General features: G+C 42.5%; 6 protein-coding genes across 8 annotated transcripts in view; 5 read left to right on the forward strand and 1 right to left on the reverse strand.

Annotated features, from left to right (window-relative positions):
• The first annotated feature begins 4,495 nt into the window (after positions 1 to 4,495).
• taf5l (TAF5-like RNA polymerase II, p300/CBP-associated factor (PCAF)-associated factor) lies at positions 4,496 to 9,792 on the forward strand. Of its 2 annotated transcripts, none has more exons than XM_053616222.1 (8): positions 4,496 to 4,623; positions 5,345 to 5,486; positions 5,846 to 5,950; positions 6,134 to 6,327; positions 6,891 to 7,037; positions 7,178 to 7,606; positions 7,682 to 8,148; positions 8,444 to 9,792. In XM_053616222.1, exons 2-8 carry the CDS (start codon positions 5,348 to 5,350, stop codon positions 8,775 to 8,777), a joined length of 1,815 nt encoding a protein of 604 aa, XP_053472197.1. In that variant the 5' UTR covers positions 4,496 to 4,623; positions 5,345 to 5,347; the 3' UTR covers positions 8,778 to 9,792. The 2 variants fall into 2 exon arrangements, with proteins under 2 accessions (XP_053472197.1, XP_053472198.1); XM_053616223.1 differs by having other exon boundaries at positions 6,140 to 6,327.
• A 1,941-nt stretch (positions 9,793 to 11,733) lies between these two features.
• capn9 (calpain 9) lies at positions 11,734 to 27,848 on the forward strand. The gene is made up of 20 exons (XM_053615687.1): positions 11,734 to 12,026; positions 15,721 to 15,790; positions 17,226 to 17,344; positions 17,443 to 17,576; positions 18,668 to 18,836; positions 19,187 to 19,270; positions 19,440 to 19,525; positions 20,259 to 20,336; positions 20,929 to 21,089; positions 21,800 to 21,954; positions 22,045 to 22,253; positions 22,593 to 22,629; positions 22,919 to 22,999; positions 23,736 to 23,793; positions 23,912 to 23,976; positions 24,218 to 24,286; positions 24,646 to 24,724; positions 25,607 to 25,723; positions 27,331 to 27,389; positions 27,491 to 27,848. The coding sequence occupies exons 1-20, from the start codon at positions 11,820 to 11,822 to the stop codon at positions 27,515 to 27,517; spliced, it is 2,064 nt and encodes a 687-aa protein (XP_053471662.1). The 5' UTR covers positions 11,734 to 11,819; the 3' UTR covers positions 27,518 to 27,848.
• Positions 27,849 to 28,725: 877 nt separating this feature from the next.
• Positions 28,726 to 39,223, forward strand: ltv1 (LTV1 ribosome biogenesis factor). 2 transcript variants are annotated; one of them, XM_053615460.1, is made up of 11 exons: positions 28,726 to 29,093; positions 30,831 to 30,962; positions 31,071 to 31,298; positions 32,576 to 32,663; positions 33,003 to 33,138; positions 33,291 to 33,528; positions 33,658 to 33,785; positions 33,940 to 34,082; positions 35,211 to 35,263; positions 35,427 to 35,627; positions 38,658 to 39,223. In XM_053615460.1, exons 1-11 carry the CDS (start codon positions 29,091 to 29,093, stop codon positions 38,769 to 38,771), a joined length of 1,464 nt encoding a protein of 487 aa, XP_053471435.1. In that variant the 5' UTR covers positions 28,726 to 29,090; the 3' UTR covers positions 38,772 to 39,223. The 2 variants fall into 2 exon arrangements, with proteins under 2 accessions (XP_053471435.1, XP_053471434.1); XM_053615459.1 differs by having other exon boundaries at positions 28,728 to 29,093; positions 35,424 to 35,627.
• Positions 39,224 to 42,542: 3,319 nt separating this feature from the next.
• ifngr1 (interferon gamma receptor 1) lies at positions 42,543 to 54,633 on the reverse strand. Its single transcript, XM_053615462.1, has 7 exons — positions 54,297 to 54,633; positions 48,343 to 48,460; positions 47,202 to 47,377; positions 46,947 to 47,098; positions 44,638 to 44,800; positions 44,391 to 44,533; positions 42,543 to 43,117 (listed from the first exon to the last, which is right to left on the reverse strand). Exons 1-7 carry the CDS (start codon positions 54,367 to 54,369, stop codon positions 42,803 to 42,805), a joined length of 1,140 nt encoding a protein of 379 aa, XP_053471437.1. The 5' UTR covers positions 54,370 to 54,633; the 3' UTR covers positions 42,543 to 42,802.
• Positions 54,634 to 59,931: 5,298 nt separating this feature from the next.
• On the forward strand, positions 59,932 to 63,089 carry LOC128601823 (small integral membrane protein 28-like). Its single transcript, XM_053615220.1, has 2 exons — positions 59,932 to 60,042; positions 62,667 to 63,089. The coding sequence occupies exons 1-2, from the start codon at positions 59,932 to 59,934 to the stop codon at positions 63,087 to 63,089; spliced, it is 534 nt and encodes a 177-aa protein (XP_053471195.1).
• Positions 63,090 to 66,980: 3,891 nt separating this feature from the next.
• The window catches only part of LOC128601825 (circumsporozoite protein-like), a 3,814-nt gene continuing 729 nt past the window's right edge, over positions 66,981 to 70,065 (forward strand). The window contains exons 1-5 of the mRNA XM_053615221.1: positions 66,981 to 67,326; positions 68,420 to 69,184; positions 69,345 to 69,405; positions 69,554 to 69,613; positions 70,016 to 70,065. The exon at positions 70,016 to 70,065 is cut by the window's right edge and continues 729 nt beyond it. Of these exons, the coding sequence (XP_053471196.1) occupies positions 67,170 to 67,326; positions 68,420 to 69,184; positions 69,345 to 69,405; positions 69,554 to 69,613; positions 70,016 to 70,065 (1,093 nt within the window). The 5' untranslated portion in view covers positions 66,981 to 67,169. The remainder of the gene's footprint in view (positions 67,327 to 68,419; positions 69,185 to 69,344; positions 69,406 to 69,553; positions 69,614 to 70,015) is intronic.

Genomic DNA, 70,065 nt, shown 5'->3' on the forward strand with positions numbered 1-70,065 from the left:
TCTCTGATTAACATCAGAGTTTTACGTAAATGCAAAAGCCAGCATGACGTGCTTCAGATCGAGTAAAACGGCTCTTCTTAACCTAAAACAGGAAGTACGTCTAATTTAATCAGCGGGACTAATGAACAGGAGTCTCGATCCAGCGTAGAAACAGACACGGTGGATTAGATTAAAGTATTAGTCTTAACGACCCTGATGTCACCTTGGCGACCCTGTTTCTTGGGTCACTTGGTTATTTACGGCATGATGTCCGAAGCATGATGTCACACCCTAGCGACTAACGGACGTGACCTCAGTTTCCCAAAAGCATCGTAAAGTTAGGATCACGTTAACTGGAAGAGAGAGTGTACAATGTGATGCTCGCTGTTAACCGCGGTCGTATCCACGATTCGTTTGAGACGTGTTTTGCAAATCTTACCGTTTTTAACAAACCCGAACACTGGAATATTAGTTCGTATTAAAACATATACAAATGTATTTAAAAAAAAAAACAAAACACTAGCTCTGGACACTTTTTGGGAAATTGTTGTAGTTGTGTAGTTAGGGCTTGCGATGTTTAATGACAGCTGATACAGAGAAACGTAAATAATAATTAACTTATATTAACTTATAGCGTATAACTAGCCGTTATACGCTCATTCTAACGCGTTATCATTTCGATAGTAATAACTATTACTATCGACCACAGACCATTCGTTTTCGATGAGAGTTGCCGACATGAGCGACGGTGACCGTCGCCGACCGGATGTGGGCGTGTCCAGCGACTTGGAAAGTTGAGAAAAGTTTAACTTTATGCAAATTTGGAACGACTTCGTGCCGTGACGACCAATGGGAGTGAAGACAGTAGATCGCACGTGATCCTCAATGCTGCCTGCGAGTCCGAACGGTTTAGTGGACCGCAAATACAAATAGACGGTCGCGATGACAAACGGCTCACACGGCTTCTCCTTCGTCTCGTAGGATATGATGTATACATAAACTTGTGATTTTTATACAAACCTCCTTCCTCCGGAATGTTTCATTTTAGCGGCAAGAAAACTGGTTTGTTGTCAAAAGTGGAACGCTAGTTGCGCCGCTCACTGATAAATGTTACTATGGCAACCAGTACTAGGAACGCATAGTACAGCGAACGGCGAATTGCATGCTAAACTGTGTGAAGGTGTGAGGCTGGATATCTGAACCCTTGGTGAACTTTTCACAAAGCTAGCTTTAAATATATATATATTTTTTAAAGTATAAGTGATCAGCTAAACTTTTGTATGTGTGATGTTAACGTGTCAGAAATACAGGAAATCGAGATATCAGAATAGAGATTCAGGCATAACATGAGGCTAGCATGCTTCCTGCCATCTGGTTGCTCAGTATGATCCTGTATCGTGATCAGCCCAGTAAAGCTCTGCTAATAGAATTAAACTAAGAAGGTTTAGCTACCCCACCGCCGTGCTAGCTTCCCACTGACGCGAGATAGATACGGGGAATTGAGACCGGATTGGAGCTGGATAAAGTGTCTATAAAGGAAGGAGGAAGAGGTTCCTGTCGTGACAGAGCTGAATGAGTCCAGCTTAATGATGAGGCTTTCGAAACCACACTTGAATGGAAGACGTTCTTCTTCGGCTCATCAATTCAAGGATCCAACTGTCAGAGTCCATCTAGCTGTTTTGTTTCCAACTGGTGATACTCCTGAGGTCCATCCAACCTGAGGAAACAATTACATGACGTCGGATCTACGTCGAAGCTACCATTCATACCGTACCGTTACAGGTATTTCAATCGCAACCTTTTGATTCTCGGACACTCCAGGACGACTCATCTGCAGATCCATGGAGGCAAAGGGGCAGATCATGTCCCGAGCAAAAGACTTTTTACGACGGAAAGTGCTTAAAGTCCCACTGCGAGGAGCGTCCACTCAGTTTGTGGGCAGCACCATCGTCATCCTTTCGTCCTACACAGCGGCTTCGCTAGCAATGAATTGTGGGAAGAAGCTTCAGGTGGAAAGAGTCAAGCTGGGCAGCTGAGTGACTCCGGGACTCTGGGAATACTGTCCATGAACAGTCCCGTCTTGTCCATTTCTGCATTTTCGCTTTAACGTAAACACTTCTAAAGAATATTATTTTATATTTTAAATACGTACACAGTGTCAATGGTTTATCTGGGTGATGATATGTATTTGTCAGTGCCATAGTGATGGTGGTTTTGTGGATATGTGTTTTTTCTGTTTAACTGATCTAAATGGGCATTAAGTTATTCAAAGACTGGAGGATTGTCACACCAGATTGACTCTTTTCTCAGCTGGCTGTGGAAAGCTCCATCACAAACGAATCTGTAAACACGTAGGAGATAGTTTTATTTTTGTAATAAGTCAGAGTCGGGTTTATTTTCTAGTTTATTTTTTTCTGTGAAAATATCTTGCCTTTTGATATGCAGTGAGATCTGTGTATGGACTGAGAGCCTGGAAATGTTTTTCTAAGGCCACAGATTACACCTACCTGCTGAAAAAAAAACCCCAATGGAAACCCTCATCGATTTTGTAACCGTTTCAGTGGTTATAATGGGAATCATATTGATTTTAATGGAAACTGTAATGGTCCCTGTGGGTCTCTACTGGTAATTTGTTGCCTTCTGTTGGTGGCATGTTATGTCTAGTGGATACCATTAGCGACCTACGTCCTTAATATGTCATTTCACATAATGGAAACCATTCGGTAATGGTTTTAATGGTTAACAGCTGATGGTTTGTAATGGTATTTGTAGTGGAAACCATTCGAATTTCTGTGATGGTTTCTGTTGTTGTTGTTGTTGTTTTTTAAGCAGGGCTTCAAGGTCCAAAAAAAACAAGCCCACATGGTTTCTTGTTGAAAGAGAAGGCGTAACAGTTGATGTAGGTATATGCAACGATGGTCTGATGTAATGTGCAATGTAAAAAAAAAAATAGAGCTATAGAGTATTACATTAAAAAACAAACGAACAAAAAAAAACTAAACAAGTAACAGAACTCGGTTATTTTTGGCTTTTTTTTTAGCTTTTTGTTGGGAAAACTGAATTTCAGTACACTGTATGAAAGGCATTTCTAATTACGTTAGCTTAAATTTAATGTGAGATATTTGATAAAAACATTGGAATAATGAATAAAAGATATGGCGTACTGGATTCAGCATTTTCCGGCTATGTACTTGCATACTTTAGCACTAGAGTACTTTCACACTAGCGTACTTTAACACTAGAGTACTTTCACACTAGAGAACTTTCACACTAGAGTACTTTCACACTAGAGTACTTTCACACTAGAGAACTTTCACACTAGAGAACTTTCACACTAGCGTACTTTCACACTAGAGTACTTTCACACTAGGGTACTTTCACACTAGAGTACTTTCACACTAGAGAACTTTCACACTAGCATACTTTCACACTAGAGTACTTTCACACTAGCGTACTTCAACACTAGAGTACTTTCACACTAGAGTACTTTCACACTAGAGTACTTTAAAGTGCACCTATTATGCATTTTCAAATACTACCTTTCATGTAGTGTGTTATATAGCTGTTTATGAATGTAAAAAGTCTGCAAAGTTTCAAAAATCAAAGCGTACGACAAACTGATTCTGAACAGCTGAAATGAGTCGTTAGTGATTCCAGAATTACTTCCTGTACTAACCTTCTTAGGTTTGTAACAAAAAGCCCCGCCTCTGGTCTTGATTGGCTGCCCGCTGACTGCGGTAGACCAATCACCACAGACTGTGACATCTGACCAATCAGAGCACAGTATGCTCTCTGAAAGGAGGAGTTTAGAATGAATCCTTGGATCATTGAACGAGTCGTTTGTGACACTGGGGGGAAAAAAGTAATGCTGCAATTTATATTATGAGCACGTTAAAGTGTTTTGTTTTTTTACCTTGGATGCGTGTAAATCTATTTAATGAGACCTTTAAAAAAAATTAGGCACGTTTCAAAACCATAATAGGTGCGCTTTAACACCATAAACATCGGGTTTTAAAAGACAGCGAGCTAATGAACTTCTCTTAAACCAGACACCACTGCCATGGATCAATAACAGGAACAATATTCCCATTAATTTACTTACTAAAACGTCATGTTTCGCACTTTTGAATTAGCAAAATTACTAAAGAATTTTTTTGAATATTTAAATAAAAATACAATAAATCGTCATATTTATATCTCATTAAATCATACAGTAAATCGCTATATTTAAATCTATATTTCAAATCTCAATCACAATCTGGTTTGTCTGAGTATATTATTAATTAAAAAAAAAAACTATAGTCGCGTTGTTTTATTTATTTATTTATTTACATCGACACCTGTTTTGCCTGGATAAATCTCAATATTTAATAATGTATTTAATAATGCCTCCCCCCCCCCTTCCTTTTTTTAAAGTAATTAATTGGTTTAAAAAAAAATACGTTAATAAAATAACATTTAAAAAAAAAAACACATGAAGACTCTTATTTGTGTTGTCTTTGGCGTCACAGTGTACCGGAAGTGTGAAGCCGGTAGTCATGGCGTCTCCCTTTGGCGCATCGTATTAACTGTGAAAACTTTCAAATTTGTTGAGCTTTCCATCCATTATTTTTCTCTTTTGACTTGAGAGGAGACGGCTATAGAGTGAGTATCCGGCTCGCTAACAAACATCCAACTTAAAATAGTAACTAACGTCAAGAAACGTCTTTATAAAGTGAGCGTCGCGAGCGTCTAGCGGAATGATTAGCTCGCGGGTAACGCGGTTGAATACCAAATCGCTCTGTACTTCCTTTGATCAGCGCACTATTTAGGGGATGACGTAACGGTCTCCTGGACACTACCTAGTGTGGGTTATGTATTATACGAGGCAATTTGAGATACGGCCTACGGAAGTGTACTAGCTACAAATGTTGTGGGTTTTTTTTTTGCATTTGGTATTTGTGTACTGTATCCATTAATTTAATTTGCATTAATTATCTATATTTTGAACACCAAACGCTTTTTATATTCTAGCTGGCGTCCGGTTTGTGCGCTCAGCTGTAGTTTAGCTGAGAACAGCATGGAGAACGTTAGCATTGAGTCATTGATTCATTGAGTCATTGATTCATTGAATCGAACCGCTAAGAAACTGTGACGAATACTATTATGGGGTGAACATAGATATCCTGCTTGATGTGTAGGAGATATTCTGAATAAGGTACTGGGATTTTAAGTCAGTGTAAGAGATTTAAAATGCAAATAACAACGTACAGGAAACATCAGCACTCTTATTAATAAACCTGACATTCACTAGGCAGTTGTGGCTTTCAGCATTTTGCCAGATTAATAAGTGTGTGATTTTATTATTTTTTCTTTCTTTCTCCAGGGGATGAAGCGTGGCCGGACGGAGCAGATCCAGCACGCCGTGGCGCAGTACCTGAAGAGACGGCAGTATGCGGACGTGGACGGGTCGCTGAAAGGGGCCAAGCTGTCTCAATCTGCCGAGGAGATGGCAGCCAACCTCATGGGTACTGTAGTGGTGTAGCTGTGCTGTTGTTGTTATTGTTGTTGTTATAATCAGCAGAGATCATCGAACCAGGTCTAATCCCTCCGAAAATGGGTACTGACTCGAGCAAAGTGGTCCGAAGACACTGCTTCATCTTGATCTCTGTCCGTTTTGCATGCTGTCTGAGATACTGAGATACGGGACACTCGTCAACATCCGATAGTCGTCATATAAAATGTGTGTTCGGTTCTGGTTTAAATCGACCCGCTTCAGATAACGTCTACTGAAATCACAGACTGTACTTCTGAATGGAGCGTGAATGAAATTCTCTACTGTAATAATTTTGTGCATGTTGAATAAATCATTTCTCTCTCTCTCCAGTTCAGACAGAGTCCAGCTGTGGGAACGTGGTTTCCGCAGCTCCGTGCCAGTCGGACCCTCAGCAGTACGAGACTCAGTTCTCCAGGTTATGCAGCTTTCTGCTGGGTGAGTAACACACACACACACACACACACACACACACACACACACACAGGTTTTGCCTGGCTTAAACCACACAAGTGGTGTTTGTCACACAAGTTCGCCAGTTGTTTTAATGGAGATCGTTAAATTGAGCAGTGGATGGGTGAGTTAGTGCTGGAGGTTCACGTGTGTGTGTGTGTGCGTCAGAGGCAGAGGCACCGTTGGGCCGGGACGTGAGTGCCGTGCTCTTTCCTCTCTTCCTCTACCTGCACCTGGACATGGCACGCTGTGGCCTGAGGGGCGCCGTCGACGCCTTCTTCAGCCGCTTCCACTCCTCCTTCCAGCAAGACGCCGAGCAGAGAGCCATCGTGGAGCATCTCCGAGGAGTCGTCACGCCGCAGGTCAGTTACCGTGGCAACAGGCCCACAACCTTCAGCACAGGGTTGCCGCCGCCATGGTCCCTCACACAACAGGTGACTTGGTTGGCGTTGTGATGGTGACTTGAACAAAAAGGAAAAGATGCTTTTACATCAGATACTCACAGCTCTGTGCAGTCGCCATGACGACAGACACGATAAAAGACAGGTCAAATTTCCAAAATAATAAAGACAGCAGCAACTGGTGGCACATTTCAGTGACCGGGATTACAATGACCCGCGACACGGGTCCGTCACCATGACGACAATGATCTGTACCTCAGGTCCGTCACCATGACGACAGTGACTTGTACTACAGTTTAGTCACCACCATGGCAATGAGCACAGTGCAGTTGTCAGAACAGCAATGTCTTACATCACATCTCATGTTGAACATATCACCATGACAACAACAGTTTTAAGTGTTGTAGAGTAAATGTATAAGATCAGAACTTGGTAAATAAAAACATAAAAAATGTTCACAGAGTAAGGTGTTAAAATGATGGTTAATATAAAATTGTGTGTGTGTTTGTGTGTGCGTGCTGTAGGACGTGGCCTCCAACTCCAAACTGTGCTCTCTGTTGGATCACAAGTATGTGGTGCACCTGACAGATGAGGCCTACACTTACCTGCTGCGCTACCTCCAGAGTGATGACAACAGCGCCCTCTGCAGGGTGCTCAGCACACACCTACAGGTCACAGCGCCTCGTCTGGAAATCAGTGTTAATGATTTTGTCTTGGCAACGCAGTATTATTATTATTATTATTATTATTATTATTATTATATTATACAATTCTCAGGTGTAAAAATTACTAAAGAATATCTGCTCCACAGGTGGAGGTTTCTGCTGTGCGGCGCTCTGACTACCAGCTCTACGGGGCGGGGCTCACTACAGGAAACTCCACCTCCATGTCCTGTTCCGGCGGCTGGTCTGGCATGGATGGGACAGAAGGGGCGGAGTCCGTAGATGCCACAGCGGGGTTACCGCCTCAAAACGAGGCCGCCTTGGAGGCGCTTCAGGACTGCGTCCGGCGTGTGCGCGAGGGTCCTCCGTCCCTCACCACGGTCTGCTTCTACGCCTTCGAGAACACGGAGCAGCTGCTAAACGCCGCGGATGTGTCACCCGACAGCCGCCTCCTCGCCGCCGCCTTCGACAACTCCGCCCTCAAGCTGTGGAGCCTCCGAGCCAGGAAGCTGAAGGCGGGGCCTCGTAGGGCCAATGTGTCGAAGATACGCCTCGCCTGTGACCTAGTGGAGGAGGAGGTGAGCGACGGCCGTCCTTTTGGGCTTTTTGTAGCGACTTTACTTTCATAACGCTTGTTATTGTTTCTGACCCAGACAGAGGAGGAGGAGTTGGGCAGCGAGATGAAGACCCTGCGCGGCCACAGCGGCCCGGTGTACGGCGCGGCGTTCCTGCGAGACTCCTCAGGTCTGCTCTCGTGCTCGGAGGACTGCACGGTGCGGTACTGGGAGCTGCGTGGTTTCAGCAACGCTGCCGTGTACCGAGGCCACGCCTACCCCGTATGGGACGTAGCGGTCAGTCCGTGTGGTCTGTACTTCTGCACGGCGTCACGCGACACCACAGCACGGCTCTGGACTCCGGCCCGCGCTCACCCGCTTCGGCTCTACGCCGGACACCTGGCCGACGTCGACTGCGTGCGCTTCCACCCAAACTCCAGCTACGTCGCTACGGGCTCGACCGACAGGACCGTCCGGCTGTGGAGCACGCAGCACGGCGGCTCGGTGCGCCTGCTCACAGGACACCGAGGCCCCGTACTGGCACTCGCCTTCTCGCCCGACGGCAGGTCAGACACCGGATACATCACACCGTTTCCTTTACTCTTCTAAAGTTACTTAACAAACACGGAGTCAGATCATTGGTCAGCCTGCAGTCACCTTCTCGCTCACCTTCGGCAGCCATGTTAGAGGAGGCGAAGGTAGTTCCGCTAGTGTCGCTGCTTGCTAATCGTTATTGCTGACTCTGCGTTTGCGCTGATTTTGATTTCAGTCAGGCGTCTTTTTAAGTCTGTTTAACTTTAATTACCTATAATATTAATGTGTACCTAACCTGTGCATTTGTTGTTCTTCTTTACCTCACAGGTATCTGGTGTCTGCAGGTGAGGACCAGCGGCTGCGGTTATGGGACTTGGCTTCAGGCGGCGTGCTGAAGGAGCTGCGTGGCCACACGGGCGCCATCACCAGCCTGGAGTTCAGCCCGGACAGCTCGCTCATCGCCTCGGCCGCTCTGGATAACTCGGTGCGCGTCTGGGACGTGAGGAACGCCCACGGCGGGGGCGCGGTGCCTCCGGACGGCTCCAGCCCCGAGCTGGTTGGCGTTTACACGGGCGAGACGAGCAGCGTCCTTAACGTGCGGTTCAGCGCCTGCAACCTGCTCCTGGTCACCGGAACGGCGCAGGAGAAAGCGGAGCAGTGAGGGCGTGTCCGTGGGCGGAGTGGATCTGACTCGAACGCTCTGATGCACTAAATACACCCACTACGTCTACGTCTGATGGAGGATCAGTGTTTTTTTTTTTTTCCTTCCAGTGAACTTCAGTATCAGTTTATATCAATCAAGCAGCTATTTGTAAATTGTCAAACAAAGCTCTGAATTTCACAACACGGTGTGTGTTTTTGTTTCAGTGTCTGTTAGTGTTGCATTTTGTTGTTTAAAACTTTATCTATTTTTTTTGTATAGATATATTTGTACAGGGATTACTGGTTTTGCATTTAAGGAAATGTCTTTTTTTATTTGATATTATTATTATTATTATCATTATTATTATTATTATTATTATTATACTATTAGGGCATGTTTCTGTTTAACACCTGCGTTGAGAGATTTGTTAGAGATGACATGTCAGAATGAAGAATAAACTCTACAGATGTTCTGGTAAATGTAAAGTATTCTCGTACGCCTTACTCCATCATGAACTAACACATGGTCAGTCTCTTCGGTTTTTTTTTGTGTGTGTGTGTGTGTGTGTGAAATAGCACAGTAATCACGGATCATACCTTTTTTAAAGAGGCGGATTGTATATAATATGTAGCGCCCTCTGCTGTACATGAGGTGAAGTGCGATCTTCAGCGTCCCCTCACCCCACCTCACTGGTTGAACGTACGGCTTTGTGTGTTACCCTTTAGACGCAAATCGACTCGACGTTTTGGTTTTAGCTGGGGGCGGAGCAGATTTCAGGGTCAGAAGAATGTAACCCGAAGCCTGATATAAACGACAGCAGCGTACATTTTACCAAATTGATATCTTACAGCTTAAACGTCCCACGTGACGTAATGTTAGCATATGTTCTTACTCTAACGAACTGACAGCGCAGCGATCTGGACGTGTTCCGTGATTAATGACGTCAAACTGAGCAAACGGAGCACGATAATACAATTTAAAGTATTAGTATTGGCACCCCTAATTCAAACCATAAACAAGCTTTATTCCCAATCTTACACTCAGCGTGGCTTCATTATTTTCAACACACCCAGTGCTAATCAATGTTGGCGTGAGTTCTGCGTTACTAGACGCGTGATTTCTGTCGGCTGTTTACGAAAGCATGCAGGTGAGTAAGTCAAATGCTTGGCGAGTGTACAATGGGGGTGAAGATGCCTTTCTAACAACGTGTGCTACATGCTATACATTCTTGGCAGCATTTCAGTCGGAGGGAGAAGGTCGGGGAGAAGAGGGCTTTAAAGCGGAAAAACATGTCTGACACGTAGCCGTGAAACTGATTCTGTCAGTATCTCTGGAAGATCTCCGTTTTCTGGGCGTGTCCATGAGTCCTGGTCTGGGTGTGGCTCTGTCTGGAGATGTTTATGAAATGTTTATAGGTAAAATGTATATTGAACGTTGTACTTTTTCCATACACCAAATTTCAACCGTGTTAATAGGAGATTTCTCATAATGGATAAAGATGTAAATACGTCATTGGGAAATATGTGTGGAAAGCAAGGTTGCTGGTGCTCATAAGTCAGTGAAGATCATTTTTGGGCACAGTTTTCAATCCAATACTAATCTGCTACTGATTTCTCAATCATTTCAAATATATCTATTTTTTCTTACCAGGGGTGTTTTCATTATTATTATTATTATTATTATTATTATTATTATTATTATTATTTAGTTTAAATGTGTCATTTAGCCCAAAAGTCATCACCCCCATCACATACAGTCACAACATACAGTATTTGGTGTCTAACACTCGCTTCTTTAGTTTTGCACCCGATTATTCACACTAATTTCCGGGCCAGAAAAAATGCAAACGGAAGCTTTAAATGATGAATATATTGCAGAGATTGCGTTGCATCGCAATACAGCGAGTCTTTAGTGCATTTTTGCCCCAAGAGTTTGCAAACACTTTAAATATTACAGACTGCAGCTTTCACACTTTTTTTCCTCAACGTTTAACACGTGTTTATTCGACACGTTTAAGTACGAGGTGCGACGTCCCGCTTTCGCTTCGGCCGCCTACAGATCAGCTCAAAATCTCTCGGTTTTCCGCCTCCAAAGCTGCAGCGAAGGCAAACATTATCCTCACTAGAGTTACACCAATCTTTATTCCATCTGAATGAATGAAAATGAATAAATCTCGACTAGATCGAACGATAGGCTAGGTAGTTAGCAGAAACTAGCTAGGACTGGTAAGTGGGAGCGTTGTTATGGTTACAGTGTAGTGAGCACGTAGCATGAGCCTCTTTTTTGTATCACTTGTATCACAGTGGAACTATCGGTATCTGTTTATTGCTGCAAATATCCATATCTGTATTCGGACTTAACCCCGAAGTAGGCGTGGCCGCAGCATGCCCCAGGAAGCACGGGAAAACGCTCGGGATTGGGTGGAAGCCCATTGGTAGAAATCTCAGCAGTGTCAGCATGGTGTATGAATTCTGGCTCGGACAGTTCCTCAACCTCAGCTACATCTCTCTAGTTCTTGGCTGCTCTCAACCAGGGAAATGTCAAACTTGTCTTTGCTCATCAAAACAGGAAATGGTCATCTAGCTGTCAAATCCGAGAGGACCCTGATCCGGCGTTTCTGGTGTGACACAGGTACTCCGTTCTCAATCAGTGCATCCCTGTTTCACTCCGTTTCGATCCATCTCAATCAGAAACCAGTGAATAAAGCTCTATGACTCAACTGTAAACAGTAAATAAGTTTTAATAGTTCTTATATTTCTAGTTTCCTCCCATGTGATTGAGGTTTTACCAACTTTACAGCATTCCACGTCTCATAGTAGCGCTCACGCCTCACGCAGCGGGAGTGTCTGCAGGCGTGGTGACTTTCGCCCAGGAGGTCAAACCAGTTTCTTTTCTAGAACCTGCCAAGCCTGTCCACACACACAAACACACACACACAGCTGGGCGTCAGTCGGCTCAGGCACGGTGAGCTTGTGTCAGTCGTATTCGGCATCGTCAGGCCGTCGTTTCGTCTTCTCTTTGCTCTAGTGTGTGTGTGTATATCCTGCGCCAGGTGTGAGGATGCCTTCTGCTTCCACTCTGTTCAGCACCTCGGGCAACAAAATCCAAGCCGAGAGCACGCAGGCTGACGGCAAGACCTACGAGCAGTTGAGGAAGGAGTGCCTGCAGAGGAAGCAGCTGTTTGAGGATCCTGACTTCCCCGCCAAGGGCTCATCTCTCTTCTACAGCCAGAGCGTCCCCGTCAACTTCGAATGGAAGAGACCCGGGGTACGTATAGAGCCGCACCGTAGACAACAAGAATCTGAGTGCAATATCAAGAGATGTTTTTATTTCATCAGTTCTCAAGAGCAAGACATATTTCAGTTAATCGCCGACAAATGGATTCGTTTTGGTTTTGAGTAAAATCGTCGATTTGGGATGCTTTTCGAGCACTAATGGCCAAAAAAACATGACTGGTATGTTATTGATATTAGCTAAATCAGGGTGGTTCTAGTGCAGGGTGAAAGTTTTGGGCTTGTAGTTGAAAAACTGTCAGTGCCAGACAGGTGAGGTTGGACATCCTGGAGATCCTCGAGAGAAAAGCTTTAGCCCAAGCAGGACCCGTGTCTAGCTCCTGCACCCATCCAAGACTTCTCTGATTGGACACTTACCCCATCAACAGCTCAAACTCAGCTAAGTTATCAGCAACCTTCCACGATAAATGAGAAATCCAAATTTAATCAACAGCAGAGTCTAACTGTTTTACCAACTACTCAGGATTCAGCTTGGTGAGGGATGATGACCCTTATTGCTTACACCAGGGGTTCTCAAAAGTGGTGTCCAGAGACCCCTTATGGATTTGTGAAGCATAGCAAGGCGGGGGGCGGGGGGGGGGGGTGGGGTGGTTTGTACAGTGATGCAAATCACAACCAATCATTATCAAAGTTTTGAGAGTTAGTAGCATGTTTGACTTTATTCCAAACCTCAAGTAACTCAAAAAGTAACGGTACTATTAAATGGATGAAATCTGGGTCTCCTGTGGCTAAAAAAAAAGGTTTTCCCGCCCGTTTTCTCCTTCATTTGGTAACTTGTCAGTTCCCACCCACTAGTCAGCTCTCCCCTATCATACAACAGCTACCGACCAGAGAGGGCGAAGGCTAACACGTGCTTCCTCTGAGACACGTGGAGCTAGCCAACAACATCTTTTCAAACTGCTGCTCGCACATCACAGGGCGGCGTAACACACTCGCAAGAAAGCGCTATCCACCCCCTTCCTCATACATGAGCTCACAGACTCTTACGAATGCCTTGTGTTGCTGTGATTGACAGGGGACATAGAGTATGCCCCTCCCACCCAGAGAGCACAGCAAAGTTTGCTCCCTTGGCTCCCGGCTACAAACGGCGGTGGCATCATCTTCATTCATACGCGCAATCTCCGGATGATAGGGTGAACGCCTTTCTGTTGGAACGCACTCCATTGCCGGGCACCGCATTCACACACTCATTCACACACTCATTCACACACTCATCCACACTCGCCACAGGGCTTGGGATTGTCACTAATCCACAAGCTACAGTACTGACACGGGGAGAACATGCAAAACTCCAGACAGGCAGTAACCCAAGCTCACGATTGAACTAGGGATCGATCATGTGAATTGAAACAACTCATCAAAAGCATGATCTTATCTTGCGTCACTGGTTCCAACAATCTTAAAGATAGGTGGACACGTTGTAGCTTTTAAAACATCATGATGTAATCTTCAACTGACTGAATGGACGAGTCCTAAGTAGATGTGTATATTGAGAAAATGAACCTACTTTAGGAATACTTCAAAGTCTACCAACCCAATCTCTATGGCTGCATCCGAATGTCCCTACTACCCTACCACACAGCAGGCGACAAGCAGTACGCTAAAGGAGAAGTGTGTCCGAATTCTCAATATTCATAAAACAGTAGGCGAGAAATACCCGGGTGAACTACTGCTTCTGTATGGAAGCGATTCACACAGCGCTATCCCATAATGCAATGGGACTGGCGCGAATCAAAACTGGCTCTTTTTAAGTTGTATGTCACTTGACAATGCCAACATGGCGGATGTAGTATGTCCAGATCAGATTGTATTCATGCTACACGTTTATAATACGTTCGCCTCACACCTCCAGGGTCGGGGGTTCGATTCCCACCGTGGTCCTGTGTGTGCGGAGTTTGCATGTTCTCCCCGTGCTGCGGGGGTTTCCTCCGGGTACTCCGGTTTCCTTCCCCAGTCCAAAGACATGCATGGTAGGCTGATTGGCGTGTCCAAAGTGTCCGTAGTGTATGAGTGGGTGTGTGAGTGTGTGTGTGATTGTGCCCTGCGATGGATTGGCACCCTGTCCAGGGTGTACCCCGCCTTGTGCCCGATGCTCCCTGGGATAGGCTCCAGGTTCCCCCACGACCCTGAAAGGAGTAAGAGGTATAGAAGATGGATGGATGGATGGAGTACGTACTGTACTGTAAGAAGCAGCAGGTACTGAATCGAATGCAGTAGGTACTGTTACAGTACGCGATTTCGAAGTCGTTCTGGATAAGGGCATCTGCCTAATGCCATGAATGTAAATGTTAATCTCTACCTACTGCGTCTCTAACATATGCGTGATTATCGCTCAACCCTCTGATTCATACAGCTTTATGGATTGTAGTGAATTAGACAACGTACATTCCTCTTTCGCCCTCCTCCTCCTCCTCTCACTACGTCAACGAGTTTTTCTGGTCCGGTCAGTCGGCCAGGAAAAAATGCAGCATGTATAGATTTGGCAAGATTCGATCATTTCTGAGATTGCAGTTAGCGCTTCATATAGAAGTAGCGTGAAGTCAGGAGCTCCTCGGCTGTCAACAAACACCGTTCTGTTGTGCGTACTTTGAAAAGAAATCCTTCGAACGGACTCCTTAAGCCGTCTTTTTAAACATAATTACACATAAGTGTAAACCGATGATCGGTTGAGTCACGAGGACGCACGCGGCGGGTGTGATGAACACGACGAACGTCTCAGTGATGTTTCGCAAATCTCATCTCGGATCTCACGCACTAGACTGGATGTGAAAAAAATAATAAAAATAAAGGCATGTTTGTTTAAAGGAATACTTACGCACACCTCTTCACACGCTAACACGCCTGGAAAGAACGCTAGCAAGTTAGCGAGACTTCATATTCAAAATGCTAGGCAATACTTTGGGTTTTTTTTTTTTTTTTTTTGGGTGAAGTTCTTCTTCAGCGTGCTTGGGCAAGTTTGAATCAGGAACGCAGTGCCGGTTTGTTTTCTCGTTAGATTGTATATTAATGGGTTTATTTCATCATTCCGAAGATTGATTTGGAATTAACGCACCCACTCACACACACTCGCATACGTTACATCCACATAACAATGAATGCGGCTAATAAATACTATGTCACGCCTGAATCTAACCCTGATCTTAACCTCGGCAAACAAAAAAAAAGAAACCTTTTAGACCTCGTAGTTTTTTATTTTATTTTTATTGAAAGCAGCGGTTTCTGCAAGTCTCTAAAAGCCGTTGTCCTTGTGGGGACCAGGCAAATGGGGACCAGACATAACTGTCAGATATTCCTATACTTTTGGAGACATTTGGTGCCTACCAAGATACAAAACACACACACACACACACACACACACACACACACACACGTTCCCTTTGCATGCTCATGATAGTTGAACCGCATTTTTCACTCAGGCGTTCACCTGTCCGTGGAGGTGTGTGTACGTGTGTGTGTGTGTGTGTGTGTGTGTGTGAGAGAGGGAAACAGTCTGTCATTTTTTCCCCTACATCACTGCTTGCTTACAGCAGTAAAAATGTGACCACACCTTGCAGAAACAGCTTCCCTGCCCTCCTCACAATAATGCGCTTTAACAGCATTCCAGTGTGTCGCATTAACACCATTTAGACATTTCCCGCATAACCCTCCGCTCTCTCTCTCTAATGTAGGAAATCTGCAAAGATCCTAAGTTCATCGTTGGAGGAGCGGACAGAACAGACATATGTCAAGGACAGCTGGGTGAGCATTGCATGTACTGTATAAGTGTTTAATTGTTAATATATACGTTCGTTACTCAATACGTTGCGAAGTATCGCTTTGAAGACGTCCGACATCCACCTTCAGTTTCACACTGGAGCTCCAAGATGGCTGCCTCGTAATGTTCCAGCATTCCCATACGTGGTGTTCGTGCTTATAGATCACGTCCACAGTGGGTTCGCATCTCCAGTCGTAGCATTTTTCCTTGAGTTTGTCACGTGTCATGCATAAGTATTCACCCCCCTGAACATTTCCACATTTTCTAGTGTTATAACCCAGAACTGAAATGGACTGACTTGGGAATATCACTCTATACAAAATAGCCCATAATATTGGAATGCATTAATTAGCATTTGATAATTTAGAAATAAAAAATGTAAAAAAAATTGTGAGAGTGTGTAAGTACTGCAGTCACACCTAAATTAGTCACCATCAGAAGTGACATAATGAGTGAAATGGAGTCGAGCTTTCAGTGTCTCACCACGTACCGGTGAATCCATAATAGAAAGACGATGGCACAACCACGAGTCGTTGAACCTCGAGGAAGCCGTCTACCAAAAGAAGGGATTAGTCAGAGAATCAATCAAGACGCCATGGGTAACTCTGAAGGAGTTATGGACTCTGGAGAGATCCCCAGCTCAGACGGGAGAAACTGTTCACAGGACAACTATAGCCTGGACACTCCACCGCACTGGGCTTTATGAACGAGTATCGAGCCATATGAAAACCTATTTGGAATTTTCCAAAGGCGAATGAGTTTGCAAACATGTGGGAAAATGTCCTCTGCTCTAATGAAACCAAATTTGAACTGTTATCTCCTTGGCTCAAAGCGCTACATGTGATGGAAACCGACATTGCTCATCATCCTGAGAACACCATCCCTAAAGTGAAGCGCGGTGGTGGTCGCATCGTGCTGAGCATTATCCTTCGCCGCTTGTTTGATAGATTTCCATTTTACTCTGCTGTAGTAGAAGTAAAAACGCAACGCTGGTCCTATATGAGTCCAGCAGGGATTAGTGAAATGACACGCAGGATCAGATTTTAACTGCGTAGTGATCAGTTCTGTGCCCTTTGCTTGTCTTTGTGTTGGTTTACGGGACAGCTCAGGTGTTCTGACGGAATATTCTGTTCTCTGAGCATTTTGTCCTGCTCAGAGGTTCACAGTGAAGCATGACACAGAACCAAAGCCAATAAGAAGCTATTGATCCTACACTTTTTGTGTTATATAAACTAGAGATTAGGTTAACATTTGGATACGTTAGTCTCTCCTAAGTGTCATCTTATCCCTTGTGCCCATGCAGTTGTTTTAAAAGCAGTATAGAAACAGTCTTGATGTCTGACAGACAACTCCAGAAAGATGTTGACCTTGTAGTGTGTGTGTGTGTGTGTGTGTGTGTGTGTGTGTGTGTGTGTGTAGGAGACTGCTGGTTGTTAGCAGCCATCGCCTCACTGACACTGCACAAGGAGATCCTGACGAGGGTCGTGCCACCTGACCAGAGTTTTGATCTCGGCTACGCTGGCATCTTTCACTTCCAGGTGAAGCTCGGCAGCCCCGGGGTTCGGCATTATGTTCCGTTTAATACCTGAATAAATGAACGACTGAATAAACTGGTGTGTTTGTGTGTCTATTATAGTTCTGGCAGCATAACCGATGGCTGGACGTGGTTATAGACGACAGGCTGCCGTGTGTGAGGAACAGCCTGGTGTTCCTCCATTCAGCCGAAAACAACGAGTTCTGGAGCGCACTGCTGGAGAAGGCCTACGCCAAGTAGGCCTTTTTTCATTCACTAGTTAGCTTTCACACATTAGAATAACGTTTTTCCCTGAGGTAGCACTCACTAGGTTAGCTTTCTCTCATTAGGCTTGCTTTTGCTCACAAGTTAGCTTGCTTCGCTAGGTTATCTTGCACTTGCTAGTTTGCGTTCATTTATTATTACATTAGCTCGTTTCCACTGGGGTAACACACTCCAAGTTAGCTTTCTCTCACTAGGCTTGCTTTGACTTGCTAGTTAGCTATCTTAGGTTATTTATCGCTTGCTAGGTTTCTTTTAAGGACGGGATTACCTTTTTTTCCCACTGGCATACCAGTCACTAATTGCATCGCATTTGCCTTTGCTTGCTAGCTGGCTTTTATGTATTAGGCTAGCGTTCTATCACTAGCCTAGCTGTTCTTCACTAAGTAGCACTCACCAGGTCTCTCACTAGGTTTGCTTTTGCTTGCTAGCAAGCTTTCTTTGCTAGGTTATATTTGCTAGGCTTGATAGTTGGCTTTCAATTCCTAAATTACCTTTTTTTTTTTTTTTTTTTTTTTTACTGGGGTAGCACTCATCAGTTTAACTTTCTGTCACTAGGCTAGCTGTTCTTCACTAAGTAGCACTCAGCAGGTCTCTCGCTAGTCTGCTTTCCCCTGAACGCTTTTGCTTACTAGGTTTGTTTTCGTTTGCTAGTTTGCGTCCCCCTTATTATTTAGGTTTCACTCAGTAGGTCAGCTCTGTAGCTCTATAATTAGCTTTTACTTGCCCACCTTTTCTTCTCGCTCAGTTAGCTTTGGCTTGTGAGTGTGTGAATACAGGGGATCAATAAAAGCTTGTTGAAGGACAGCCTTGTGATTGGTGAGAGAAAAGCATACACAAGAGTTTCTTTACCTCAGAATAGCCCCGCCCAGTTTAGACACAAAGGAAAGTTCATGTATATGTTCGACAGCCACCAATTAATTCCGTTTTGTACTGCAGGTTCTGGCCACGACATTAAATATGAACCTTATTAGGAAACGATCGCACGTTTAAGTCCCTTGTATTTTTAAGGGTTGTGGTTCCGAGCTATAGTTTATTCTGCACTGTGTCTGTGTCTATATGTCAGACTGAACGGCAGCTATGAGGCTCTGAAGGGAGGCAGCACCCTGGAGGCCATGGAGGACTTCACCGGTGGAGTCGGAGAAACATACGAGACAAAGAAAGCTCCCGCAGACCTTTTCGTCATCCTGAAGAAGGCGCTGGATAGAGGTTCCATGCTGGGCTGCTCCATTGATGTAAGAATGAGGCGAAAGTTTTAACAAACGGGGTGCATGTTCATGTTCTTCATGGACAACCAAAAATTCTTTTGAAAGAGTGTAGAGCTGCACGAGAATGTAAAATTCCGGTAAATTCATAGATCATAGTGTAACTGCAGCCACACTACTAAACACTCTTGAGTATACACTCTATCATCGGATAGTTCACGGTTCTTCGGTTCCTAAAGGGGTCCTGATAAGGAAACACGTGTTTGCAGGGTTCAGATGATGAACCAGAAAGATGCTGGATCTTCATGTAAAAAAGCTAAATGCCAGCATCAACAACAACTAAAAACATTCATTTTAAGTGCATGTCTGTTTCTCTCTAGATCACCAGCTCAGCTGAATCAGAAGCTCAGACTTCCACAGGCCTGGTCAAAGGTCATGCCTACTCCATCACAGGCCTGGAAGAGGTAATTACACCAGCTCTCATTCCAATCGCTCTGCATATGTAGCTAACACGCTTCATATGCATAAAAGCTTATAAACCGTCTACAGTAAAATAATTTTGTGCTAAATGGCCTCTGAATCTTGGCTTGAATCCTTTTCTCAATCCCTCTCTGTGTGGTTGCTTTTCTTCAGGTGAACTACAGAGGGGGAAAAGTGCGATTGATCCGTATCAGAAACCCCTGGGGTCAGGTGGAATGGAACGGCCCCTGGAGCGATAAGTACGACCATGCTAATCATGAATTCACCATAAATCAAAGACCAGTGCGAAAAAGATGTCTAAAGATACTAAGTCACTGTTTTTTTTAACAATATACATTTGCCTTTAAAGATATAATCTGACAATTATCGATCAGCCAAGACATATTTGGTGCCAGATGTTTGCTTCTTTAGTCTTGAAATGGAGCTACGAAGCTAATGTAGCTAGCAAATAATGGACATCAGGTCTCACCTGACTTTTTTTTTTTCTTCCAAATTCTCTGTAAACACTCTGCCTCCAACCACATCCATTTCTTCAGTGATATCTCACAGTCTCGCTGATGTGGTTTACGACTTCCTGTCATCTATAAACAGGGAAGGGTTTAGCTGAATAGTGGAACACTATGGAGCAACCACAATGAATTTATTCATCAGTGCACTTTGGTATCTTTCCACCTAATAGGCCCCGCCTCCCAATCTAAGATTATACTGAAAACATTATAATGGTGTTAATACTGTTGCAATTTAAAAGTGGAATCGGGAAAAAAAAATTGATTACGGAGCTTAACAGTGTCAGTTAAAGCAACTTTTTAGCTTCATTATTGACACCAAACAGGTCTTGGCTGATCAGTTTGTATTTCTTTAAGACGCCGTGGGAAGACTCGGACCTAATCACACATCTAGGATACAGTACACAACATGGAAATGAATTGTAAATCAATATTAAATTTCCAATGCGCTCCTGTTTCCTTGCAGATCCAGAGAGTGGAATAATGTTGATAAAGCAGATAAGATCAGACTGCTGGAAAACGCCACAGATGATGGAGAGTTCTGGTATGAGCTTTGTTCTGATTCTTGGTCACAGATGATTTGAATGTGATACAGTGTGATAGCCCTGCTTTGTTCTGATCGAAGTGCATAACTGAAATATTCCACATGGAACTAAACCAAGTACAATCAAGTACAATTTATTAATTCCAACCTTGGCCCTGAATAACTTATTTAACTAACCCTCTATTTTTATATATATATGTATATATATAGTTAAGAGTTCTCAGCTTGATAAAAGCTCTCCAGGGTTCTAGGGGAAGTGGTGGCTCAGTGGTTGAAGCTTTGGGTAGCTGATTTGAAGATTGTGAGTTTAAATCACTGCCAAGCTGTCACAGCTGGGTCCTTGAGAAAGCCCCTTAATTTGCAACTTCTTCTCAGTTGTATCAATTGTAAGACACTTTGGATAAAAGCATCAAGCAAATCTAAATGTAGCACAGAGCCCTTTCTGATAAGGGTTTCCCCCAAAGGGACAACTGAATCCTTAAGGGTTCTAGAGTGTCGATAGCCATCATCGTTAAGGAAGTGGGTTTATCAACACGGTTTGAGTCCATTATTGTGTACCGCAGAATTGAATACACCAGTTGTTGTGTAACAGGATGGAGTTTGAGGACTTCAAGGTGAACTACGACAAAGTGGAGCTGTGTAACCTGACTCCGGACTCCCTGACAGATGACACCAAGAAGAAGTGGGTCATGAACATACTGGAGGGCAGCTGGATTCGGGGCTCTACCGCCGGAGGCTGCAGGAACTACATTGGTAAGCGCAAAGTTTGAAGTAAGTTCTCACTTCTTATTCTTTCAGAAAGCAGTAGGAGGTCATGGCACATCAGTCAAACCTGAAAGCTGCTGCATAGGAAGGCAGTGCTCAATGCGAATAGTAACACGACAGACGGTGGGAAGGACCTCAAGGGCAACTTTCAAGACCAAGTTTCCAAATCCAGGGCTTAGGAACTCTCAGATGTTCCACAAGGTTGTCCCTATAAACACCTCAGACCTCAGTTTCCAAACCGTTAGGACAAATTATTCCAATCTAGATCAAGGGTTCTTTGGTTTGTAAAGCCCTACAACTGAGATTTTCCCTTTCAGTAAAGGAAGAGTCCATTTAGAACGCTAAAACCATTAACTGTCCAAAGAATCCTTGAAAAAACCAAAGTCCAGGCGTGTGAGCAAAACAGACACACTGTGGGTCAGTGGATCGGGTTGTAAAGAAAGGTGTGATGATATACCACGATTACAAAATCCAAAAAGTTTAGTAAAAGCCATGTTGGTGAACTTCAACCAGACCTCCATCCACCTAAGGACGCCAACCCTCTCCCTTCAATCCCACACTCTCCATCCTAACCTCCCCTTAGCCCCCCTCTAGAGAAAGACATGGTAATGTGGTATCCTGCGCCAGAAAGTGTTGGTGAGGCTGCAGCCCCTTTTGTTTAACACCTGATTAACTTCACATGTCTGTTTTCTCCTTAGACACCTTCTGGACCAACCCTCAGTTCAAGCTGAAGCTGGAGGAACCGGGCAAAGATAATCAGTGCAACGTCATCGTGGCCCTCATGCAGAAGAACCGACGCAAACTGCGCAAGGAAGGGCTGGACCTGGAGACCATCGGTTTCGCTATCTATCAGGTCAGAGCGTGAGAGAGTCACCCTGCTGCGCTCTGGATAAACAAGTGAGGAGTTTGGAAGTCTGAGTCTTTATCTCTGTTTTTCCTCCAGTGCGCTGATCACGAGGACCACGCAGACAAGGATTTCTTCCGCTTTAACGGTTCGAAAGCACGCAGCCGCACCTACGTCAACACACGTGAGGTGTCCGAGCGTTTCACCCTCCCACCGGGCAACTACCTGCTGGTGCCCACCACCTTCCAGCCCCACCAGGAGGCTGACTTCCTCGTGCGGATCTTCTCCGAGACCAAAGCCGGAGCGCTGTATGTATCCGATCACTCCGTGTAACTGATTCTACCTGCATTTCCTTTTCTTTTCTTTCTTTCCAGTATTGAATAACAGGCCATACTCTCAATCAGTATGCAAATAATATATATACTATGTGTTTGTTAAAGGTTTAAACCTGTCATAAATTAGGCCACATGGGCATTTGATTCAATACATTGCATTCAATAGTAACACACTTGACAACAACCTGAGTTTTGTGGATGATTACAGTTATACACTAGATATACAATCTTATCTCTGTGTTAAACAAGGCATATGGACTAACCGTCAGGTTTGAACTTAAAATACTGATCAAATGCTCTGTGTGTGAACAGGGAGATGGGCACCACTGTCGATGCTAACCTGCCTGACGTAAGTGACTTTTTTTAACCTCAACGTTTTCTTTCTTTTCGTTATTTACACTATAGACCTGATCTCCCTACAGAGGAGGTCTAGAGGACTAAGTCTGATAGATTAAAGGTTAGACTAAAGAAAGTACAAATCGAGACTAGTTTTATGCTCTGTTTATACATTTTCTACATTTCACTGTACTCCTAATCCGATCATATTTCAAGTCGTACATATTGACCGATCAGTTCACTTACCGTCGGTCACGTTATAGGTTATGAATGTAAACAAAAATGGCATTTTTCGTTCTTAGCCGCCAATGCCGACTCCGCCTGAGAAGGAGAGTGATGAGGAAAAGGGCCTGAGGAAGCTGTTTGAACAGATCGCTGGCTCGGTAAGACAGCAAACTTGTGCCAAAGATTTGCCTTTTTTTGAATTATTATTTAATAGGTAAATATTATGTTGAGCAACTCCTTAATGTGAAATCTTCTCTGACACTCTGGGACTCATTTATGACTCTTTTAGTAAACTTGTGTGTAAATGGTTCTTCGTAGGCCGAACCTATTTAAATATTCCTGCCAGGTTTACCAACTTTTCCTTTTCAAATTTGCGTGTGTATGTCGATTAATGCCAATCACCCAAGTGCAAAGTGCGTTAACGGATTTAGTGACACCCACAAAACTCGATGAGAGGAGGTGAAAACGCGACGTGAGATAAACCTTCCAGTAATGCAGCTCATCCACTGCAGCCCACCTGCCATCATAGACACACTAATTCTTTCTCTTTTGATTGGACGCCATTCCTTTTGTCTTAATTGAATGGCTAGTCTTATTTGTGTTCCTTTTTGGATTTGTTTTGAATCGTTTTATTTCAAGGCATGAATATGAAAAGAAAAATAAATCGCACGTTTTCATTAAATTTGTGCGTAATTGATATAAATGAGTGGTTTAAAAACTGACCGCGTAATGATAGTATTTGAACGGATGAATCTGGGAATTCCTTTGCACCCGGCTTGATAGTGTATTTCATGTTCATGTCATCTCAGTCAGAGTTAGGGTTTAGGTGTGATTAGGCTTTATTTTTTACATGTTGTAAATGCCATATGACGCCATATGACTGTGTGGTTGTAGGACCAGGCCATCAGCGCCCATGAGCTGCAGGACGTCCTAAACGGAGTACTCAGCAGGAGTGAGTCTGTTTTTATTAAACTACTGCGCAACTCAACCTGACATGATTCATTCTGCTTTAGTGCTGAACTGGTAAACGCCCTTGATTGCAAAGCTTCATGTGTCTTTATTTATAACAGGGAAAGAGATTAAATTTGATGGTGTGAGTCTGAATACCTGCCACAGTATCATCAACCTGATGGATGTATCCTCTAACGCCGGTTCATGGTACATGGGACGTGAACTGCAGATACAAAAAACGTTGATGCTGTTAGTTATTTGTGAGAATACTCATGTTAAGACCGTGTAGTTAAATGAATTGACGTTGGTTATTTCATTGCCTTCACCTCGGCTTCTCTCCAGCACAATGAAAAGGAGCCAGGTGATAAATAGCTGATGTATAAGGTGTTAAGATTTTGGCAGGTTTTCCTTAACCAGAAGGAAAGGTGGACTGCTCGGGAATGATCGAGTTTCAGGAGTTTAAGGTCTTCTGGGAAAAGCTGAAGAAATGGATGGTAAGAACCCAAAACGTTTATTGTTACAAGCAATGTCTTTACAGAGTACAGTATGCTATAAGCAATTAGCGATATATTGCTACTAATTGCCGCTCTTTTAACAGGACTACGTCATGCGTTGTATTTGAAGTCAGTAACAGTTAACTAATTAGGGTGGGCGGGGCTCCTCAAGGGCAACTAGATATTCAGAAACAGCCCTGTTAAGCATTCTCGGCCATTTTATTGTTTGCATACATCTTCGTTTAATAGAACAGACAACTGTAAGTAGTCTATTGTCAGAATAAAACTGAAAATCATCTCGTGGAAAAGGTCAAATTGTGTCTTCATGCTTTGTCAAATATCTGCCACCTGCTTTGCAGATGCTGTTCCTGTCGTTCGATACAGACCGGAGTGGACGGATGTCCACCTACGAGCTCCGGTCTGCTCTCAAGGCAGCAGGTGAGCACACAGTCTGTTGAGAGCTAACACTAATACAACTACAATTACAACACTAATAATAATACGATAAAATAAAAATGTAAATAAATAAATAATAAATGCATTTTTCTTTCAAATATTATTACTAAAATATTATTACATATCATGGATCTTGCAGGGGAGCTTAGTGGTTAGCACGTTCGCCTCACGCCTCCAGGGTCGGGGGTTCGAATCCCACTGCCGCCCTGTGTGTGCAGAGTTTGCATGTTATCCTCCCGGTGCGGGGGTTTCCTACAAATACTCCGGTTTCCTCCCCCAGTCCAAAGACATGCGCTGTAGGCTGAAAGTGTCCATAGTGTATGAATGGGTGTGTGAATGTGTATGTGATTGATACCCCGCCTTGTGCCCAGTGCTCCCCTATCCCTTGGATAGGCTCCAGTTCCTCCTGCGACCCTGAAGGATAAGCGGTATAGAAGATGGATGGATCTTGCATGGAGACTTAAATAGTCATTAAGCACACCAGTATGATGTCTTTAATATTTTGGATGTTTGGATTCAGTATCAAGTATCAGGCAATACTCACTGCTCTGATTTCAGTATCGTAGCAATTTGAATATTCACAAATGCTAGTAACGCATCCCTAATAATTTTCACCCCAGCCCAATATTATCATCGGCCAAATTGAAATCTGCATTTGCAGCATGTCTGGGAGGCACACGGCTTTGTAAGGTTTTCTATAGTCTAGTCTCAGTGTCAGATGCTCTGGGTATTGTTTGTACACTTTTCTGGCCACGAGCTTCAGGATCTCATTGGCTCTACAGACTTCTGTCAGTCATTGCTTCATAGAAAGCTCATACGCTCTTTCACACTGTTAATAACTCGCATGAAAATTGTTTTTCACAGGGATGCAACTGAATAATCAACTACTTCAGCTGCTAGCACTGAGGTTTGGGGATGAGCGATATGAAATCGACTTCGACGATTACCTCACCTGCATCGTCCGACTTGAGAACATGTTCCGTGAGTAACCTGAAACTCAAATTAATGATGAACTCATTACCTGTAAACTCAATTGAAACTTTATCTACTGCGTTCACATGGTAGAGTGTAATTAAGGTCACATATTGCCTCAAAATGTATTTAAAATACCCTGCTGAAAAACAAACAAACAAACAATAGAAACCCTCATATAATTTGTAATGGATTTAATGGAAACTGTAATGGTCCCTGTGGGTCTCTACTGGTAATTGTTGTTTTCTATTAGTGGCATGCTATGTCTAGTAGATACCCTTTAGGGACCAATAATGGTAATGGTAATGGTTTTAATGGTTAGCTGATGGTTTGTAATGGTATTTCTAGTGGAAACCATTAGAATGTCTGTGATCGTTTCTATTGGGTTTTTTGTTTTGTTTTTGTTTTTTTTTTCCAGCAGGGTAGAGAAACCCCATAGTGAGTTTAGTGCTATCTGGTACTAATTCTTTTAAATAGCAGGCTTTAATGGGCAAAGTCAGTTTCGTGGAAATGTAAGTAAATGTGGGCGAGCTAAAGTTTGAACCCTGAAGAAGGGAGGAAGTATGAAATGGTTACAAAATCTTGTATAAACATTTTCCTAACTATAAAGGTTATATGCATTTCACACTAAACATAATGTACATTCATCCCTAGATTACATTGGAACGACTCCCTTTTTTGTGGGAGTCAGAAACTGAAAATAAAATCTTAAATTTTGTTATGCTGGCGTTTATCAATTTAGCGGCTGATGCTAAGTGCAATTACAGGGTGTTTTTAGTCACATGGAGTCTTTTCTTATCGATTTTCCAACACATCTCTGGAAAATGTTGATGTTTCTGACAGTTTTGTCTTATTTCCACTGTCAATATAGTATTAAAACGGTCTTTCTTAGAAATTTAACATATGTGCGATAGTCAGTGCCTGTATTGCCCTGTTGCCTAGCAACAGCTGCTCTCACGACGGTAAACTGGCGTTTCGGTTAATGCTATTTAACAATAACTAGCTATGAAACAGGTGAAGGAAATTGATTTCACAGATTATGTTTAAAATTTTATTACGTTGGCAAACGTAAAAATCACTATATTAGACCACGTTTTGTTGCACTTTTACTTAGAAAATGCAACTTGATTCCGCCGAAGCAGGAGTGGTGTGTCGTTTGTTAACGATTCGATTCTTGGAAATCCGATTCTTTCAGTTGAACCTCGAGAGCCGACTCGCATGTATGAGCCGTTTTCATCATTTTTTGGTTTGTTTTAAAAAATTGATTCGCTGTGGTAACCCCTGAACTAGTGAAAAGCCGAAATGAAAAGAGAAAGAGAGAAAGAGAGAGAGAGAGAGAGAGAGAGTTTTTGTTAAAAAATGGCAATGAGCCATGTAAAAGCTCAAAGAGTCGGCTCTTTTGGGTGAGCTGAGCCAAATGATATGCTTCACTGAAAAGAGTCGAAATTTCCATCATTACATAGACTTCTCGGACACTACTGACATTTAGCACGGTTTAAGATTATATCTCCACTAATACTCATTTGATTAATTGGTTATAATCTTGAAACAGATGTGTTAAAGCTGGGAAATTACTAAATGAGTCTTTTAAACAGTTTGCTTTCTATATTTTATAGGCGTTTTCCAAGCCCTGGACACACAAAACAGAGGAGAAGTGAACATGAACTTTCAACAAGTAGGCTAAAACATGTCATAGTATTTAAAATAGATTCAAATGCATTTAAAATGCACCTATTTTCTATGTTTAACAATGTTTTTGTTTGGATCTTTCTACAGTTTTTGTTGCTGGCCATGAATGTCTGAAGGGGAGAAGAATGAATGAAATAAAACCTGAGGAAGTGAGAAGGACAGCCTTGTCCATGTGTTGCTTAAAGAATTGTTCTGTAACATTTAAGTTTCCCAAACATAGATTTCTCCAAACTGAAATTAAATTTCACCGGGGAAATCAGTTACACTGGAAATAATTTGAAGACTTTATTAACCGGATGTTGGATTAACACTCAGAAATCTGATTCTGTACATGTTATGGTCTTTAATTATTTGCTTTGTTTGTTTTATGTTTTGTTTGTTTGTTTGTTTGTTTTTTCTTCCAGATTTTGAGTTGGCTTGTGCAGAAAATAAATACATTCACGCACATTGTGTAAAACCTGTGTAAATGCTTTTTCAACAATGAACATAATAAAGCTGGCACCTTAAGAGGGATTTGATTTCAAACAAACAGACTGATCTGAATGACCTCTGCTCATCCGTATCATAAATTTTATTCATCAAGGGAAAGTTACACTAATATACAGCTATGGCAAAAAATATTTAGGCTACATCGTTCCAGTACAAATACTGCAGTTTGTCAAATTTATGAGCTCAAATTCTGTTAGAGCTGATTATAAAATAATTACAAAAAGATTTTGAAGAAATGGTTCATTAATCTTAAATTTATGCAAATGATCTTTTACACAGAATAAAGATATACAGAATCTGACATAAACATGTACGTTTATCTATTTATTCACATTGTTAATTTTGTTTTAAATGAATAGTGACACAGTATTAATGAATTCACTTTGGTATAAACGAACAAATAAATAATTAAATACAGACAAAACTATATAAAAATATACACAAAATACATGAGAAATTAATACAGAAATAAAACCAAAATGAATAACACATGAAATTACCAGTGATTTTAGTACAGGCTTTATTAATCGATTTAATTAATTAAATTATTGTATTGTGCATATATATATATATATATATATATATATATATATATATATATATATATATATATGACATTTATTTCGAATACCTTTAACATTTTATTTTAATGTTATAATAATAATAATAATAATAATAATAATAATAATAATAATTATTATTATTATTATTGTTAATGTACTACTACCAACGCTTTTGGACTTTTTAACCTTCACCGCTAGAGGTCGCCTGGCAACAGCTGGACGTCGTGACGCAGAATCGACTAAACCAAAATTCACGTAGGTGATACCTGTTGAATTATGTTCGTTTTAGAGCAATATGTGGAAATAACTACACCATAAAATCTTATTTTAATAAGATATTCTAAAATATTACTATATATGTATATTTTAATCAGTACTTGCTCGAAGCAAAATGAATCCATTTATAAAGCACTGTTATATTGGTACAGTTCCCCTCCCTGCTGCTCCTATGGTTTAGTCCAGAAATGGCCGAAAACGCATGTGCTCCACTAACAACTTCCCGACGAGCTTTAACTAGAGAATTACTTTATTATTTCTGAAGTTTACGGTTTTCAGCGACTGTCACTCGTGTTGAGTTAAAGTTTAGAAGAGAAACCGAGTGAACACTTGCGGTTTAAACGAGTCATTTCAACACAATGGTAAGTAAGTTTCCGAGCATTTAGAAGGTTAGCAAGCTAGCTGAGTGTGTTAGACAGCATTGTAGATCCACTAGCTGTAATAATGCAGCCTTTAAAACGAACTTTTATAATCAGCCTGATATCATTTCATTATTGGCATAAACTCAGGGGTGAAATGTAAAGAGTTTGGGAAATAGTTCGGCTTGTGTTGCAATCACATTTACTCTCTGTCTTTTGAATTATTCTATTAGGTTAATCTCTCATATAGACTCCCATAGTGATGTGTATGATCCATCAGTACAGCACAGGAAAAGGATTCATTCTCATGCACTCATCACAGCAGTGACCCTGACATGTGGGCTGAGGGATCTGCTGTAGCAGTGTTTATGGCTTATAAACATCTCAGTGCCATTTCTCAGGTTGAGAAACAATCCACCAGTTAAAATGTCTGCGTCCATAAAGTTCAAATCTGTAGTCAGTCCATCTGTTGACTCTGCTTCCACTTCACATGATCCACTCGGAAATATTTTGCTCCGTCCCAGTGTCACATAGTACAAATAACTTGCTTAGGTATCGTAATATCAAATTTTTTTTTAAAAAAAAGGGTATTGTGATGTTAATCATAGTTTCATGGTCATATCGGCAGTGTCTCCCAGTACATAGTGGATTCTACCGGTACCGGTGACTGAGTCGTGCGGTACCTACCTGCCGATAACCGATTCACCAACAGATAGTTTTTAAAACTGATCCTGAATGAAAACACAACACTCGATGTAAAACATTATTGCAAAAATAAACAGTACTGACTGTACCATGAAAATGTACTTTTTTTTATTTAGATGAAATTAATATTAATATATGTTAACTGTTAATAAACGTTAAAGTAAATAAAAGAACTGAACTGAACCGAACTGAAAAGTAGCACTCCAAATAACAAATAAAAACCAGACGCCCAAAAACACTTCAAATAACACAACGGAAAAAATAAGTCAGTGATGTTTTTTATTTCGCCTCTAGAGGCCGCTCTCGTGCTGTATAACAGCAGCGGACCTTTCTCAGGCGCTCCCGCAACGACCAGGAAAAGCGATGGGTGTGGATTTTTTTTTCCCGATTAACCACTAGTTCCTGCGATCATTTATCAGTTAGAGACGGCCATGATTGGCTAGTGTCACTGTGAGAGAGTATTCCCCTCCCACGGCTAATTCTGCTGTCTTGGCTTGTTGTCATCCGTGAGATCTCCGGATGATACGGCGAACTCTCGGCGAACTCCAGATTTCTGTTGTAGCACTTGGGAACCCCGTGTTTTTATGTAGGAAATAAAAAAAGGTGGGTGGGGGGGATTAAACTAAAAAACCCACGACTACATCCTTGGTGCTTGGCCCCCTGTCATCGCTGCTTACAGTTGTGTTACTGATGATGTATTTATATTATTGTATTATACTGGTCTGTATTTATAGGGAATGTTGAAATGCCTGTACAATACTGAACCACGTTCGATAGTGAGGATTAAAAACGTTACCAATATTTCCAGATGAACTATTTCAAATAGATTTGCTCATTCTTTCGGACTTGCTAACGTACAGGATATGCTCATGTACGCTTAGGATTTACTTCCCAAAGATAATCACGTTGAACATCTTAGTCACTTACCTGATATTGAGTAGAAATATTGATGATGATTAATTAATAATAAGTCATGTGAGCTAGTAAAATAAATGCTTTACCTCTCCTCACATGCTGTTTCTTTCTTCTGTAAAGCCTCACAGGAAGAAGAAATCGTTCATCAGTAAGAAGAATGCTGTGTCGTTCCACCTGGTGCACAGGAGTCAGAAGGACCCGCTGGCGGCCGACGAGAAAGCGCCTCAGCATGTCCTCTTACCTGCCATGAAGGTCAGACAGCCCTGTGTGTGTGTGTGTGTGTGTGTGTGTGTGTTTTGGTTGATGCTGAACGTTATCAGGGAAAAGGTTGCTCATGTTGTGGTTGTTGTGTATTTGCAGATTGAGGTGGAGAAGAGGAGGGAGGAGCAGAGGAAGTACGGCGTGTTTTTCGACGATGATTACAACTACCTGCAGCACCTCAGAGAGGCGTCTCAGCCCGCAGAGCTCGTCTCCGCGCCACGACCGTACAGAGAGTCACGACCTCTGGGTTTTGAAGAAGAAGAAGAAGAGGAGGAGGAGGAAGTAGATGAGGACGAGCAGGGCAAGGAAGAGGTCCTGACCATTCCTGTAAGGCTTGTTGAAAGAGTTTGATGAAGAAACTGATGTATGTATTTGGAAAGGTCTAGCATTCTGCAACTACGAGCTCCACGATGTTGAGCATTTCAGTGTGTTTGCTGGATAATTGCCTAGTGAGAGGAGTTCAGTACGATAGTGAAGGAGGCGTGGCCTCTGTGTGTCCGTCTCAATGAAGGAGGCGTGGCCTCTGTGTGTCCGTCTCAGTGAAGGAGGCGTGACCTCTGCGTGTCCGTCTCAGTGAAGGAGGCGTGGCCTCTGTGTGTCCGTCTCAGTGAAGGAGGCGTGACCTCTGCGTGTCCGTGTCAGTGAAGGAGGCGTGGCCTCTGCGTGTCCGTCTCAGTGAAGGAGGCGTGGCCTCTGCGTGTCCGTCTCAGTGAAGGAGGCGTGACCTCTGCGTGTCCGTCTCAGTGAAGGGGGCGTGACCTCTGCGTGTCCGTCTCAGTGAAGGAGGCGTGGCCTCTGTGTGTCCGTCTCAGTGAAGGAGGCGTGACCTGTGTGTCCGTCTCAGTGAAGGAGGCGTGGCCTCTGCGTCTGTCTCAGTGAAGGAGGCGTGGCCTGTGTGTCCGTCTCAGTGAAGGAGGCGTGGCCTCTGTGTGTCCGTCTCAGTGAAGGAGGCGTGACCTCTGCGTGTCCGTCTCAGTGAAGGAGGTGTGACCTCTGCGTGTCCGTCTCAGTGAAGGAGGCGTGACCTGTGTGTCCGTCTCAGTGAAGGAGGCGTGGCCTCTGCGTCTGTCTCAGTGAAGGAGGCGTGGCCTCTGTGTCCGTCTCAGTGAAGGAGGCGTGGCCTCTGTGTGTCCATCTCAGTGAAGGAGGCGTGGCCTCTGCGTGTCCGTCTCAGTGAAGGAGGCGTGACCTCTGCGTGTCCGTCTCAGTGAAGGAGGCGTGGCCTCTGCATCTGTCTCAGTTAAGGAGGCGTGGCCTCTGTGTGTCCGTCTCAGTGAAGGAGGCGTGACCTCTGTGTGTCCGTCTCAGTGAAGGAGGCATGGCCCCTGTGTGTCAGTCTCAGTGAAGGAGTCGTGGCCTCTGCATCTGTCTCAGTGAAGGAGGCGTGGCCACTGTCACAAACCTTCAATCACACTGTATTATTTTGCACCACATAGTATGTAATTGAAAAGGCTTATATACTGAATCCGTGATTACGTATGGAGACGGGCATCATATCAATCCCAGACTTATAAAACACACATTCTTACAAAACATCCCACATTTCTGTAGTTGCAGTAGTCCATGTCTCCATGTACAGTATTCACATCTTCTGTGTTTCGCAGGCGGCCTCCATCAAGCTCCCGTCGTCTGTGTTTGCCTCCGAGTTTGAGGAAGAAGTGGGTTTGTTAAACAAAGCAGCTCCGATATCAGGTGAGCAGATCAGAGTTCCTTTATACGGTATGTTTTTGTGCCATATTGTCACCTTGTCTGAATGTTGCACGCATTTTGTACGTGTTATTTGTCCAATGATTTTTTTTTTTCTAAACGACGCATCTGTGAGAACGTGCGAACGAATCGTTTCGTCGTACAAGGAGAAGCTCGTGCTTACGACAGAGGTCTTGAGTCTGTAACCGTTGTTGTACGCGAGGTGGTTTATTTTTAAAATCATATTTTGATGTAGCTGTTTCCTGTGATTGATCAGATTCGAGTTATTTATGTTTTGAGGTTGGGTTTTCCCACTTAACACCCTCCCTCCTCCTCCTGTCTCAGGCCCGAGGCTGGACATGGACCCGGACATCGTGGCCGCTCTGGATGAAGACTTTGACTTCGAGGACCCCGAGAACATCCTGGAGGACGATTTCGTCATTAAGGCCAATGACGTCGTGTCAGCAGATGGCAACACCGGGTGAGTACTACGTTCACAGGCTGCTCAATAATGTGTTCATAGAAATCCTTTATGTATATGATGAAGTCAGAACTGAATAAACAAACAGAGGCCGGACGGAACCAGGTGGATGATCTGTTTAATAGAATAAGAACCATGTTTAAACACCACAGTGAAGACGACGATGATGATGAGTGGGAGGACACGGACGAGGGTGAGAGCGGAGAAGACGACGACAAGCAGAGCTACGATTCGGCAGGCGGCGTGTCGGATGAGGACGGTGAAGCCGACAGGAGACGGTTCATGTTCATGGACTGTGAGACGAAGAGCCGCTTCACAGATTACTCTCTCACGTCGTCGGTGATGAGGAGGAACGAGCAGCTCACCCTCCTAGACGACCGCTTCGAAAAGGTAGGTTTTATTACGTTTTTTATTACGTCATTACATTTTCTTCTGCTGTACAGACTGAAGACACCTGATTTGATACCCCGTGTGTGTGTGTGTGTGTGTGTGTGTGTGTGTGTGTGTGTGTGTGTGTAGTTCTACGAGCAATTTGATGATGATGAAATCGGCGCTCTTGATAACGCAGAGCTGGAAGGATACATCGACCCGTCGAGTACAAGGCTGGAGGAGGTCATCCACGATTACTTCAAACAGAAGAAGAAAGAGTGAGTGAACACTATGCGCTCGCTCGCTCGCTCGCTCTCTCTCTCGCGCTCTCTCTCTCTCTCTCTCTCTCTCGCTCTCTCTCTCTCTCTCTCTCTCTCTCTGTGTGTGTAAGTTCGGGTTCTCCTAACCCCTCGTCCCCTCTTGGTGTGGCAGGATCCAGACGCCGGAGCAGCTTGGTCCTCCTGAACTGCCCTCACTGAAGGAAGAAGAGGAGGAGGAGGATGAAGAGCAGGAAATGGAGATACTGGTCATTGAGGAGTCGCCTGAGGAGAAATGGGACTGCGAGACCATCATCAGTGAGTAAACGGAGCTGCGCTAACATGCTTCTTTTTTAATATATATATATATATATATATATATATATATATATATATATATATATATATATATATATATATATATATATATATATATATTAGGCAGCAAGTGAACAGTCAGTTCTCGAAGTTTATACTGGAAGCAGGATAAATGGGCAAGTGTAAGGATCTGAGCGACTTTGACATGGAACCAGTCGTGATTTCTACACGACTGGGTCAGAGCTTGAGGTCAGGTTTGAGGAACGTGACAACGTGTTGACTCGGCCTCCAGATTCCCCAGATCTGTTGGATGTGCTGTTCAAACAATGTCTGGGTGCCAGATACCACAGCACACCTTCAGAGGTCTTGCGGCGTCCATGCCTCGGCGCCTCAGAGCTGTTTTGGCGGCACACAGCGATATTAGTAGAAATCTACCGATATTTCTCCCGATATTTAAGCATTTTTCCATAATCGGATATCGGTTTTGTAATATTGGATCCACCTATGAATGGCGCCATCTTGCGGGCATATTGAGAATTGTGCGCAGGACCGTCATTGCTTAACTGCATCCGTTTGTTTGTTTACTTATTTATTTATTTATTTTAGCTTAGAATTATTTCTGTGCTTTATTTGTTTTAACCTGTTTGTTTACCTCATCAAAGCTTTTATTTATATATATATATAAAAAAACAAAAAAACAAAAGTAACTGCACTTTATTTATCGGAGTATGAATGAGTTTTGTTTTGTATGCAAGGGGGAAGTGAAACTGACAAAACTGTTATAAATAGAATGGTTTGTTCAGTTCAGTGCTTTTATCATTGCGTCAAAAACCGATGTAAAACTGATATCGGTTCTCAGGCTCGTAACATTCAAATATATGTAATCGGTTGTAAAAAATCAGTATCGGCCGATCTCTAAATATTAGACAGGTGGTTTTAATGTCATGGCTGTTCGGTGTATATACCGTCAAGTGTATAGTTGAAACTTCAAGCTATTAATTCTGGAACGACTCGGATAAGTGAAAGACCAGGAAGGAAACCAGTCTGAACCTTTTCAGAACTGTGGAACAGTTACACAGTGTGTGTGTGTGTGTGAACTGTTATTAACGAAACCCTCTTCTCTTACAGGTACGTACTCAAACCTCTACAATCGTCCGAAGCTGATCGAAGACCCACCCATGGTAACATCACATTAACGAGCATTAATGTAAACTGAATACAGGCCGGATGCATCGATTTAGCTAGAAGGCAGTGCTTTTTGCACGGTGTATTGAGTGTGAGTGTGAGTGTGTGTGTGTGTGTGTGTGTGTGTGTGTGTGTGTGTGTGTGTGTGTGTTGCAGCAGAAGAAGCAGATTCGCGTGTCCAGTAAGACGGGGATTCCTCTGGACGTGCTGCCTAAGAGAGGTCTGACTGCCAAGCAGGTGGAGCGCATGGAGAGGATCAACGACTCGGACCTGCTGCGAGTCTCCACGCAGCCGCGCTCTCGAGAGGAGAGCACAGACGACCGCAAACTCAGGAAGCAAGCTATCAAAGAGGAAAGGAAGGTAAGTTATCTGTCTGCGCGTCTTCCCTAGTGTCTTTTTAATTTTCTTTTACGGACTGGCGTCACTGCCGGACGTTAACGTTACGACCGTGTAAGTAGGCGGTTTGTATAATTTCACCTCGCAATAGTTATTTATGATTCAGTCACTGCTGTCTGAAAATAAGCACTATTATTCCTCCACATGAACCTTTTTATTTATTTATGTTTTGAGATTAATCTGAAGGCAAACTTAAAGCAGTAGAATTTAACTTGGATTTGAAGGATTTAGATTTGGAGACCTCTCGGGTGGAAACTTGTTATTAGAAAAGAACTGAAAAGTAACGCTCCAAATAACAAATAAAAACAGAGACGTCCAAAATGAATCAAAAACACTTCAAATAACACGACGAAATTAAGTCAGTGATGGTTTCTGTTTCGCCTCTAGAGGCCGCTCTCGTGCTGTATAACGACAGCGACCCTTCTCAGACGCTCCGCAGCGGACGCACCCGGGAAAAACTATCACTGTGGATTATTTATTTATTTATTTATTTATTCCGATTAACCGCTAGCTCCAGACTTCAGTATTCGTACTGTACAGTATTCGTACAGTATTATGTTTTGTAGACTGCAATGGATTATAAAAAAATAAAGAACAGGTACAATTTTCAAACCTCCATCTCAAATCACTATTGCACGTCCCCGTAATGATATGATAAGCCGTGTATTGGTGGTACGAATGTACGTTATCCCTTAAATGTCACACTTATGTTATGTGTTACGGTCTTGTTTGAACTTGTTCGTTCGTCTGTCTTGGCTCAAAGCCATGCCCGTTGCTAGGAGCTTTTTGTTTGTGGAAGCTGACGTTTATGACAAGTGAGCGAAGAAACGATTTCAACCCAATTCAATATTTTGTCCGGTTATTTACTTTTCCTCGTCCTTTTCTCCAACTCTGAGCGAAAAAGTTCGCTTCACCTTGCGTTCAGTGTGAAGAGATGGGTGGGTGGAAGGTTTTGACGAAGATGCCTCGGCAGATTGGACGTGTCGCCCCCTTTCGCAGCGGTTTTCTTCTGGCGAGCTCTGCAGACAGGGTTGCCATCTTCTATTAAGTTTCCCTCAGCGTTTTTAATCAAATCCGAAATATGACCACACTTCAAATTCGGACCTCTTGGAAGGTTGGAAAATCTCCTGTCACGCTCTTCCGGCCTTCCGCCGTGTTCTCACGCTCGGGAAAAAAACAACAGCGTTGCATGCTGCGCCTGTCTCAGACTCCTGCCGGGTGTGTGGACAGCATTTACCGCCAGTTTTACAAATCATGATAATCTTATTTTATCGTGAAACCGGTAACTGGTTCATCCCTAATAATAATAATAATAATAATAATAATAATAATAATAATATCAGAGCACACTGCAAGCACACTTTTTTTTTTTTTTTTTTTTTTTTTTGCTATGGCCATGCTACGGTTTATCGCTTGTGCCGCAGTCCATCAGCGCTGCCACGGCGTCTTCACTCTGCGCTGTTCTTACACTGCTCTTACGCTCCCCTAACTCCTGCACTGTTTGAATCAGCCACTAGATGGCACCACACTCGTCTCCAGCACGTTGTGACGTTGGACCGCTGAAACCTGTTCCTCTGGTTTCCTTCCTTCAGTTTCGTCTGCTAGTAAATAAAAGGCACTGAGCGTGCTCAAAGCTATATCTGGTTAGATGCTGCTGATAAAGAAACCCCACGGTGAATGGTGTTCATTGTGTGCTGCAGGTGTTGAACTTCTGTAAAGCGTGCTCATCACGTGTCTGTTTTAAAAGAAAGAACACGCACGCACGCGCGCAGTTTTTCACCATATACAACGGGATATAAAACGTCTGCACAGCCCTGTTAACATGGCAGGTTTTTGTGGTGTAAATGAACGACGCCGAGATAAAGCATGTCCGAACTTTTCCCGACTTTAACGTGACCTTGCGGAGTATACAAATGAAGTGAAAAACGATCAGAAACGTTTATTTTTAAGGGGGGAAAAAAAAAAGAACTAAAAAAAGTTACAATAACCTTGTTGAATAAGTGTGCACACCCCTAAACTATTGCATTGTTGAAGCACTGTTTTGATTTTATTACACCACTCGGGTGAGGGTTTATCGGCGTGGCACATCTTCACTTTCGCAATTTTCCCACTCGTCCATGCAAGAACATTCCAGATTCATCAGATTGTGAGGGCATCTCCATTACAGTCTTCAGGTCACTCCACAGATCTATCTGGATTCAGGTCTGGGCTGTGGCGAGGTCGTTAATCTTCTCTTGGTGAAGATGTTCCTTTGTTGATTTGGATGTCTGCTTGGGGTGAAAGGTGAAATTCCTTTTCGTCTACAGCGTACTAGCAGACGTCTGAAAGTTCCGCACTAAAATCGACTGGTGTTTGTAGCTATCCGTGATTCCCAACACCTTTATAAAAGCCCCAGTTCTGCCTGAAGAAAATTCAGCTCTAAAGCGTGATGCTGCCACCACCGTGCTTCACCGTATGTGTGGTGTTCTTTCAGTGATGAGCTTTTTTTGCGCCAGACATATCTCTTGGAAATATGGAATTGTTATACCTTTTTTTGGAATTGGTCTCATCAGATCGTAACACGTTTTGCCTCATGGTTTGGGGTGATCTAGTTGGGTTTGAATGTTTTTTTTGTGAGAAAGGGATTTCGTCTAGCCGCCCTACCTCATAGTCCAGACTTGAGACTTTTTACTAGATTAATTCGGAAGGTTGTTGTGTTTTTTTTGTTTGTTTGTTTGTTTGTTTGTTTGTTTTTTGTTAATTGGCTGTTTTGCCTCAGTGACTGGTTTGTCCAGGATCGTGATTGGCTGGATGTAACAGAAGCTCCAAAATAAGACCGAATCACGTTACCATGACGAGGTTTCATTTTTGACCAGAATCCTAGCTCATATCTTTATTTATTTATTTATTTATTTGTAAAAAATTGTTGACGATCCTGGCAGAGCCGAATAGGGCAGAAATGGGACACTTCAAAAAGCACAAATGCACACGTCTTGTTTTCCGTTTCCTCGGCAGGAGCGACGGATGGAGAAGAAGGCTAACAAGGTGGCGTTTAAGGAGGAGAAACAGAAGCAAGAGAAGCAGATGGTCAGCCTGAGGGCGAACGTACAGGGCATGAAGCTCTCCTAATCTCCGACGGACCTCGCGACACGTCGGATTGAGACCGTGCGCTGCGATCGGAGGCGGGGTTTCCCTTTGGTGATCCGAATAAAGAGCAGAGCAGTGACGGACAATCTGCTGGGACGGAAGGATATCTGATCTGGCACTCTGAATTCTCCTGATTAGTTGGTTTGGACGTATCCGATATTGAAGTGAAGTCCGTTGTTAATAATTAACTTGAATTACATCTTAACAGGGTCTTATCACTTTATCCTCTTTCACCCACTGCTCGCTTGTTAAGGAGCAATCTACCATGAAATCTGGGGTAATATCCATAACGGAGGATTACTCATGTGCTGTTATGAGTTGGACTCTCAGTTAGGCTGTACAGACTGATCCAAGCTTATCTAACATTACTCTTTATTGAGTTTCCGATAGGTTTAATATTGAAATTCAAATAAACCTTGTTTTCGTATGCCATACGTTCCAGTATGTACATTTGCATCGACGTAAACGTCTACACGACCAAATCGTACAGGAAACGGTCCGTCCAGGATTTCAGGAATTTGTGATGGCAGAAATTAACACAAAAAAAAAAAAACCCAAGCAAACTCTGCAATATGCGTCAGAGCTTGCTTCAATAAGCCCCGTCCCCCCCCAAAATTACCGCAGATTTTCTGCAGATTCGGGCGAGGACGTGACGTCATCACGACGCGCGCTCAGCTAAAGCCCTCTTAGATTCACGTGCGTCGAACGCGAGTACAGCTAAAAGGTCTCGTTTGCCGACAAACATCACTGTGAAAGACAATTTCGTGCGACTGTGATTTCGCCGATTCGAGTAGTTTTCTGCAAGAAAAAAAAAAGTACAAAAAATTCAAGTCGCATCGGAAATAATAATAATAATAATTTAAAATAAGACGAGAACAATCGAGCGTTTTTTTTGGTCGCAACAACCACAGAAATCCTGTACGGATTGAGGAAAGGAAACCTCCGACAAAAATACGAACGTAAAAAATTCTGTCTTTGGATGGCGAAGGCTTCTTCCCAAAACAGTGGTTACAGGAATATGGTGACTGACCTGCCGCTTGACCCTTCTCGATCCTCGATCATGGCATTTCAAGAAGCCCCACATGACCGACCTCAACGTATAACTTTAATGCTTTCTAAGCCAAAACCAAAACAAGTGGGTGGAGTGTTTATTATTGTGTACGTTATTTTCTTGTGCTGGGAATGTGTATATATATATTATATTATATTATATTATTTATTTATTTCATAATCTTCATTCAGTTTAACGTCTCAAGCTGAACATAAAGTATGACGTCTACCGGATATGTAAATTAGTAGAATAAAAATAGGCTTTTAATAACGTACATGGTTTTAAAAGAAACATTTCCCCCTGCATCACATGTCATTTGGTGTCAGTTTTGAATGACGGCGATGAGTGTTGATGGATGCTGCTGAGTGCGGAGTGTCCGTTCCGGCCGTCGCCAGGTGAGTTCTCCTCTACACTCGACTCAGGAACTTGTATGTTGTAGATCCGTGTGGAGTGGATCATTTAGATCATTCCAACCACTGGCTTTACACTGTTCGACCCTTCTGAGACTGTTGGCTAGGACGTCGTGTTGATGGTGTGGTTAACGGCGTGTGCTTTGAGACGCTACTTCAAATACTTCAGTCTTTATTGGAAGGTGTTACTGTGACAGCCCATGACTGCGGTGACTTAAAGTAATGGCACCACAATAAACATAGAGAACATTGTTTTTTTCAGTTAAATAAAATAAAAAGACTTTACGTTAGTTAATGTTTCTAAATAGAATAGGAGAATTCAGACTGTAAGCGTTTCACTGCTTGGAAGGTCGTCACGTTTTGAGAATAACGACTTTATAGGTTCTCCAGAAAGACGGCTGGAGAACCCGTGGGGTGCTTTTATAGTTGGTGTTTTCCACATCAAGCACCGTTGCTCGGTTTACGTGAAATGTAAATGTGCTGAAAGAGGTGTTCAGGTTTTAAAAAAAAAAAAAAAAAAAAAAAAAAAAAGGTGGCGGAGGTGGAACCAGTACGAAGGACAAAGTAATGTCTGTTTTTGGGACGTTCACCGGGATGTGATGTGATGTGATGTCACGTCCCACTTTATCCGTGGCCGCGTGCAGTCAAGTCACACGAGCAGCTCGCGTTCTCTTCATCGGTCTCTGGAGGTTTTGACGGCGAACCCCTCCTCATCGCCGCAGTCCTCATTTTAACACTGTTAATCTATTCGGCAAACTAGCTCGGACTGGAAAGCGAGGACATGTTGCTATGGTTACAGTGTTGCGATGTGAGGCGATTTTCTTTTTTGATACATCAGTACAATAAAGAAGAAAAAAAAAAAGAAGATGAAAACACCCTTTAAGGTCACATATGCAACCCCTTTTTTTCTAAGAATATAAATAAACAAATTTAAAGAAAAAAAAAAAAGAGTTTTCTTCATTTTTCTGGACGTTAGAGCTGTACAGGATTTGTCCGTGTTTAACAAACTCCATCCAGACTCCACCTTCAGCTTCACACCGAATTGCCACGTGCTCAAACGTCGCTTTATGACACCGAGCGGTCCGTAACCCTTGTCCCTGTTTTATTCTCCGCCGTAAAACTGCACCCATTTACATTCCAAAATCCACGTCCTGACATTCAAGCGTGTTCCAGTTTATTCCTAGAGAGGTTCAGCTCTGACCTGGTGCGTCCTGACGCGACCATCAAACGGCAGCGAGCTTATTCCGTCGCTAGACCCGTAGCTACGACAAAATGGCAACAGAGACTTCAAAACTAAAAGTAGTCATCAATAAAATGACTTAAATAAGAGGAAATAATTGTGCTGTTAAAAAATGATTAACCCTGCAATCTGAAAAGGTTCTATATCTCGAGACTAAACACCCGTATATAATTAAACGTAATGTGAGCGAGCTAATTTAGCCGAATGCTGTTGGGGTTTCCGTATCTTGATTCTGAATTCGTTCTAAACTAGCTAGCGTGCGTTATCTCGTACGCATCTCGCAAAGACGCCGCATCACCTACAGGCTGCTGCAGCACTTACCATATATTTAACACAACAGGCAGACGCTAGCGAACATCGAAGTGGCGTATAAGTTTAATACAGGGCTTTCAAACTGGCTGGCTAGTCCGACGCCGAGATCTCCGCGCGTTACGGCTTGCGTATCTCGCAGATCGTCGTCGTCACGCCGTTTCCTCGGTAGCGTTTAAAACCGATGCGTTGTCGTTTTCTCTGTCTCGGACGTTCCCGTTAAGCATTTGGCACTTGACGTGTTCGACGTTCAAGCGGGCGTTAATTCGATTCGGTCTCGAAATGGAAGGAGTTAAAACGTACCGTCTCCTGAAGTTGAATGCATTCATTTTTTTTTTTTTTTTTTTGAAACTCCGCAACCGCACGCGATGGAAGTTTTTACTACGATCTAATTATACTAGAAAAATAAGTACCGTCTAAAGTGAATCAAACAAGTGAGTCCTTTCCACTCTTGCAACGCAGTTACAGCGCCAGACGTCCCTGAGCACCCTGATCAAATAGTGCACGAGTGCATTTTTATATATGCACGTACAAATATATATACATTTTATATACAGTGGGGGAAATAAGTGTCGGACGGGCATCAGTATTAACTCAAGAAATCCGTTTATCGACATTCAAGTCCGTAAATAGAGTTACGTGTACTCCTTTCCCCCACTGTATATAAGCACATGACCTGCTTGAGCCTGACAGGCCGTGATAAACAGTCTCAGTTATACGACGTAGGTGTGTCAGGACAGAAACTGAACAGAGAACTGGAATGTTGAAACTGTCAGTCCTGCTGATCTACTTCAGATAATAACTTTATACTGTCAAATATTACTGTAGCAGAGACATGAGAGAGAGATATATATACACACACACATTACATTATTTACATTCTCTCCATCACATCTGTTTTTGTTGTCTGGGACGACAGAATGTTCGAACCGGAGACGTGTATCTTATCGATTGTCCAAGGTTCCAGACAACCCTCATGAGCTCGTGTTTTCAAGACCATGCCTTAAAGGCTCATTTCTGGGAGCGCGTGCGGCTGGTCGTAACCCGTAGAAAAGTCGCTGCTCGACAGATCCGCTCCGGTCCCGTACATGTGCGACCTGTCCGTGTAACAACTTGGTTCCAGCTCGCCGCTTCCCGAGCTCCTACACACGTCCACGTCCTGGTCCTCGTCCTCGTCGCGGCCTTTGAGGTCATCGCTGTCGGCGACGGTGGAGAAGGTTTCCGGCAGGATGGGAATTCTGACAGCCGGTTCGACTCTGGGAATTTCCACGCGTTCCGGCTCCAGCGTCATCAGAAGGGTGTGCGTGAACTTGTCCTCCTTTAGGAATTTAGCGCAAAACAAAAAACACAATGCGGTAACACACTTAAGAATGCAGCACGGCAAGTCTGCCATTATCTCACGCACGCACGGGTGCCGTCTCTACGGGAAAGTTTATTTAGCGTTCGAACATCGAGTGCTTTAAAGTTCAAACGCGAACCCAGAAGAGCTGGTCGATGTTTACAGTAAGAGGAAATATGAAACCTAAATGGATGTACCGCCACTGCGCTTGACTCGAACAAAGGCATTCATAACATGATGTTTAAATACGCGCTCGACTTTGCATGGCGTTAATATGAGCACGCGGATGCTGGAAATCCGCCTGAAAGAAGAAATGTTCTTGCCAGGCTAAGAACATGTGACTATCACAAGGAGAAAAGAGCTGCACTTTTAGGTGAATACTGTTTACAGATAAATGGAGGACTTCAAAAGAGGTCTATACCAGTGGTCCTCTCATCCCGGATTACCCACAACCCTGTGTATTTTGTCATTTTTGTACTTCTCTAAAACACCTGATTCAACTCATTTACAGGAACTGGTAGAGGTGTATAAGAGCAGGTGTACTACAGGAGGAGGGATGGAACTTATTAGTTGTTGTAAAGAGTAACCGCTAATACACGCATCCTTTAAAGCAGCGGTCACCAACCCTGTTCCTGGAGGTCACCAACCTTCCTGAAGACTTCTAGATAGCTCCACCCATAATGACCATCTAATCACTGCGTTGAGCAACTGAAACAGGTGTGCTAGATTAAATCTGCAGGAAGGTACGGTAGATCTCCAGGAAGACGGCTGGTGACCACTGCGTCTTTTTCGAACATCTAATATTTCTGCTTGGCCAACCTCCTCACGAATACGCGGATGAAATCCAAGCCATTCTTCCCCAACCAGAAAGCACGGCCAGTTATTTCTCTTGGGGTCCTGGTGACCGCTGGCCGAGTCGTCGTCATTCTTTGAGCTTGCCCTCTTACCATTCTTTGAGCTTGCCCTCTTCCAACGCAAAACGTTTCTCGTGTAACCGAGCTAACGGTGTGATCCAGAGGTGTCCGGGCCGGGGCCGGTGTGGGTGCGGGTTTGCATTCCAGCCGAGCAGAAGTCACACCTGAAAGTCTACTGAAAACCTAGATCAACTGATTAAGCAGGTGGAATGAGATGAGGTGCGGCTCGTGCTCGATTCGAAAGAGAACCTGCACCCGCGCCGGCCCGTCGCGGATGAGATCGGACAATCCTGGTGTCATCGTCATTACTACGAAATCACAAAACAGCACATACTCACCAGAACTCGTGGAAATTTGGACAGGTTGCACTCATGGCATTTAGTTTCACAAAGCTTCACCAGAAACGCAGTGGCCAATGCCAAAATGAGTAACGCTGTGATAGCCACCAGCACCGGGATGAGGACCGTGGTGATCGGTGGACCTGAGGGAGATCCGAAGTGGAGGTGAGCGACAGTAATAGATTTGATTCAGCATGAGAGGATGTGGACTGTGAGAATTCGCTCCGTCACTGTTCGGTGTTCTTACCAGGATAAAGAGTGCCACTATAACAGTAAGATCTCGTATCCCGTACACGAGTTTGTCTGATCCTTCCAGAGAGTCTGATACAGTATTCCTCTTGCTCTTCTGGGAATGACACATTGCTCTCACACTTCTCCAACTCGTCAAAGCACGTAGACTCTTTATACACCTGAAAGGAGAAAAATATCGGTCACCTTCTAGCATCTACCTGTTGTTGTTTTCTTCTTTTGTCCCTCTGGAGTAACTCAAAGATTCCCTGTAGAACCCTTCCCTAAAACAGAGTGTTTTCCTCTCAAAGAGCGTTCTAGTACAACCCTTCTAGGAGACCCTTAATTATCCTCTGAACAGTTAAAGCACCAGTCAAGAACCATTTTTACTAAGAGTCGACCAAATACAATGACACAGACAGGAGTTTGTACCACACGCTTAAACATTTTATACATACACACTTAGGCGGGGGAAAAAAGCGTCCTTCTAAGGGTTAATTAGATACTTAAGGGCTATTAGCTTCCAAAACAGTTCACGCACAAACATTACTAGGCTCGTCGTTCGTAATGTCAGCGAGTCCATTTTAAACGGAGTGCTTAACTAGCTACGGCGGTCACTTTTAGATTAAATATACTTAATCTAAATATACCCCTCCACACAGGTTGCTAGGATTTGAGTGCTGAAGGTATGAGTAGTGATGCGCCATCTAACCACGTTCCTTTGTGTTTGAATTTGAGCCAAGGGGAGGGTGGGAACTGATGGCGGAGATGCTTTATACTGAAACGAGCTACTTGTACGCTGAACAAATGTTACTTGGTCTCATGCTGATCTGCCATCTTTTCAATCAAATGTCCGTTATGCAGTATGACCTCTACTCTTATCCCTTGGCGGTTAGAGTTGTGGTTCCTACTGGTGGAGGTTGTCGGGTCAAACTCCAGGCACGTGATTCCGGATACGAGTAGCGGCTCGAGCTGGCGTGTATGAAAACCGCTAATCAGCCACGTAAATATGTGCCTCCTATAGAAAATATATAATAACACAGCTAAACGACCGGCTGTGTGTTCGAGCAGAGGAAGCTATTTTAAAACAGTTCCCTAAAGGAAACACACAGCTACAGCGCAACGAGCAGTCCGGCAGTTTTTCTGTTGTTGTTGTTGTTGTTGTTGTGTGTTACATAGTGGTGTTCTCATAGCTCTACACTTTATTACTGAGAGAAGTAACAGGGGAAGTGATGTACGCTGAATATCGAGCGCTGGGAACTAAAAGAAACGGCCTTCTCGTGTTTTACTGAACATTTCGTTGTAGATCCTGTGGCTCGGTTGGATGAGCTTTGGTCGGTTGGAGGGGAGGGTTACAGAAGGGGTTATGGGGTGCGGGTGTTTCGGGGGAGGGGGGAGGTGAGCGTGTGGGTGGGGTTAAGGACTGATCACCTACACTTTTCAATCACGCTTTCTCCACCTGCTCTTTACGCTGTCCATCACCACAGGGACAAGCCAGATTCAAACCGGCAACCTCTGCGTTCAAAGGCGTTACACAAAGCCACCAAATCCCACACAAAGACATTACTGTTGTAGGGCCTTTGTCTTTTAACATGACAACCGCAAAACCAAACCAAAACACAATTTGCATTTAAACCCCGAACGCTCAGTAAAACGGATTAATCGCAGCTGGAGAGGGGACTGAGAATACTTTAGACTAGAGGAGAAAATAAAACAGACGTGAACAGAAACAGGATAAAGCAGAGTAAAGGAACTGAACTGAAAAACAGGTCTTGTAAAACAGGTCTCCAACAATGCTAGTGCGTATGTTGCTTAATTTAGAATATTTCCATAGAAGGTCAGTTCGCTGTAGAAGTGTGCGCATGCACGGATGCGGGGAAGTTTGGTTATACCATGGGACTGAAATGGACTTGACTGGGATTTTTGTCATAAATCTTAGCCCATAATGCTAAAGTGGCTGGGAAATCCATCTCATTTGCGAAATTAGTTACAAATTTTCAGCTTGCTTGATCAGTTAGGTATTATTAGCACATTCCGTCAGTAGCTGAGTTTATTGTTGATTTATTTTACCCCCCAAGTTGACTAACAAGTACTCTTTTTTTTTTTTTTAATCTTTCAATTCAATTATGGTTCATAAGTCCATGTCTAAGTTCATTTGCTGGACTGGATCCCAGCCGTCATCTGGCTGGTCCTGGCCCACAGGCCATAGGTTTGACTATTTGACATCCCAGCTTTAAAGGATCTCCCAGTGGAACAACCTACAAACTCTAAACACTGAGATGTATAGCTGAAAGAGCGCGTGGATGGATGGATGTTCTTGGCCCTTGCCTTATCGCTGGTGAGCGTGTACGTTAGTGTGTCGCTGTTCTCGAGTTTCCGTAGAGCAGGTGTGTCTCTGTACAGGTGCAAAGGGTTGATGAATTCAACAAACAGCTTTCCATCTCGAGGAAACAGCTCGACTGTGGGGAACTCGAGGTCACCTGAGAACAGAAAAAGGAGGCGGGTTTTACCTTTCAAGCCTGTAGTGTTGAGAAGAAAGATCTCAAGATGGGGGTTAAAAAAAAAACCAACCCTTAAACTTACAGGTGATATTCGTGGGACGAAGGTAATTGAAAGAGAATATTTGTGATTCTGCAAACTCAGACTCATGTCCACCATCTCTGGCTTTCACTTTCACAAAGTAGCGGTTGTACGCCGTATCCTGGAGCAGGTCAGAGATGTTGTATCGAAGGTCCTTTGTGTTAACAGAAACGTTTTCCCTGCGACGCCAACAAAGCATGTAGAAAGAAACACAAAGTTTGCGTTAAGCCATTTTCCCAATTCATACATACGTACATACATCCTGCAAAAACTGACACCTTTGCAAGTGAACATATTTTGAATATAGTCAAATGTATCTAGTATTTCCTATTATAAGATTACAATAAAGCGCTGTCATTGTGAACTGTTACGGCTCCTATAGTGATCATTTAATCACTACTAAACAAACTATATCGTAACATCCTGAATGTATAATGATGTTTCATCCAAGTTCTCAGAGTGCTCTGTCTTTCAGTTCTTCAATCAGACCAAACACCCCAACCGACATCTCAGGACAAAGCCAACTGTAAAGATCTAGAACTCTAGGCGTGGTCCGTAGGGACGAAGTAGTCAACCCTTCCCAATAATACTCCTGCACCGGCGATATACCATTCTAAAATGTCCTATAAAATGTCCTCTCCCACTTTCAATCCTAATGGTAGTCAGAAAGTCCTCTTTCAAAACATCATGGTAAATTTGATAAGCCTCTTTTTAAACATCATGGTAATGTAGATGAGCTCTTTTTTTAACCCTATTGGTATTGAAATCATAGTCTTTCTAAAATATATTGGTTATCTACTGTGTAAGTACAGTATAAATACTGGAGCTTGAGCTCCAGGTGGCAGATCACTTCTGAGAATTCTCATCGGTGTGGATCTCGTGAGGTGGAAATAAAATCTGGACCCTTGCTTCTTCTCACTCACGGCTGGTGTCTTTTTTTCTATCTCCAACCGGGTTCACAGATGTGAGTATTTGCTTCTATGTTGAATTTTAAGTGTCTTTGGGTAATAGGCTAAATTTGGGCCAGCACGGGCCAAACCTCTGTCCATTCGCAAACCGTGTGACGACTAAGACGAGTGACCTCAATCGGTTTGGACAATCCTGAGCATCTGCGTGTAGATCCAGTAGAGTGTGTTATACTCACCCGGAGTCTGCTTTGAGCTCTAACAGGAAGTCAGCTTGTTCACTGAGACCAGTAGCCATCCACTCCACCACCACTCCATAACTGTCGCACTTCACAGACACACCGAAAGGAGCCGGAACTTCAAGATAGAAAGAGAGAGAACATCAGTCATGTTACACAAGTAAAGAACAAGACACGATGGAAAGGAAAATAACGACGGGTGTGAATCACGCCCAGGCCCGTGACGATTACTGCTTTCATCGGACGATACGTTGTCCCAGAAATAATGGCGGTCAATGATATTATTGTCATTGTCAAACAGAAACAGAAAAGGAAATAAGCCGACTGTATATTCTGTGAAGAAACAGAACGTTAGGCTGCATCCCGCTTTTCATTTCTGTCTGGACACGTCACAGGTAAGCAGCAGGGAAAGTACCGTCTGACATCATCGAGATCAAACAAAGTAGCCTGCATCTCATCAGAGATTTCCAACCCTAGCTTGTTATCTTGGTCCTCCTGGTCTGTCTCTCACGCCTCTCGGTCTGCCTCTCTCTGCAATGTTGGCATCTATCGTTCTCACCTTTTGCCCTTTTATTGCAAAAAAAACGATGGCTCCTAACCGGAAAGCAACAGGTGTTCACGCACACGACGGGCCAATGGCGGAACTGCTGGTTTGAGTTTAGCGTTCTGAATGGCGGTGTTTATCATGTAAACACGAGAGATTTTAATCGGCCAAGACTATCGGCGCCGAGTGTCGAGAACTGCGGCTCATGTTCTGAGTTTAGAGCCGTGTGAGAAGCAGGAAATGTGTTTTGTGACTTGGCGTGGGATTAGGTCTATGAGTTTCAGGTTTTTTGGTCATTGTGCCTGGGCAACAATTGAGAAAAACAAGTCCCTGTGAATGAGCTGTTACTATAGTAACGATAAACCTATGATTGTCAGAGCTGCCTTTGTGGACAATTACTCAGCACCTTCTGACCAATCAGATTTGAGAATTCAGCAGCACTGTGATACAAGGATCTACTGTTTTTGAAAAAGTAAAAGAAAGTCGTTGGCTTGCGTTGGCTTTGCACTTATGAAGAATAATACCGTGATTAAAAGTTGATTTATTCTTCGTTACGTAAAACGAGTAAAAGTATGTACGAAAAAAAAAAAATGCTTAGAGCAAAAGATTTTAGCCGGAAAGTGTACTTTACAGATCCTGGCAGGGAAGTTTGGGAATTTTTGTTACAACAGCTCATTTCCACCCACGTATACACAGATACAGCTTTGGTTCTGCACATAAAGAATAATCTTTTATAGGCTCTATTTGTACAAGTACTGAATGAAATTGGGTGTATCGCTTATGTACAGATAAGCATGAATGACTGGTTGGTCATATTTAAGCACTGATGCAACAAAAAACAACGTATCAATGCCAAGTAGTGATGTCTAACTCTTTTGTGTGTCTTTCAGTCTTCTGTGTGCGTTTCATAAGAACAACGACGACTCCTCCCCGGGTTAGGAAACGCTACACTTCCTGAAATGTGCGTCTGTCAACTCGAGAAGTCAGTCATCGGTTAAACATCTATATCTATAATCCATGTTTTGATTTATACTAAAAACAAAACACCATGACGCTTAGACTGGCAGAGAGGAAAAGGTTAAACGATTCACCTCAGATCTAGTGCAAGTTGTCATCACTCACTATCGCATCAGCAGGGCACGTAACTGGACGGACCCGGCGTGCCGTCACAGAAAAGACTGCTTGTGAGAACTTCATTTAATCATTCTGGCTTCCAAATCAGAACGCTTTAATTCTCGGAAACCTCGATGTTCTTGGGAAACGATTCGTCTCCGAGGAAAGGTGGAATAAACCATTACTCCTTTAAGCGGAGGAGATTAACTCCAGGAACTCCAGTAGGCCCGCTCTCCAAATTATTTTGAACACGTGAAAAGCACAGACGCTCAACCTATTTATTTTGCTAATAGTATTATTATATGAGACTCTAATTATATAGAAACCTTTAAAAAATAAAAAAAAGGCCCCTGGTAGTCAGTTGGTGGTATAAAAAAAAAAAAAAAAAAACACAGCGTAGTCACTAAGAATCACACCCATGTTTTTTTTGCCACCTGACCCGTGCACATTTTTAGATAACTGCTAGCAAATGTCATTTCCTTATGAGACATGTCAACAGTACTGAAAAAAAACAAAAAAAAAACGATTATGAAATAATAGGTATCACGGCCCTGTTTAAGGCAGGGGTTCTCAAACGTTCTTCAGATAGAGACAGGTTTAAGCGTAAAATGTAATAAAATAGATCCATACATCCCATCAGGAAAGATTTATTTCATCAAAATTAAACATATATATATATATATATATATATATATATATATATATATATATATATATATATATATATATATATATATATACACATATGTACATCTGTATGTTGTCTATTCATTATATCCTTTGATTATATATATATATATATATATATATAAAATTATTATTTTTCTTTTTTTTCAATTCCTGAACATTGATATTAGGTTTAAGTTGTCATTATTTCTTTATAGGCCTATTATTTAGGTGCATTTATTTAGGTCACTGACGTTTGAATTAAATCCAATTCATTCAACTTACCAGTTAAACAGGTTAATAACTACTCAATTATAATTAATTAGATATGAATGAGTTGTAATTCACAGCAATGTAACAGCAGCAACAACAACAACAACAATCATAGATCCCCTGGATAAGACACATGGCCCCAGGGGGTCCCCAGACCCCATTTTGAGAACCATTGGGTACAGGCTAGACAAGAAGGAAGAGATATGGAAGTGGAGCGGAAAGCACTCGTTTGCACAAGGATAATCCAAACACAAAAACAAAGCCCAGACTGAGAAGTATTCAAGAAGTATTCACCAACTGGCCGATCCAAACATCTCTCTCTAGCAAAACGGCAAGATGGTCTGGGTGGTTAATGATGATATTTATAAGGGGAACCCACTGTTGTAGAGTTCATTACGCTCTGTCATACAAAACGAAGAACCTATTAGAATGCTAGATGGAAGGGGGAAGGGTAATGTACCATTGTACTACAGAAGCTTGTCCATCATTACTCAGGGTTTGTGACTACATCCACAAAAAACCATCTGCTTATGATTATTGAGCAACAGATCGAAGACGTCATCGTATCACTCGGATTGTACGCCAGATCACTGGGTAGCAACCAGGGAGTTTTAGAAGAAGAAGAAGAAGAAGAAGAAGAAACCTTTTTTTTTTTTTTTACACTTTATGACCAAAAGTATGTGGACACCTGACCGTTACAGCCGTATGTGCTTACTGAACATCTCGATCCAAAACTATGGGTATTAATATAGAGCTGGTCCTCTTTTTGCTGCTATAACAGCCTCCACTCTACTGGAAAGACTTTCCACTAGATTTTGGAGCGTGGAGGTGTGGATTTGTGCTCATACACCAACAAGATCATTACGGAGGGTGCGGTCTGGGGTGCAGTCAGCGTTCCAGTTCATCAAAGAGTTCAGTGGGGTTGAGGTGAGAGCTGTAGGAGTAGGTCACTCAGGTTCTTCCAGTCCAATCTTGACACCCAGAGCTCACATTGTACACAGTGCTATTGTCATGATGGAACAGGTTTTTGTAACGCTATAGAAGACAAATGTATAATAAGTGTATAACGATACTTCTTAAAGCTTATCGTATCTTTTAAAATGTAATTATTGAACTTTAAAAGACAAATTCTAAGAAAAAAGACAATTTGTATCAAATTGTATTTACCCTACTTTTTGGTCTTTACCGATTTGAATTTACTTATTGAGTTTGTTACTTTCTTATGTATACTTTTTGCACAATTAATCCATCCAGCAAGGTGTCATAACATCAAAAACATCGCCAGATTAGATATTTACTTAATATATAATCTAGTTTATGGATACTCTGGACATCAAATTATTTCAGTTCAACTGGAGTCAAGCTCCAGAGCCAAGGTTATCAAAATCTTCCAAATTCACCAAATTATATGTAAACATCTATGTTTGAGCTGTTTTATTGCCTTACTGCTTTTATTTCAACGTCATGTTTCATTTGCCAGCCGATCTCAGTGGGCGGAATCAGCTGGTATCGTGAAAAAAAAAAAAAAAAGACCAAAATATCACAATCAGAATCTGTTTATTGATGGCGTGTCTTGTTTATGGACTCAAGACCAAAGAGAGTTAGTCATTGAATAAATATCATAGATTGATTTGAACTGAGTCACTCTGAAACTGATGGCTTCAGCCCCAGGACTAAGAACATTGTTCTTGGCTCATAATTGTTTCTACGCAGATCTCTACAACAGTGTAAAGAGGTTTCGGTAAAGGATGCCAGGCAAAACCCCATAAAAATCATCCAAAAAAAAAAAAAAAAACCCTCCGTAAGGTAGGAATCCTTTTACTACTGTTGTATGGCATAAATCAATGAGAAAAGTTAATCCCGCCTACCGCAGCTGACAGGAACATGAACTTGCCAAGGAACAAAACCACCAAGGTTAACAACATGTGATTAAACCAATGAGGAAATAAAACGATCAATCAATCAAAAAACAAAAAAAACAGTCTATAGTTATTACATTACGTAATGTGTTACATGTATCACTTTAAAGGGGGGGGGTTAAGTATTTATATCTCAATATTCCAGTGAGGTATTCCCTAAATCCTGCTCTTTATATTTATCATTTATGGATACATTTCATTTTGTTGAATGTGATAGATTTATACCAGAGCAACAGAAAGCATCCTGGGAATCTCTGTCAAGCTGATACACCTGACACAACATGTTTCTAACATGTAAAAACGATCAAAAGCGTGTCGCTGCAGATACAGTAAGATGAATATTGTATATCTGTATAGAGGCTATATGATGCCTGGGTTAGGACAAAAAAAGGACCGGCTCTCACAAGACCAGCCCACCGGGAAAATTTCCAACATCCCAATGGCCAGTCCGCAGCTGATTTATACAGCGTTTCTACATCCCAGCCACATTTACGCACATAACCATGACTAATGTTTTAAGCCAGTACTGTGGAATGTGACACATTAATTAATCATCAGTCAAAGATCTTGTTTCCTGTAGACGCAGAAAAAAAAAGAAGAAAAAAAGTCACTTCTGAATCTATTGCCAGGAAAACGTATTGCAAAACCAGTTTTGCAATTCTTGAGTCCTGTCAGCACACGTAGCCTGAAGCGGACACGACGCGCTCCACGAACAGACGTAACAAACTACTGTACTTGACCATGTGCCTGCGGAGGTACAATCACAAGCATAACGAATCAAACTAACACGCATGTCGTCATGGTATCCTCCACAGAGACGAGCAGAAGTACCCATACGTACCTTGGGAGAGCGCGTGCACTTTATGTATTGTACAAAGCTGTTGTTGTTTGGGCTGTGAGTGTTGTTCAAATGAAATCGGACACAAAAAGCTGTTTTAGAGGCGACTCGTAGTGGCAGAAGCTCTATAAATCACTCTCACACACTCTTTCACACATCACTCGGGACGGACTTGTGTGTACTTTATGCTGTTAATTCTCCTACAAGGACACTTTCGCATTTACCCAGAAGGCTTGTGTATATAAGGTTATACTCACTTTATATCCAATACGATATTTGATCTTTATTTTATTATTATTATTTTTTTGTCCTGAATATATGTTTGTGTTTTATTATTCTGAATCCTCTTGCTTGCACATACTCCTTCTTGGATTGTTGCTATGATCTCTGAATTTCCCTCTGGGATTAATAAAGTCAGTCAGTTAGTTAGTTAACTAGTTAGTTAGATAGCTAGTTGGTTAGTTAATTAGTTAGTATCTATCTATCTATCTATCTATCTATCTAATATTCGGAGGTCACCATTCAGACCAGATCCAGTTCCTGGATATGGAGTTTTTATGAAATGATTACTCTGTAGTAACTTGTAGTGTTTGATACTCACCAGCATCTGTAAGTCTTCTCAGTACACTCAATACGGTGAATGCAATGAGGACCCCAAGGACATGGACCCGCATCTTGCCAAGCTGAATATCATCGATAATATCACTCAGTCATGAGTTCCTCTAACTCCAGACTCCAGAAAATAACCCCGGATGAAGCGTTCGCATGCTCAAAGTCAGACTAAAACGCGAACAAACTCGGATTAATCCATGTGAGAGGCTCCAGGAGCTCGGCTCTGTCTGTGACAGTCTTACCGCTGGACTGTATATGTGTGACGTGAGTCACGTTTCCGCACTTCCGCGTGCGAACCCGCACATTACACCCGAACATTACCGCACCCGGTGACTTTAAACACTCGGTCTGACAGGGGGGTTGATACACTATGCGATTAAAACATGTAAGTGCTTTTAATATGTATTGATTATTATTATTATTATTATTATTATTATTATTATTATTAAAAACGTGTTAAGGGCAATGACTTTTAGCCGAAATGAAATGGCTCACCTGTGCGCATGCGCACTTGGATCATTCATGCACGTGTGAGAAATGATAGATGGACAGATAGATAGGAAGAGTATTTTATCATTATAAAATAAACACTATATATATATTTACATACACACACACACACACACACACACACACACACACATATATATATATATATATATATATATATATATATATATATATATATATATATATATATATGTATGTGTGTGTGTGTGTATACACACATAGTTGTGCACAAAAGTTTGCATACCCCTTGCAGAATCTGCTAAGTCTTTAATACTGTTAACAAAATAAGAATGATCATAAAAATCCCATGTTGCTTTATTTAGTATTTTCCTGAATACACTCTTTCACATAACATATGTTTACATTTAGCCTAGTCCACAGATCAAGTTAATAGCTGAATTTATAAAAAAAAAATTTTTTTACCCTTCTCTTCAAAAGTTTACACACTCTTGATTCTTAATCCCGTGTGTCGTTACCCGGATGATCGACGACATGATGTGTTTATGTTCTGTGAGAGTCGTTCACGAGTCCCTTGTTAGTCCTGAGAAGTTAAACTGCCCACTGTTCTTCAGAATAAATCCTCCAGGTCCTGCACATTCTTTGCTTTTCCAGCGTCTTTTGCATATTTGAGCCTTTTCTAACGGCGGCTATGTGATGTCGAGATCCATCTCTTCACACTGAGGGACGACCGAGGGACTCGTACATGACCATTGCATGAGGTGCAAACAGTCACTGATGCTCCAGAAGGCAACACGATATATTAAGGGGGGGTGTGTGTGTAAACTTTTGAATGACGTGTGTAAATTGTTAGTGTTAGTATGGATATGAATAATTGATGGTGGTATCGTCCAATGAGTTCATCCTAAAACTGGCTCAGTGCAACAACCGCTGATGTTTTCGAGAGCTGGGAGGAAACCGGAGAACACGGAGGAAACCCGTGTAGACGCTGGATGAGCATGCGCGGAAACGTCACCCAGAATGTAAACCTTGGATGTAATACACCGTATCATAAACACAAGTTTCAAGTAACCTTTCTATTACCAAAACATTTTGTTTTCTTTATGATAAAAGACAATAACCCGTGTGGTGAGAAGTTCACTCACCCACTTTCAGTAAGCACTTTATCCTGGTCAGGGTCGCAGACGCGGGGGGAACACGTACAGAAACTCTGCACAGACAGTAATCTGAGCTCAGGATCAAATCAGGGACACTGGAGCTGTGAGTCAACGAAGCGACCCGCTGTACCACCATGACACCATCAGTATTACTGTCCATGTGTAATGAAAACTTTTTATTTTACAAAACAGGAAAACCATATTACTGCCTGTAAAACGATGCACATTTGATGTTCAGGAGAGATTGCGTATGAAGGTTAGAGCACCTCCCATTAATCAATTAATTATTTTTTTTATATAAAGGTACAGCAGTTTATTCTGCCACCAACTCAACCCCACCTGCTGAGGCAAAATTAGAAAATGATTTTTAAAATGTTTTTTTTTTAAACCAAGATACTACTCAATATAGAAATGGATTGTTTCTTATCCTTTACTCTATTTTCAGTTGATTTAAAAGGGAACGATTGGGAGAGAGGAATATTAAGCCTCTTAAAGGATTACAGCAGCTGTGTGGGGCAGATGTGAGGAGACACGCGTCTGGATGCGACCTTCAAATGTGTCAATTAACTGGCTCCCAGGTGTGTGTGTGTGTGTGTGTGTGTGTGTGTAACTGGAGATAGTTTCGTCCTTATTAATTGACATTCAAAAAATTCTAGCCCAAAACACAATGAGGTATTTGTCCAAAACTGAATCGTCCTGAATTACAAATATACTCACCTGAGACACAACTATCAAACTTTGGATCATAAGGAACGCCGAGAGCGTGATGTAGATTTGAGGTCATTTCCTGTCAGAAGTAATCCCATGTAAATTCAGTATATTTAGTTACACTATATAAGCCTTCATACTGATGTGCTGACACTGCTGCTTGCCCTGCTGGGAAAAAAAAAAAAAAAACCTCTTAGACGCCAAGGCTTTTCAGTGTCGGTACACGATTCGCTGCATTATTATTACTGTAGCTGCAAAATCATCTGTGAGGAAGACAGCACCACTGCTACGATGGTTTCAAGGACACCAGAAGGACAATTAGAGCCGTGAATTTTTTTTTATCCGCTGAAAATCACCACCAAATCAAATGAAATTCCCATTTGTTCATGTGGTACAGATGACCTTGTCTTGGTTTTTATGTGGAGAGAGTGGTGAAGGAGTATTTTGATTCGATTTACTGCCATTATGTCTAGATAAAAGTTTTGGGTTCATATCAGCTAAGTGCCGTTGAGGCCGATGATCCACGCGGTCATATAATCGATCCCAAACTGGAAACTTTAGGCAAGATGGAGAGAAAAAGAAAAGCAATTTCCTGTGTGGCGTGCACATAGTGTACGTACGCTGCGTTAGGTCTAGGTGTGTTACCGTCATGCAAGTTTAGTCTACCAAATAAAACCTGGAGTCCTAAATTAAAGACTCAAAAAAGTATTCCAATAGGGGGCAAACTAGAGCAATAAACTCTATGAATGAATAAATCGTCAACGGTATGCCAAACATCTCATATACGATGATCAGCCCTAACATTAAGAAAAACCTTGGGTCCCATCTACACTGCAAAAATGGTTCAGGAACGGTTTGAGGAACATGATGAAGAGTTCAAGGTGTTGATTCGGCCTCCGAATTCCCCAGATCTCGATCCGATCGAGCATCCTTGGGATGTGCTGGACTTTCAAGTCTGATTCATAGAGGCTCCACCTCGCAACTTACTTAGAGGACTTAGAGGATCTGCTGTTAACGTCTTGGTGCCAGATACCACAGCACACTTTCAGAGGTCCATGCCTCAGTGGACCTGCACAATTCCCAATTAAGCCCATTTCATATATAATCCAAATTAAGTCCGTTTCAGTTCCAGGTTGTAGCATGACAAAATGTTGAGAGTTCAAGGCACTGCAAGAAACTATACTAAAACCATCATTTGAAAAATTTGCAATGGATTGCAACCCATCCTGACCCATTTGGCACTTAACTGTCCTAATTAAACAGTTCAGGCCGAGAGATGTTGATTTTAAGTTCAGAGTGTAGTTTTTGGTGCCTGGTGGCTCCAGGGTATGATCTTCGAGCCAGACCTCCAGTCACTGTATGTGCAGAGTTTCACATTTGTTTATCTTCACTTTCCTTCCACCACCTAAAAAACATGTAAATGTCAATGTAAATCTGTCTGGTGTGTCATTTCACATCGGCGTTTGAAAGGTCGTCTCGTATACGTGTCTCTATTCTTACAAATAGATAGGAGCCTGGTCTTTTATTTAAAATAAAATAAATAAATAACTGTCCGGGAGTGATGCCAAGATGGCCGCCGAGTGGACAGACTTTGCTACAAAGACTCTGTTTCTATTCGCTCAAGCAATACATCGATATGGATACCGGTACGAACCCCACTCTTCTCCACTGCGACCCTACTCAATCCAAGCTAAACTAGCTCAATCCATGCAGCTAGCTAACGCACTTCGTTTCAATCCGACTAGCTGATATTATAAAAAGCCTAGTAGTCCATGTTCACGAACCATTTTTCATTGTCGACGTGGGGAAATTTGATTTGCAGCAGGGTTCGACAACAAACTTATTACACATGACAATCAACAATAAATACAAATAAGTGCGAATATAAATACAATACAAACATGATAATGTGTCTTTATTGATCACATATACATGTGCACAGTGAAATTGTTTTCTTCGCATACCCCAGCATGCCAGGAAGCTATGATACAGCGCCCCCTGGAGAGGAGAGGGTTAAGGGCCTTGTTCAAGGGCCCAACAGTGGCAGCTTGGGAGTGCTGGAGCTTGAACCCCCGCCCTTCCGATCAGTAACCCAGAGCCTTAACCGCCAAGCCACCACTGCCCTGATGGAGCATACACGAGCACACATACCCTAGGAAGTATGTGTGCACTTTTTTTAAGGCTACTATTGAAAACAGAGCCAATTATTATGTTCTGTGACATCCCTTGAATGATTAATACTGCGTAATGTCCATACAGGATTTCACTGAGTTTTTTTGTGTATTGTTGCAGCCAAAAATGCTCGATTGTGCTGTGGCTTTTTTCAAAATTTGTAATGCAACTTGCGTTTCTTTCTCAGTGATGTTTGTTGGTACACGAGACCGTTTCCTCGTTTTTTGCAAAAAGCAACAATCGCTAGTAGCAATACAGGAACGGTGCAGTTTTTGGTGAATATTGCTGAGCTAGAGCAGTGAGCGGGGTTTCATCATTTAGCCGGGCTGAGGTTTGTAAAATGATGTCTACGTAGACAGTATAACTCGGGGCTCGTCAAGCTTATCCGCAAAGGGCGTGTGTGGCTGCAGGCTTTCATACCAGCCAAATAAGAGGCACACTTGGTAGCGGATAGGAGACCAGGATGAACTGCTTAAACCGGTGGGAAAAGGTGTGTGGCTCCTGCCCGGTTAGAATGAAAGCCTGCAGCCGAACACCGGCCCTTTACGGATAAGACTGAAGACCCCTGGTATAACTGAAGGACAGACGTGCTACTTAGCTTGATAAATATTTACCCTGTACCTAAGTCCACTAATCTGGTCTCTCAAAGCTCCTCCAACATCTGCTTGTTATGGCCACGCAATTCCTAGACACACACAAAAGAGGATGCTCAGCATTTTGATTATCCCTCAAACAGTCGACTCAACGTGCTCTTGTTCGTCCTCGGTGCTCACGATCGCTATTGATTGACAGATAGCTGAGCCATCGCTCCCTCACCCCGTCCTCGTCTTTTCACTCTCCGTTAAAACTAGGCCAGATGCAAATCCCTGACAGATGAGTTCATCTATTTATTTTTTTTAGTCTGTCTGACTGATGGCCTGGAAAGTGTTGCTCTGCACGTGTTAGCATGTGAGAGAGTGCTTACATGCATACGAGCTTAACCGCTTCACTCTCTCCCTCTTTTTTTCCCCCGCTCAGATTTGAGGCACAACGCAGTAAACTTCTCTCTTAAATCCCTGCTTTCTCCAGAGGCTCGCCGGCTCTTTTTCTCGATTCGGTCCCGATTTATTCCGCGAAAGAATGCGAAAGTCTCCAGAGAGCAGCTGGACGAAATTCGGTCCTGCCGGGAGAGGCTCTTACGACTGGATGGCGGGATCGTCATCACCACCTCCTGAAGAGAAACACGGGCAGGTAAACCGCACCGATGACCACTATGGAATGACGTGTACGCTGGACAATAGCGCACGCAAATCTAAATCTACAACTTCTCCTTCTTCTTTTAAAATAGGGTTTAAATGATGACGATCGCCGTTTTGTTTTCATCATTATTCCACCCGTATTTTTGTGTTCCCTTCGATCTTTTTGCCTAAATTACAACAACAATAGACGACAACAAATCCCCAAGTAACACGGGAAATGTAGCGAATCAGAACGTCACACAATTACACACAAAAACCGACACGTGTGAGAGCTGTACTTTCCCGTTTATCATTTAAAAAATGAAAAGAAAAGTACAAAGAATTACAAATTGCTCTTCGGTGGTTGAGTGTGGATGAAGTGACCGGCTCACGTGAGATTAGTTTAGCTGTGAGCTACGTTCCCATGTTGATCTTTCAAAAGCTTAAGCCGATGTATGTACTACGGATTACTTTGGTTCTGTCTGAGTTACGTTTAGGTGTATTTTTTGCGAAAGTAAGACGGAAGATTTATTATATTCAGGTTCTTCCGAGTTCTCTGGTTTCCTCCAACCTCCCAAAAACATGCCAGTAGATGGACTCGTTAAGAAAAACTGCCCCTGATGTGAATGAGTGTGTAAGTGTGTGTGTGTGTGTGTGTGTGTGCATGAAACCCTGAGATGGACCGGTGTCCCGTTCAGGGTGTATTCCAGCTTCACAGATCCAGATCATTTTTATTTTTACTGAACTAACATGCCTTTGTTTCATGTGTTATTCCAGACACAAATAAGTGTTAGTTACGTTGATTGATTAATGATTACCTACATGTTCGTGACACAGCAGGTTATATTGCCACTCGGCAGTGTTGGATTGATCTTTTTTAGGTATCGACTGTTGACTGTTTACATAACATGGCAGTTCATTGTTTTGTTTTTAAAGTGAGGTCGTGTAGAATAGGCGAACCCATTTTTCAGGAATTGGACGCACGAGAAAGTCTGCACTGTTTACCTGGAGGGATGGCGTGGTGTGAGACAAGGCACTGTCCACGGTGCTGAACTCACTCTGAGTGCTAGTTAACGCTATGAGGGTTTGTTATTACACGCCGATATAAATGTTAGTCATACAGTCAGGAACCCTTTTACTTGTACTTTTTTTGGTTGTTGTTGAAAATGTAAAATACTATTCGGGCCAGAGACTTTTTTTTTTTTTTTTTTTTTTTTTTAAATTGCCGTAAACATTCCAGTTGACATTATTTATATGTATAGTAACACATAACTAATGGTGCATTATGGTTTCCAGCACTCTAGGTAATTCTGCACAGACCCCACTTTGAAAACCATGGCACTAAACTTCATGCTTTTTCTGGTATAAAGGATTGCTGCCAGCATTAAAAAAAAACAACAACAATTCATGAGAATTTTCACAAGAGGTCATGTTTTAAAAGTTACAACCGTTTAAGGAAGTTTGTCGTCATAGCTTTAACCTATGACCAACATTTGCATAAACTCGCTCAGTTGTATTTTTGGTCTACTGACCAGAAGGCTGTGCCAGAGTATCACTGTAAAACCATTACGTGAGATCCTTAACTCCTAACTGCTCAGATCAGCGTTCGGTTCACTTCCTACCTCATTTCTAAGTCACTCTTTATCTTTACGCGACGTTGTTATGTCGTTCTTCTTGGTCCTGAACATGTTTGTATTGGGGATATATACACATGATTTATCGGCTCCTTTCCCTGTTTTACCTACTTTCCTCTGGGAAAAACAGGCCTGACGGAAGGTCATCTGATGAGATCAGTAACCAGAGGGATTTCAAAGGATTAGAGTCTAATCTAGCTGAAATGCAGCTTTATCTGATTAACATCAGTGCAGACTGAGACATGCCTTGATTGATCTCTGTAGGATTGGAGGCTGGGGAGGAATTATGGGATGAAATATTTGATTTTTATTTTGATTTTCACATGTGCATGTTTCTGCTTTGGAAAATATTAGATTCCTAGTGGACGTTTGATCGGGTTTATTGGAGGTGTAAACTTACTTAACCAACAAAACTGACCAAAATTAAATGCCAACTTCTTACAATACAAGACACCTCTAAATATATATATATATATATATATATATATATATATATATATATATATATATATATATACACTATATTTTTCCCAAGCTTTAATGATATGCTATAGGGTGTCTCTAAAGTCTCCATACATGAGGGAAAATTTTTCATATTTCGTTTATAATATATATATTATATATTAGATAGCCTTTAAGAATGCCTTGGCATAAAAGAAGAACGTACTGAAATCATTCTCACGGCTGGATCGGGAAGCTGTCGCAAGGTTGCGCTGGCGAACAGAGTCCCCTATGTATGGAGACACCCTGTATAAATCGACAGACCTTATGTCTAGACTCCTCCTTTGTTTTGTCCTTTTAGGTGAACCCTCAAAGTTTCATTATAGTACACTTTATAGTATGTTTACCTACTTTGGCAAAGTGCTTAACAAACCTCTATAGAAAGCAAAAGCATGCTCAACTACCCCAGGAACCCCTGAGGAATCCTTTTCTTAAAGAGCTTATCTTATGATGCATGTACTCACATTAATGACAGTTAATAGTCTTTCATCCTTGTCTGCAGGGTTACCACTGGAACGAGCTATTAACCGACCAGGATGCAAAGACTGAGATTGTCTTGTACGTTATCCTCCCATTGGTGTCGCTCTTTATCTTCTGCCTGACAGCCTTCCTGGTCTACCAGAGATGCTCACGCAGCAAGCTCAGTCTGGCCAACATCATTGCGCTGGACCTTCAGGATGCAGACGGCAGCGCTGAGATTTTTGCTTCGCTCACAGCCAATGCCGAGCGTCTGAACAGCACCAGCTCTGACACATCCGAAGGCGTTTTCCTGATGGTCTACCTTCCGCCGCCCTACGAGGAAACCCTGACCAAGATAACCCGTGCAGCAAGTCTCACCAGTGGCAAAGATGTGGAATGCATAAAGATGGAAGATCTCGAGGCCAAACTGTGTCCAGAACTCAAATCCAGCGGGCATTACGTTTAAACCAGAGTCACAAATATGTCATTTAAACAGTGGGACACTCCCAAAACAAACCAGTAGTCTGAACGAGAGGCAATGGTACGTTTATTCAGACTTCTAACCTTCTGAAGAATGAAAAAAAAAAAAAAAACCCAAAACGTAATACTAGACCACATCTGTATTGTCACCATCATATAAAGTTTCTCTTGTGCCCTAACGATAGAGAACGCAGTAACCGCTCACAGAGTGAAAAAAAATCGTAGTGGCTCAAGAATAAGATATAGAGTTGCGTGTTTAATTGATTGAAAAAAAAAACGCATTAAAAAAATAAAAGTTTTTAGTTTTTCAAGATGTTGAAATCTAAGATATGTATTGATAACATTCACATTACATGTAGATTAAATAAAGAGATGTAGGTGGCTTAGTGGTTAACATGTTCACCTCACACCTCCAGGGTCAGGGTTCGATTCCCACCGTGGCCCTGTGTGTGTGGAGTTTGCATGTTCTCCCCGTGCTGCGGGGGTTTCCTCCGGGTACTCCGGTTTCCTCCTCCAGTCCAAAAACATGCATGGTAGGCTGATTGGCGTGTCTAAAGTGTCCGTAGTGTATGAATGTGTATATGATTGTGCCCTGTGATGGATTGGCACCCTGTCCAGGGTGTACCCCGCCTTGTGCCCCATGCTCCCTGGGATAGGCTCCAGGTTCCCCGTGACCCTGAAAAGGATAAGCGGCATAGAAAATGGATGGATGGATTGACGTGGTCCGCAACAATATTCAGATAGGCTGTGGTGGTGCTCGACTGTTATTAAAGAGCCCAGTGCTGTTGATACCAAACTCTGACCCTAACATTTGCATGTTGCAGCGGAAATTGAGATTCATCAAAACAGTTTTTCAGAGTCTGTGCCCACTGTTGCTTTAGAGTCCTGTTCTTGACTGTTCTTGGGTGTGGTCTCCTCCTATTAAAAACCTCTTTCCCAAATGCTTCTAGCACTCGACAAAGGGACTCCTTTAACTGTCAAACAGATTCCCTGCCTACAGATTTATCGTATGAATATAATCCAATTATACAAACATTATTCTAATGTGTTCAAGCCATAGAACTTTTTCTTCCCGGGCAAGTATACAATAAGCCAGCTTGTTTTTTTTTTGTCAGGGATTTCAGAGTCAGGTACATGTGTACAAAAAAACTAAGACTATGGTCATGAAACAACAAAACAAATAAAGACTAGACACACGTGGTCAGAACATGAACATGGACTAAACGATGTTTAATAACGACAGAATCTAGACAGCGAGAGTTACACAGGACGGGACTTGGTTACTAGTGCTCACTAACCACAAATTGGTTGTTGAGATTTGGACTAAATTCTTTCAATTCATCAGTTAAACTGGCTAATTGTTGCACACCTATATTTAACAAAGATTTGTTTTTGTTTTTGTTATTAACCTGTATTTTGTTTGCAATTGTTTGACATCCATGAGAGCAGAGTATTTTTTGTGAGTTTTATTAAACAATAAAGACAATTTTTCACAGCTTTCTTTGCTCATATTTACCAAGGGTGCCAATATTAGTGGAGGGCACTCTATCTATCTATCTATCTACATACACTAATTATTAAAGATCTCATGAACAACCTTTCAAATGTTTTAGTTTAATGATCTTGTGGATTTTTACACCAACCAATGACATTTCAAATGCGCCGTCTTTGCATATCTTTTTTTTTTTTTTGCATTTCTCCATTTCCCTCAGACCATGCTCCAGTGCCGTGCCCAGGCCCTGTTTGCAGAGTGCAACACGACACCCTGCTCTAAGCATTTGCACATTACGCAAACATTTGCATTCACTTTGTACCACAGCATCTCTTGGTGTGCTTTTTGTGTGTATTTGGCCCCAGCATGTGACCGAGGATGATAATGTTGATGCAGCGGACATTTTGGTTATATACTAAAAATCCCATGCCAAAAATATAAGTAACGACAAGAACCTTCATATACACAAACGAAATGCGATTCCAAATTGACGTCCACGTCCGAACATGATCCAAAATGATTAGTTCATGATCAAACCAAAGGGATTAAGTTTCATGTATGTGAAAACATAAAATGAATTTTGTTATGTGTGGCAGGCTGGGAAAAGCTCTCGGGTGCCACTGGGGCTGATTGTGAAATAAATAAATTAATTAATTAATAAAAAAATAATTCCATCCATCCCTTACTGAACACCTTTGGGATGAACTGGAACACCGACTGCACCCCAGGCCTCCTCACCGAACATCAGTACCTGACCTCAGTAATGCTCTCGTAGCTGAATGAACACAAATCCCCATTGCCACGCCCCAAAATCTAATGGGAAGCCTTCCCAGAAGAGTGGAGCTTATTATAACAGCAAATTGGGAATAACCTCAAAAAATCTTTGAACTGGTTCATTCTCTTCTCCTGTCCACTAACTTCTGGTGCACTATGGCTACACACTAGTGGTGGTTGAGGAGATCACCCCCCCCCCCCCCAAATGGGGTCATTATCATGCTGGAATACTGCCCTGCGGCCCAGTCTCCGAAGGGAGGGGATCATGCTCTGCTTCAGTATGTCACAGTACATGTTGGAATTCATGGTTCCTTCAATGAACTGTAGCTCCCCAGTGCCGGCAGCACTCATGCAGCCCCAGACCATGACACTCCCACCACCATGCTTGACTGTAGGCAAGACACACTTGTCTTTGTACTCCTCACCTGGTTGCCTCCACACACGCTTGACACCATCTGAAAAAAATAAGTTTATCTTGGTCTCATCAGACCACAGGACATGGTTCCAATAATCCATGTCCTTAGTCTGCTTGTCTTCGGCAAACTGTTTGCGGGCTTTCTTGTGCATCATCTTTAGAAGAGGCTTCCTTCTGGGACGACAGCCATGCAGACCAATTTGATGCAGTGTGCGGTGTATGGTCTGAGCACTGACAGGCTGACCCCCCACCCCTTCAACCTCTGCAGCAGTGCTGGCAGCACTCATACGTCTATTTCCCAAACACAACCTCTGGATATGACGCTGAGCACGTGCACTCAACTTCTTTGGTGGACCATGGCGAGGCCTGTTCTGAGTGGAACCTGTCCTGTTAAACCGCTGTAAGGTCTTAGCCACCATGCTGCAGCTCAGTGTCAGGGTCTTGGCAATCTTCTTATAGCCTAGGCCATCTTTATGTAGAGCAACAATTCTTTTTTTCAGATCCTCAGAGAGTTCTTTACCATGAGGTGCCATATTGAACTTCCAGTGACCAGTATGAGGGAGTGTGAGAGCGATGACACCAAATTTAACACACCTGCTCCTCATTCACACCTGAGACCTTGTAACACTAACAAGTCACATGACACCGGGGAGGGAAAATGGCTAATTGGGCCCAATTTGGACATTTTCACTAGGGGTGTACTCACTTTTGTTGCCAGCGGTTTAGACATTAATGGCTGTGTGTTGAGTTATTTTGAGGGGACAGTAAATTTACACTGTTACACAAGCTGTACACTCACTACTTTACATTGTAGCAAAGTGTCATTTCTTCAGTGTTGTCACATGAAAAGATATAATCAAATATTTACAAAAATGTGAGGGGTGTACTCACTTTTGTCAGATACTGTAAATGTAATTGTAAAAACTCGAATGCATTTAATTGTGACTAGGCCAAAAATTAGTAGCTAATGTAACAAGTTCATCACTGTAGCATGTTGGGTTTGAGCCTTCATCAACAACGACAAAATTCATCTGTTTTAATTCCGAAAGCGAAAACGACTCCTTTCTTTTTGATTCGTGATTTAAAAAACATTCAAAGAGATTCAAAGAAGAACCCTTTGAGTGCGGAATTAAGTCATAGAGAATGACATTCAAAATCACAGGAATCGCTTTGTTTTTCTTTCCTTCCCTGTTTTTTTGGAGGGTGAGTCTGCTTGTGCAAAGTAGCATGAGATCATCATTGTACATCTTTTTGCATTTCACGTGACATGGGAGCCTTTGTTAAGCCCAGTGGCTTGGGACACAATAAATAGCAGGCAGCACAAACCACCTGCCAGGTTTTACACACACACACACACACACACACACACCTACACAGGCTGCAACATGGGGATCCGTATCGAATTGGAGATTTTGGCAGTTCTGCTGTTACTGACCCCCATTGCGAGTGATGGTTCTCTGATGTCCAAGTGCGAGCTGGTGAATCAACTAATGTCGATTATACCTGCAGATGTGACGGACCGTGAAAACCTAGTGGCAAAGAGTGAGTTCAAGACCAATGTGTATATATATGTATATATATATACACACACACATATACACACACTACTATTATAACTACTACTGAAAAGCTTACGATATACAATTAAAGAGATACCAGTACAAACTTTAGCTTTTGTTTATTTTAATTGAGGAAAAGGGAAATGTACAGCTTATTGTAAAATCTTTTTTTATTATTATTGAAAGCAAAAAAACCTAACACACTAAAAGGTCTTCTTGAGTTACTTCTCACTGCTTTGTCGTCTTCATTCTGACCTACAAGTATGCAAACTATCGCACTTGGCTGTAAAATAAAATGAACAAAAAATAAAAAATATTTTTAGAAAAAGATTTCATATGTTTTTGTTTGTTGGCAAACCTAGAATTTGCTTCTCTGGTTCTCTAATGGTTAATAATCCTGTGGGAATAAATGCTAATGTGCCATTAACAAGAACAAAAAAAAAAGAGCTAGGAAATTAAACCAAGAGAAAGAAAAAAGAAAAAAAAGAAAAATTTCATGGCTTTTGAGATTTATTTTTTTTTAATAAGTACTAAAAAATTAGCAAGGAAAATGTATGTTACTTCTCTGGTAAATCTGCTTGAGTACTATGACAGGTAATCACTAAAACTTGAGCGAAAAATCTTTCCAAAATAGTACTCAAGTACACTAACAAAGAACAATTACTCACGTATATTCCACCCCTGACAATAATAAAGCAAAAAAGTGCTGCAGATCATTTAAACTTGGGAGCCGCTTCACATTAATACACCTAAAACAGCTTCCTAACATCTGCTCTACCACCTGAAGAAAGCATTAAATTCCTTAAATAACTTCTGCTCAACCTTTATTGGCTTGTTAACCTTTTATTCATTTCTAAATTAAAAACCCAAAATTTCAACCACCTTTTTTTTTTTTTTTTTTGCTTGGCCCATTTCTTTGTCCTGGCCCAGAGTGTAGTTATTGGCTTTTCCCCCCAAGGTAATAAAGGCACAAGGTCTTGAACAGTATGGAACACAGCGTTTTACGGTGAGATGAGAGATGTCTTGAAAAACACCCCATAGACCTTAATATTTTCCCTTTTCTTTCTGTTGAACAGTCGTGTGCCATGCCGAGGAGACTTCTGGTTTTGACACCAGCACCGTCAACCAAGTCAATCCACTGGATCTCGTTGGAAGGCGCAAGACCAGAGCTGCCCCCATTTCTACCCGTCCCCCTAAAACCACTAACCCCCCTCCTAAATCTGCCACCAGCCCACCTCCTAAATCCTCCACTAGCCCACCTCCTAAATCCGCCACTAACCCCCCTCCGAAATCCTCCACTAGCCCACCTCCTATATCCGCCACCAACCCACCTCCTATATCCGCCACCAACCCACCTCCTAAATCTGCCACTAGCCCACCTCCGAAATCTGCCACTAGCCCACCTCCGAAATCTGCCACTAGCCCACCTCCTATATCCGCCACCAACCCACCTCCTAAATCCGCCACCAACCGCCCTCCTAAACTCACCACTAGCCCCCCTCCTAAATCCGCCACTAACCCCCCGCCTAACACCACACAGATGCCTAAAGCCCAACCCAGAACTCCATTGCCAAAGCTTCCTAGTACAACTCATGAGCCCATGTTCAACGAGACCGAGAATCCAATCGCCCCCCCACCCAACTCTTTGAATACTGAGAATGAAATGAATGATGCGTACCCACCACTTCCTCCCGATTTCAATTCCACATACATGAATCACAGTCAAAAAAGAGGCGTCAATGGACTGTGGACCCTATACGGAGTGTTCCAGTTGGCTGATCGTGTCGCCTGCACCTCGTCCAAAGACCTCTCCGTGAACATCTGCAACATGGACTGCAGTAGTGAGTACTAATCAAAAAACATATACCGTTTCATATATAAACCCAATGGTTTTTTTTGTTTTTTTTTCCACTACACCCTAAGTTGAGTCATTTCTGCCAATAAAACCCAACACATTTACAGTGAGCGGTGGCTAATTCTCGATTTAATCTCTTTTTAAAGAGCTGACCGATGATGACCTGACTGATGACATCAACTGTGTCTTGACCATCATTAACAGCAAGTGAGTAATCGGTGGTCAAAAACACTAGCGGTTACATTTTAGCATAACTACTCACCTACAATTACCGTCACGTCTTTATATTCTTTGTGCGTTTACTTTTCTATATCTCATGTATAGTTAATAATAAGGTTTTTTTTCCTCCCCTAAGGCCCACCAGGAAGGGAATTCCTGGCAGACAGGAAGAGGCTAACAAGCTCATCAGGATCATGTAAGTAGAGAAAATAAAAATCACGTGTCAAGCACTACAGGTACTGTTAAGTATATACGCCAGGGTATTTCGTAGTAAAATCGGGTCTTGGTTACTATAGAAACAACGAAAAGCCTGGCTATTTTTTAAATTGTGAAAGATTACTCACCACCTTCTGACCAGTCAGATTTGACAAGTCAACAGTGCTGTGGTAGAACACCTCGTATTTATCTGACTTTCAGATTTGAACTGATTTTACAGCCCAGACAGCGTTATCTAATAATGTCTAATTCTATAATGTGATACAGCAAAACTGCAAAGGCAGAGCGATTTCAGGTTTCTTGTTATTACAGTGTACTGTCGTACTGCTAGCTCGATGATGAGACACTGACCGGGCATTATTTATTATTTTCCCTGTTGCAGGAAAGACATTCTCATGAACACTTGTGCCAACCAGGACTACTCTCAGTACC

Source organism: Ictalurus furcatus, chromosome 26, assembly GCF_023375685.1.
Source record: "Ictalurus furcatus strain D&B chromosome 26, Billie_1.0, whole genome shotgun sequence".
Classification (NCBI taxonomy): domain Eukaryota; kingdom Metazoa; phylum Chordata; class Actinopteri; order Siluriformes; family Ictaluridae; genus Ictalurus; species Ictalurus furcatus.

Bases quoted from the DNA above. Each gene is read 5' to 3' on its own strand.
- LOC128601823 (XM_053615220.1), top strand. From the start codon at position 59,932: ATGCGAAAGTCTCCAGAGAGCAGCTGGACGAAATTCGGTCCTGCCGGG. The intron at 60,043-62,666 runs GTAAACCGCACC...CCTTGTCTGCAG, and splicing joins CTGAAGAGAAACACGGGCAG to GGTTACCACTGGAACGAGCT.
- capn9 (XM_053615687.1), top strand. From the start codon at position 11,820: ATGCCTTCTGCTTCCACTCTGTTCAGCACCTCGGGCAACAAAATCCAA. The intron at 19,271-19,439 runs GTAATTACACCA...GCTTTTCTTCAG, and splicing joins CCATCACAGGCCTGGAAGAG to GTGAACTACAGAGGGGGAAA. The intron at 24,725-25,606 runs GTGAGCACACAG...TGTTTTTCACAG, and splicing joins GTCTGCTCTCAAGGCAGCAG to GGATGCAACTGAATAATCAA.
- taf5l (XM_053616222.1), top strand. From the start codon at position 5,348: ATGAAGCGTGGCCGGACGGAGCAGATCCAGCACGCCGTGGCGCAGTAC. The intron at 5,951-6,133 runs GTGAGTAACACA...TGTGTGCGTCAG, and splicing joins GTTATGCAGCTTTCTGCTGG to AGGCAGAGGCACCGTTGGGC. The intron at 7,038-7,177 runs GTCACAGCGCCT...TCTGCTCCACAG, and splicing joins TGCTCAGCACACACCTACAG to GTGGAGGTTTCTGCTGTGCG.
- ltv1 (XM_053615459.1), top strand. The intron at 33,139-33,290 runs GTGAGTACTACG...TAAACACCACAG, and splicing joins TCAGCAGATGGCAACACCGG to TGAAGACGACGATGATGATG. The intron at 33,529-33,657 runs GTAGGTTTTATT...GTGTGTGTGTAG, and splicing joins TAGACGACCGCTTCGAAAAG to TTCTACGAGCAATTTGATGA.
- ifngr1 (XM_053615462.1), bottom strand. From the start codon at position 54,369: ATGCGGGTCCATGTCCTTGGGGTCCTCATTGCATTCACCGTATTGAGT. The intron at 48,461-54,296 runs GTGAGTATCAAA...TCTATCTTGAAG, and splicing joins GAGAAGACTTACAGATGCTG to TTCCGGCTCCTTTCGGTGTG. The intron at 44,801-46,946 runs GCAAGGGCCAAG...TTCTCCTTTCAG, and splicing joins ACACGCTCACCAGCGATAAG to GTGTATAAAGAGTCTACGTG.